General features: G+C 32.0%; 3 protein-coding genes and 1 long non-coding RNA gene across 5 annotated transcripts in view; 3 read left to right on the forward strand and 1 right to left on the reverse strand.

Annotated features, from left to right (window-relative positions):
- Positions 1 to 11,444: 11,444 nt before the first annotated feature.
- zdhhc3b (zDHHC palmitoyltransferase 3b) lies at positions 11,445 to 23,082 on the reverse strand. The gene is made up of 7 exons (XM_073821823.1): positions 22,882 to 23,082; positions 20,629 to 20,966; positions 18,872 to 18,996; positions 18,666 to 18,762; positions 17,359 to 17,440; positions 17,096 to 17,226; positions 11,445 to 14,159 (listed from the first exon to the last, which is right to left on the reverse strand). The coding sequence occupies exons 2-7, from the start codon at positions 20,935 to 20,937 to the stop codon at positions 14,001 to 14,003; spliced, it is 903 nt and encodes a 300-aa protein (XP_073677924.1). The 5' UTR covers positions 20,938 to 20,966; positions 22,882 to 23,082; the 3' UTR covers positions 11,445 to 14,000.
- A 375-nt stretch (positions 23,083 to 23,457) lies between these two features.
- ehmt2 (euchromatic histone-lysine N-methyltransferase 2) lies at positions 23,458 to 56,264 on the forward strand. The gene is made up of 28 exons (XM_073821426.1): positions 23,458 to 23,497; positions 23,993 to 24,032; positions 25,438 to 25,533; positions 27,751 to 27,971; positions 28,060 to 28,135; positions 28,676 to 28,764; positions 29,808 to 29,978; positions 30,071 to 30,121; positions 31,675 to 31,807; positions 31,880 to 32,005; positions 33,556 to 33,689; positions 39,174 to 39,317; positions 42,164 to 42,471; positions 43,347 to 43,586; positions 44,948 to 45,030; positions 45,123 to 45,229; positions 46,855 to 46,977; positions 48,546 to 48,647; positions 50,876 to 50,980; positions 51,054 to 51,208; positions 51,292 to 51,459; positions 52,580 to 52,724; positions 53,128 to 53,205; positions 53,285 to 53,400; positions 53,526 to 53,612; positions 53,701 to 53,779; positions 55,423 to 55,598; positions 55,752 to 56,264. Exons 1-28 carry the CDS (start codon positions 23,471 to 23,473, stop codon positions 55,930 to 55,932), a joined length of 3,561 nt encoding a protein of 1,186 aa, XP_073677527.1. The 5' UTR covers positions 23,458 to 23,470; the 3' UTR covers positions 55,933 to 56,264.
- An 891-nt stretch (positions 56,265 to 57,155) lies between these two features.
- Positions 57,156 to 60,496, forward strand: LOC141290166 (uncharacterized). Of its 2 annotated transcripts, XR_012340058.1 has the most exons (5): positions 57,156 to 57,398; positions 57,482 to 57,560; positions 57,704 to 57,784; positions 58,591 to 58,682; positions 59,462 to 60,496. It is a non-coding gene; the product is annotated as an uncharacterized lncRNA (long non-coding RNA). The 2 variants fall into 2 exon arrangements; XR_012340057.1 differs by having other exon boundaries at positions 57,156 to 57,560.
- A 3,583-nt stretch (positions 60,497 to 64,079) lies between these two features.
- slc44a4 (solute carrier family 44 member 4) overlaps positions 64,080 to 70,987 on the forward strand; it is a 40,635-nt gene continuing 33,727 nt past the window's right edge. The window contains exon 1 of the mRNA XM_073821790.1: positions 64,080 to 64,239. Coding sequence (XP_073677891.1) covers positions 64,194 to 64,239 — 46 coding nt within the window. The 5' untranslated portion in view covers positions 64,080 to 64,193. The remainder of the gene's footprint in view (positions 64,240 to 70,987) is intronic.

The following is a 70,987-nucleotide window of genomic DNA, read 5'->3' on the forward strand; positions in this document are numbered from 1 at the left end:
GATAGAAAATTGCAATTATGAGTTACAAAGTCGAATTTGGGGGGGGACTCACAAATCTGACTTTTTTTCTCAGAATTCCTTGTTTATATCTCACTATTCTGACTTAATAACTTGCATCTGAGTCAGAATTGTGAAATAAACTAGCAGTTCTTAGAAAAAAAGCCAGATTTGCGAGTTTGTATCACACGTATAGTGCCACATTGAAAAAGATTGAACATTATGAGATTAAAGTCGTAATATTTCAAGAATAAAGAAGAAATTGCAAGAATAAAGATGAAGTAGTTCCAGAATAAAGTTGAAAGTAAGAGAATAAAGTAGAAATATTTCAACAATTAAGTAAAAACTATGAGAATTAAGTTGAAGTGTTTCGAGAATAAAGTCAAAATTGCGAGAATAAAGTCGAAGTGTTTTGAGAAGAAATTCAAAATTATGAGAATAAATTCGTAATTAAAAATAGCAATTACAATTACTGTATTTGGCTCAGTTTAAGCGGTATGTGAATCAGTCATCTTTCCGATTACAATGAGATGTTCGTTTCATTAAATTAGGCTATACTGTTTTTTTCCTATTCCTTCTGATGTTCTTTCATGTTTATGTCATGCTGTAAACTTGAAATAAATTTTAAAACACATTTATAATTTGTATTTCGTGAGGAAACTGACAGAATTTAAAAGCTGAGATGTGTTATATTAAAAGCAACAAAGCACTAAATTATTGCAATTACTGGGTTAAATTATGAACTAAATTATTGCAATTACTTTCCAATCATTTATGCCATGAATAAAATGGCTTGTAAATAGTCACTTATGTACCTCAGAATTGTGTTGTGAATGTTCTCAAAGAAAACAGTATAATTTAATTTAACGAATGTCTCATTGTAATTAAAAAGACGATTGCACTACAAATAAACCTAATGAATGCAGTCGAAGAAGTGAAATATTATTTCCAAGCACCCGGTGTTCCCAGTCTGGGCCATTTACATCAGAATAGTAAGATTTTAATAGTATAAAAAGCAAACAGTTAATAAATAGTTAACTCTTTTATTCTCGAAACATTTCAACTTTATTCTTATAATTTCGACTTTCTTCTCAAAACATTTAGACTTCATTCTTGAAACATTTCAACTTTATTCTCAAAATTTCTGCTTTATTCTCGAATCATTTTGACTTTATTCTTAAACATTTCGACTTTATTCTCAAAACATTCCAACTTTATTCTCGAAATTTTGACTTTATTATGAAAACATTTCAACTTTATTCTTGTAATTTTGACTTTATTCTCAAAAATGTTACTTTATTTTCAATTTTCGACTTTATTCTTAAAATTTCGACCTTATTCTCGACGTTTCGACTTCATTCTCGAAACGATTCAACATTATTCTCAAGATTTCAGCTTTATACTTAAATCATTTCGACTTTATTATTGAAACACTTTGACTTTGTTCTCAAAACATTTAGAGTTCATTGTTGAAATTTCAACTTTATTCCCAAAACATTTCAACTTTATTCTCAAAATTTCGACTCATTTCGACTTTATCAAAAAACTTCGACTTCATTCTTAAAACGTTAATACTTTATTCTCAAAACATTTCGACTTTATTCTTGAAATTTCAACTTTATTCCCAAAACATTTCAGCTTTATTCACAAAATTTCTACCTTTATTATCAAAACATTTAAACTTTATTCTTGTCATTTTGCCATATTCTCAAAAATGTTACTTTATTCTAAAAATTGTCTTCTTGTAAATTCAATTTTATTCTCAAAACATTTCAACTTTATTCTTAAAACTTTAACCTCATTCTTTTAACGCTTCAAATTTATTCTTGAAACATTTAGACTTTTTGTTTCTCAAAATTTCTACTTTATTCTCAAAACATTTCAACTTAATTTCGACTTAATTCCCAAAACTTTTCAACCTTATTTTTAAAACATTTAGACTTTATTCTCAAAATTTCGACTTCATTGTCGAATCATTTAGTCTTTATACTTGTAAGTTCGACTTTATTCTCAATATTTCGACTTTATTCTCAAAATATTACAGCTTTAATCTTATAATTTAAGATTTAAAAAAAAAATTATGTAACACTAAAACAAGATCAAAAGTCGCAATTACCTTTGTTTTTTTCATTCAGTGGCAGAAACTGGAAAATTAAAAAAAATTACATTTAATTTAATATAAAGAGTAGTTTTTCATTCTCTGGCCCACATAACCAAGTCCAATCGCAACTTTCTAATCCTTAAATCTGACTATTTTGATGTCTCATACCCTCAATGACATCACTTCCTTCAGTCTCCAGCGGGTCAGATATTGATGAACGCTGTGGTTCCCCACACGCATTTCCTCCATTATCCTCCTCCAGCACTGTGAGCACTAGCGTGTGGCAGGAGATGTGCAATAATAACACAAGACCTCTCCAAATGTTGCCATTCTACCATTCTTTACCAGAAGAGGCTTTTCCCGAATATGCCACATGGCTTATGCATGCAAACATCCAGTGATGTGAGAGCAAAGACACTTTCTGTAGCCGTGCAAACAAACGCAAACCAAAACCTGTGCTTCAGCCCTTTCTGCAAACACACCGAAACTTACCAGGATGATGCAATACTGGAAAACAACAGGTCGTACTTGCTATTTAACTTGTCTAATCTGATGTATTACAAGCTTGTTTGTAAAATGTGCACTATAGGATCAGTAGCATGTATTAGGAAAGCAAATGGAGTCGGTTTTGATTTCATGTTGACTTTCGGCAACACTGTAGCTCTTTTCCAATCCACGTAGACCAGGTACAAACCACGTTAAACCGCTGGATCTAAAGCAGATTTAGCTGATCATTATTAGAGGGGGCTAAAGGATGAGGTCAAGGTCTTGTACTTCCTGTGAATTATTCTAGTTCTTCCTGTGTTATGAGTCTCAATTGGGCGCATGAACCAGAGACTCATAGAGCAGCTAAATATGGTAGATATTAATGAAATAAACATGGACCGAATGCATTACACACGTCCATTTGTCCTGCACAAACACCAAAAGCTTCCAGTATCCAACATAATGTGACGTTATCAAGTCCCTGGCAATGTGACGCCATCTGTGTTTAATATCCAGAACGTCTGTCCTGCTGTGTTTAATTAATGACATAATTGTCATGAGTTCTTTATTTGCAAATAATGTTTCATTTTGTTATAATTAGACGTATATCTCATTATGAACAATCCATGCATTTGTTACAGTATTTACAGGGACATCTGAACAATGACGCTAAATTTACATTTAGAAAGTATAGAATGTAGTATGCTGAAATATAAATGATTAAAATATTAATTATTTGCCTTGTTTGTAGGCATTCCTTTTGTGTCAAGATTTAAAAAAATAACATTTCCTGAAAATATATTCACCCTCAGGACATCCAAGATGTAGATGAGTTTGTTTCTTCATCAGATTTGGAGAAATGTTTCATTACGTCACTTGCTCACCAATGGATCCTCTGCATTGAATGGGTGCCTTCAGAATGAGAGTCCAAACCGCTGATAAGTAACAAATCCATTATTAAACTGGTTTTAACTTCAAATGGTTGCTTTTATCCAAAATATGAGTCCGTAATAATAACACTTGCTAAACTAAAAAGTCCATCTCCTGTTGCTATTTCACATCAAAATCCACCCACATATATGGCAAGCCATTTTAGCCTAAAATATACTAAGCATTACTTTTCAATTAGAGTTCTAAAATCCAATTCCTTCTAGTAACAATGCCAATTAGAGAGCTCTTTAAATCAATTTTTACTAGTTACAATTACAATTACAGAGCTCTCTAATTCAAATCTTATTATCAACAAACCCAATTAGAGAACTCTACAAATTAATTTTTACTAGTCATATGTATGGCAAGCCATTTTAGCCTAAAATATACTATGCGTTACTCGTCGTAATTGCATTTTTACAAGTAAAAATTCAATTAGAGTGCTCTATAATTCAGTTTCTACTAGTAACAATTACAATTACAGAGCTCACAAATTCAATTCTTACTAGTAACAATTACAATTAGAGAACTCTACAAATTAATTTTTACTAGTCGTATGTATGGCAAGTAGGGCTGGGCGATTAATCGAAAAATAATCGAAATCGACATTCAGAACCTATAATCGTTAAAATTTTTCCAGGAAGATTATTTCAATTACTTTCCCTTTAAAAAACACTAGTGCTCCGTTCCGTTATTCCGCCGACATGTCGATGGAGAGCTTAAACAGTATTTATACAGTAAAAAGTATTTACAGGATATACAAGGGTAATTTTATTTAGAGATACTGCTTATTTTCTACTTTTAATATGAAAAACATTGAAAATTATTTATTTTGTTTCCAATAGTGCAAGTTATTTATTTTCACTAATTTAAGAAAAATGTGACTTTTCGTTTTAAGCAATGCTTGCTTTAATTTCAGTTGTTCAACACTGATGTTCAATTAATAATCATAGATCGTAGATAGTGTGTTTCCTTCAATTATTTTAAAATCAAGTAATGCACCCTTCATCCAAAATTCTCTCGCTTGTAATATGTGAACATATTTACTGTACAAAACTTGTCAGTGAACTATGAGGGCAAAAAAATAAATATTATATAAATATAATTAAATATAATTTTATTAATAAATAAAATAATCGTTCATTAATCGTAATCGGGTTAAAATGTTCAATTAATCGAGATTTTGATTCTAAGCCAAATTGCCCAGCCCTAATGGCAAGCCATTTTAGCCTAAAATATACTATGCGTTACTCGTCGTAATTGCATTTTTACAAGTAACAATTCAATTAGAGAGCTCTATAATTCAGTTCCTACTAGTAACAATGCCAGTTACTGAGCTCTCTAGTTAAATTCTTACTACTATCAATTACAATTAGAGAGCTCTCTAGATAAATTTTTACTAGTAATCATTCTAATTAAAGAGCTCTCTAATTCAATTGTTACTAGTAAGAACTGAATTAGACAGCTTTTTAATTCAATTACAGAGCTCTGCAATTAAACATATCTTTAATGTGTTTTTTTACTAGTAAAAATTTAATTATAGAGCGCTGTAATTGCATTTTTCTAGTATTAATTAAATTAGAGAGGTCTCTAATCGGAATTTTTACTAGTAAAAACTGATTTAGAGAGCTCTAATTGTTGCTAGTAAGGATTCAGTTGTAGAACTCTCTAATTGGAATTCCTACTAGTAAAAATTCAGTTGTGAAGCTCTGTAATTAAAAATGAATGGAAGTCAATAGAGACACATGACTAGTAAAAATTATTTTGTAGAACTCTCAGATTGGAATTGTTACTGGTAAAAATTGAATTAGAGAGCTCTGTAATTGGAATTGTTACTAGTAAGAATTTAATTAGAGAGCTCTTTAGTTAATATTGCTACTAGTAGGAATGAAATTATAGAGCTCTCTAATTGAATTATTACTAGTAAAAATGCTATTACTAACACTTAGTATATTTTAGGCCAAAACGGCTTGCCATACAGATGTCTCCATTAACTTCCATTCATTTTTAATTACAGAGCTCAGAATTTTTACTAGTATGAACTTCAATTATAGAGTTCTACAACTGAATTATTACTAGTAACAATTCCAATTAGAGAGCTCTCTAAATCAATTTTTACTATAAGAATTCAATTTATAGAGCTCTCTAATTCAGTTGTTACTACTCTTTATTTCAATAAAATAGCTCTGCAATTAAACATATATTTAATGTGTTTTTTTAACTAGTAAAAATTTTATTGTAGAGCATAATTGCATTGTTACTAGTAAAAACTGAATTAGAGAGCTCTGTAATTGGAATTATTACTAGTAAAAAATTATTTAGAGAGCTCTCTTACTGGAATTGTTACTAGTAATAATTGAACTAGAGAGCTCTCTAATTATAACTGTTACTATTAAGAATGTGATTAGAGAGCTCTCTAATTGGCATTGTTACTGGTAAAAATTGAATTATAGAACTCTCTAATTTATTTTTTACTAGTAAAGTGCAGTTACGACCAATAACACTTAACATATTTTAGGCTAAAATGACTTGCCATACACATTTGTTTAGAGCTGTTTTGGCTGTGTTTAATCTGTGCATATTTCTCTCCTGAGGACTTGAATTTTAGCTGGAAGCAACTGTTTAGAGTTAAAAATGTCTTAATAATATATTTGTTGCATACAAACACAGCTTTTGGCTTCATAAGATGTTACACAATGGACTGAAGTGGTATGGATTACTTGTGGATTATTGTGATGTTTGTATCAGCTATTTGGACTCTCATTCTGACGGCACCCATTCACATCCATTGGTGAGCAAGTAATAAAACGCTATAGTACATTTCTCCAAATCTGATAAAGAAACAAACTCTTCTACATCTTTGATGGCCTGAGGGTGAGTACATTCTCAGCAAGTTTTCATTTTCAACTGAAATATTACATAAATATATATTCACGTTTGGCATTATATACTGTATTATTAGGGACCAAATGAGTAAATATTGTGCATTAGGGGCCTGTTTGTAAATCTTTGACTTTGTAATACAAAGAAAGTAACTTAACTATCAACCATCATGTTATATTAATATCTGTCTGTCATTCATGTATGGTAGCATACGCCATCCGTTTATGTAACCGTCACTGTATTAATCACAGGCCACATTTATAAATGTGTAAATAGTTTTATTTAATGGACAAACTAGTGCTCTGTAAACTTGTCTAAATGAAATGATAACTACATGAGTCATTCATTAAACTGCTATAAAGTGTATAAAGTGTGATTCTTTCATTTTCAATGAGACAAATCAGCATGAACTGGTGCAGAACTGAGTTGAAATTACATTAGATGATACTCAAAACGGTATAAAATCATTTTAAATGCTTGCCACTGTAGACTATGGAAGTCCACCATGGAATAATAAAAAAAATAAAAAGGTACTTGCAACTATTTTCCCTTCAAAGTTTTGAGTTTACACTACCAATCAAAAGTTTTTGCATATTAGGGTTTTTAATGTTTTTTTTTTTTTTTTTTTTTTTTAAAGAAGTCTCTTCTGCTTATCAAGCCAGAATTTATTTGATATAAAGTACAGCAAAAACAGTAAAAATGTGAAATATTTTACTATTTAAAGGGATGGTTCGGAGTAGATTTGACTTCATTGCTATGCACTCCGAAGCCCATGTAAATACCCCATCCAAAGTTTTTTTTTTTTACCTTAGTCGAACATTGAGGGAGATATCAGAGTTTTTCGAATGGCTTGCTACAGCCGTAAATGGAACATCTGATGTATCTCGTAAATTGCACCACTAAACTTGCACGTAATCTTACCAAACGTCTACAGTAGTGTAAATAGGGTATGTACTCACAAAACTCTGCATCGGAAAATTTGTAAGTACGCCATGAGTGTTTTAAAAACACGTTTTACCCGAGAACTACTAGTCTCAAAAACTACAAGTCGACGTCACTTCTCTGGTTTGGGAAAAGCATGTAAAAGATGACCTCCTACAGATGACATGCACACAGATGTAGTAGGAGGACTTTTACGTGCTTTTCCCAAACCAGGGAAGTGGCATTGATGGGTCGCCATTTGTAGTTTTTGAGACTAGTAGGGATCGGGTAAAAGTTGTTTTTAAAACACTCATGGTGGACTTACAAATTTTCCGATCCAGAGTTTTGTGATTACATACCCTATTTACACTACTGTACAAGTTTGGTAAGATTACGTGCAAGTTTAGTGGTGCAATTTACGAGATAAATCAGATGTTCCATTTACGGCTGTAGCAAGCCATTCGAAAAACTCTGATATCTCCCTCAATGTTCGACTAAGGTAAAAAAAACTTTGGATGGGGTATTTACATGGGCTTCGGAGTGCATAGCAATGAAGTCAAATCTACTCCGAACCATCCCTTTAAAATAACTGTTTTCTATTTGAATAGATTTTAAAATGTAATTTATTCCTGTGATTAAAGCTAATTTTTCAGCATCGTTACTCCAGTCTTAAGTGTCACATGATCCTTTAGAAATTTTATCACAATTAGCATGTCGCTCACATGTTTACAGCATGTTGTTAGCACATTTCTAACATGTTTATAATTATAATTTATAATTTGCAAGTTTCTAGCATGATTTAACATGATTAACATGTTGCTTGCATTTTTCTAGCATGATTGACAAGTTGTTAACATGTTACTAACATGACTAGCATGTTGCTAGCATGTTTCTTGTGTTTAGCATGTTGCTGACTAGCAAGTTGCTACATGTTTCTAACATGATTAGCAAGTTGCTAACCTTTTTCTAGCATAATTAGCATGTTGCTAACATGTTTAACACGTCACTAGCATAACTTGGAAGTTACTAGCATGTTTCTAGCATGTTTAGAAAGGTACTGTCATGTTGCTAGCATGTTTCTTGTCTGTTTAGCATTTTGATAACATGATTAGCAAGTTGCTAGCATGATTCTAGTATTATTAGCATGTTGTTAACATGATTAGCAAGTTTGGTAGCATGTTTCCAGCATGATTAACATGTAGCTATCATGTTGTTTAAACATTTCCAGCATGTTTAGCATGTTACTAGCGTCATTTGCAAGTTACTAACATGTTGCTATCATGATTCGAACATGATTAGCATGTTGCTAGCATGTTTCTAGCATGATTAGCAAGTTGTTAGCATGATTATGTTGCTAGCATGCTTAGTGAGTTGCAAGCATGTTACTAGCATGATTAGCAAGTTGCTAGCATGTTGATAACATGATTAGCATGTTTCTTGCCTGTTTAGCATGTTGCTAGCATGTTTCTAACATGATTCTAGCATTATTAGCATGTTGCTAGCATGTTTCTAACATGATTAGCAAGTTTGCTAGAATGTTCCTGACATGATAAACATGTTGCTAACATGTTTCTAGCCTGATTAGCAAGTTATTAGCATGTTGCTAACCTTTTTCTAGCATAATTAACATGTTTCTAATATGATTAGCAAGTTTGCTAGAATGTTCTAACACGATTGACATGTTGCTAACATGTTTCTAGCATGATTAGCAAGTTGCTAGCATGTGGCTAACCTTTTTCTAGCATAATTATCATGTTTCTAACATGATTAGCAAGTTTGCTAGAATGTTCTAACACGATTGACATGTTGTTAGCATGTTTCTGACACGATTAGCAATTTGCTAGCATGTTTCCAGCATGATTAACATGTTTCTAGCATGATTAGCAAGCTGCTAGCATGTTGCTAACCTTTTTCTAGCATAATTAGCATGTTTCTAATATGCTTAGCAAGTTTGCTAGAATGTTCTAACATGATTAGCATGTTGCTAGCATGTTTCTAGCATGATTAGCAAGTTGTTAGCATGATTATCACGTTGCTTGCATGCTTAGTGAGTTGCTAGCATGATTCTAGCATGATCAGCAAGTTGCTAGCATGTTGGTAACATGATTAACATGTTTCTTGCCTGTTTAGCACGTTGCTAGCATGTTTCTAACATGATTAATGAGTTGTTAACATGATTCTAGCATTATTAGCATTTTGCGAGCATGTTTCTAACATGATTAGCAAGTTTACTAGAATGTTCTAACTAGGGGTGGGCATAGATTAATTTTTTTAATCTAGATTAATCTAGATTAAATCTTGGAATTAATCTAGATTAATCTAGATTAAAATGGCTAATTTGAATTCTGCTGAAGGCATTCAGAATATGTGTGCTACCCAAATAATGACTTAAAGTCTTTGAGAATGGATCATAAAGCTCATAAAGCTGTTCTATGATAATTTGTTGATGAAAATAAATTGTTCAATTAGATGTACTTGTGTTTACTAACTAACAATGAAATTATTTTTTCTACCTATTAGATTGTGTTTTTTTAACGTCAACACCTACCCAGCCCATTACATGTTACACCGTACTTTTATTTTGACAGGTTGCTGTGAAGTTTCTGTGTCATACAGTATGATATGATGCTAGTTTTCTCAAATGAAACGGTAAAAGTGACACTCACAGCAGTTTGGGAGATTGAGTTTATCTGTTCATGTGAGATGAAAATGCCAAAAATTACCGGGAGCGTCACGTGTGTTTCAGTATGCGTGTAGTAAAAGCTCATCTCCGCAATGCATACATACAGCTAGGCAAACGGAACATATCGGATTCATATTAAAACGGTCTTTTTGCATTTCAGTTTTCACATGCACTAGTCCATATCGCGATTTGAATTAAGTGACTGACCAACATTTGATTTATGAATCCAAAAAACGACGAATTTACGTGACATTTCGCTATAGTAGATTCGGTTTTTATGAATGGAGGACGACGCGATCCCGTCTGTGTTTTGGCGGAAGAGACGTAAACGCGCCGCGTTAAACTATCAAGGTGAAAGTCATCATAGCTTGCGTAGTTTAGACCCAGCTCCCAACCCAAATTTGAGAATAGATTAACGGCGATATTTTTTTTATCGCGCGATAAGAGTTTCACGTTAACGCAGCACGTTAACGCCGATAACGGCCCACCACTAGTTCTAACATGATTGACATGTTGCTAACATGTTCTTAGCATGATTAGCAAGTTGCTAGCATGTTTCCAGCATGATTAACATGTTGCTAACATGTTTCTGGTATTGTTAGCAAGTTGCTAACATGCTGCTAACCTTTTTCTAGCATAATTAGCATGTTTCTAACACGATTGACATGTTGTTAGCATTTTTCTGACATGATTAGCAAGTTGCTAGCATGTTGCTAACCTTTTTCTAGCATAATTAGCATGTTGCTAACATGTTTAACACGTCACTAGCATGACTTGGAAGTTACTAGCATGTTTGTAGCATGGTTAACATGGTATCAGCATGATTAGAAAGGTACTGTCATGTTGCTAGAATGTTTCAAGCATGATTAGTTACTATCACAATTTTAGCATGATAAGCATATTGTAAGCATGATTTAGATAGATGAGTTTGATTGGATTAGAAATATAGTACAGAGAAGGGAAGCTTGAATGAGTCTCAAAGGATTCTGGGAGTTTTGACAGTTGGAGTTTGAATATTTGCTCATTTGAACACTGTTAATGTAAGTCTATGGGATTTTTCTCGGTTTTAATCGTGAATTTTAGGAAAACCGTGAGTCTGATCACCCGGTGAGATCAGTCTGAAGATCTAGGCATAACACTGAAGATAAATTTCTCTCATGCAATTTATTTATTATTACATTTTTTTTTTTTTTTTTTGCTGTGTCACACTCACAGCATAGGACAAATTCAAATAGGATGAAATTATTTTAAATAATAAATTTTTTTTCCTTTGTATCAAATAAATGCAGGCTTGGTGAGCAGAGGAAACTTACATTAAAAATCTTCCTGTCCAAAAACTTCAAACTAATTGTTTTAACGTGTGGCAAAAGCAAGCTTCCGTAGTAGACTTGGATTGTATTGCTCATATGCAATCAAAAGACGACAAAGAGAAAAACACCACAGTGGAAAAACAACAGAGAGAGAATTTTATTGAATTGACTTTCAAAGTGAAAGCAACCCGCAACACCCAGAACTGCATTAAGATATTGATATATTTAAAATACATGCAACAACATAAAGCACAGATTAAAAAAAGACAATAAATTTAAAACAGGCAGAAGAATGTGCAAAGAAAATGAAAATCCTTTACATCAGGCCTGTGAACAGCGGTGATTATGAGCGACCCGTAAAGACCCATCACTCGGGAAATACTGATCCAACAGCAGAGCTCAACACTCCAACACTTCAATGCATTCAAACCCAACCAACAAACTTTCAGTCTTAAGCAGCAAAGTGAGGCCTCCAAACCAGGTGATCCGACAACATTGTGGCAAACGATAAAATAAGCCAGAGAAAGCTCTGAAAAGCTGTCAGTCTCGCTTTCAAACATGATGGTCTGAGCTGGATTTGGAAGAGAAGCAGGATTGATAAGAACAGCATGTGAACCTGAGGAGTCACAGGACGAAGACAGCAGCCGTCTGGATTCAGGAAGACCAAGCTCATGCTCAAATACTGTAGTGACACCGTTACCCAACCACAACGTTAGAAATCCTTGAGCACCACCGCTGGGAGACGGGGAACACTGCCTGAAGGTATTGCAAAGATTGTATTACAGTCACAGATGGATTTCTAACCCTGTTCATAAGTAAATTAGGTTAATCTCACGAAACATGTGAAAAACACCATATTTCATCCCAAAATCGACAAAATTGTTCACGTGAAGTATCAGGCAAAATACAGAGACATTATTTTCTAATAAACTAATAAAGTTATTAATATTTAATGCTCTACATACACTACCAGTCAAAAGTTTTTGAACAGTAAGATTTTTAATGTTTTTTTAAATAAGTATTAGTATTTTCTTATAAGTATAAGTATTTTCTGCTCACCAAGCCTGCTTTTATTTGATCCAAAGTACAAAAAAAAATAGTAAAAATTTAAAATAACTTTTCTATTTGAATATAATTTAAAATGTAATTTATTCCTGTGATTTTAAACTTGAGTTTTTAGCATAGTTACTCCAGTCAAATATTTCTTTGGAAATCATTCTAATATAATGATTTGCTGCTCAAAAAACACGTAATATTATTATCAATATTTAAAACAGTCGAGTACATTTTTTTCAGGATTATTTGATGAATAGAAAGATCTCAAGAACAGCATTTATCGAGTAAGAAATTATAAAAAATTAATACTTTTATTTAGCAAGGATGCTTTGAATTGATCAAAAGTGATAATAAAGACGTATAATGTTATAAAAGATTCATATTTCAGATAAATTTTGTTCTTCTGAACTTTCTATTTATCAAAAAACCTGAAAAAAAATATACTCAGCATAATAATAATAAATATTTTTTGAGCAGGAAATCAGAATATTAGAATGATTTCTGAATCATGTGATGCTAAAATTCTGCTTTTAATCACAGAAATAAAATACATTTTAAAATGCATTCAAATAGAAATCACTTATTTTAAATAGTAAAAATATTTTACAAATTTACAGTTTTTGCTGTACTTTGGATTAAATAAATGCAGGCTTGGTGAGCTTAAAAAACAAAAAAAATCTTACTGTTCAAAAACTTTTGACTGGTGGTGTATTTAAGTAAAAATGACTGTATTACAATGAGAATTACCAATAAGAATAATTAATGCAAATAGAAAATACAAAAAAATATATTTAGTATAAAGAAACATTACCCAGTATTCACAAATATTATTTTCAATAAAATTAATAATAGAAATCTTTGATTATAATGCAAAAAGACGTGTGTGTGTATTGTAATTATTAAATTGATAAATTACAGTAATTACCAAAAAATGACTAAAAAAGTACAATAATGTAAATCTGAATGCATAATGTACTGTATATAATTGAAAAAACACCAGATTTTGGTATGGAATATGGCCCAGACATGTTTTCATGATATTAGTGTTATGCACATGATGATTTTTGATCAAGAAAGGCAAAAAAAAAAAAAAAAAAAAAAAAGGTGATTTTGTGCCATTTTACTTTTCATAATGGAATAAAATTTGGCAAAGAAAGATTCCTCACAGCAGCATTTTTGTGCTAAGGCTTGAGCAAAAAATGAAAAACAACATGAGCGCAAAAAGAAAAGGCATTTCCTAATTAACCAGCGAATATAAAGGCATTATCAAACAAGAAACACTTTAGTCATTTGCCACGGCTGGTGAAGTTTAGTAAGTTTCATGGTCAAGGCCTCTGGAATCTCACCGGGCGACTAGGTCAGTTTCATCACAAACATCATTTGTTAATGACAGCGTTCACAGTGCGGGATTGGTTATAAGAGTTGAGTTGGGCCAGCGGTGCTCAGGACATCAGTATTACTCTCCGAGGCTGGAGTTTGAGGATTATCAGACTGTCTGGATGAGCGTAAAGAGGCCACTAGAACATCGTGGTGTGGTTTTCTGTGCGGTGAGATCTTTTAGAGCAGACAGAGTTAAAAGCAAAGAGAGATGTTTGTGTAGAGACGGAGGTGGGGAAGTGTTGGGTTGGCCGTCTCAGACCACGTACTGGTAGAGATTGGCCTTCCCGTGATCCGGCGTGGCGAACGGACTCAGCCAGGCCAGAGAGAACGGGTGACCGAACACCACCCTCATGTTCATCCACTTGGACTTTTTGGCCCATCGTCTCTCTTCTTTCTTCAGCTGCTCGATTCCCTGCGAAAAGAGAAAGTCACACTCTCAGGTAATGAAGATTGAGAGTTTGATCTGATGATTTCTGCATTCAGTTTTAAGTGAATTAATATAAATGTTTTTTTTTTTCAGATTTTTAAGAAAATGTAAAGACACATCCTTCTCACAGGGACTGATATTTGTAAAACGCAAGAGGTATGTCTATAATGTTTGGTCACATAAACAGGGTTAAAATCGCTTTCAGGGTTGTTATAGTTAACTAAAACTGTTAAAAACATTTTAGATTAAGTTTAACTTGATACATTAAAATAGCTTAACTAAAATAAAAAATATAAAAACTAACTAGAGACAAAATCTAACGAAATGACAAAGACACACAACAAAATTACTAAGACCTTAACTTAAAAAAAACTAAATAAAAAAGAATATATACAAATATATATGAATATATACATGCATACACACACACAAACACATACACACACACACACACACATATATATATATATATATATATATATATATATATATATATATATATATATATAAAGCTAATCCAAGATGATAATAAAAACTAATAGTACAATGAAAAAAAAATAACACTGCTTTATTTTCCCAAAGTATAAAAATACTATTTTAAATTTGTTTTTTAATTTAACTTAATACATTCAAAAATTACAAAAACTAACTAGAGATAAAATGTACTGAAATGACAAAAACACACAAACAAAACTACTAAACCTTAACAAAAAAATTTTTGATTATATATATATATATATATATATAAAGCTAATTCAAGATATTGATAAAAACTACTAGTAGTTAATTTTCCCAAAGTATACAAATACTATTATAGTTTTTATTACTATTTTAAATTAGTTTTTATTTTTCACACATTTTTATTTTAGTTTTAGTCAAATAAAAAAGAAACAAAACTAATTAAGTAAATATAATAAAATGAAAACAAAATATAAAAATACAAATTCAAACTATTAATAAAAAACTTTTTTGCAAATGTACTGATACACTATTATAGTTTTTATTATATTTTTGTAAATGGTAATAATTTTGATGTTTGTCGTTTTATTAAACATGTCTATAATGTTTTTTTCTCATTTTATTTCAGTTTTAGTTTTATTTATTTTAGTTCTCAAACTAAATAATAAATGATCCACAGCTGTGTTTTTTTGTTTAGTGATAGTTGCTCACAAGTCTCTTGTTTGTCCCAGAGCCATATAAAAAGAGAGTTGCGACACTCCCATAGGCTTCCATAGGAACTGAGGAATGCGGAAGTAAAGCGTGTCATGGAGCGGTCAATAGTTCCAAGCAACCAATAGCTCCTCCATTGAAGCCCATTCATTTCAGCGCTTCTCAAGCACAGTCGCAAGTATATTGAAGAAATTACTGCATTTCTTAAAATTTTAACGCATCAGTTGACCTCTCGAAAAACTGGCCAATAGTGGTGTTTTATGAAGCGTGTTATAGTTAATGTTTGTCGTTAAAAAATAAACAGTTAAACTGTAAATGCAGCTGGATAACGTGAGAAACACCGTAATAGCGACCATAACCAGATACTAGTTGTCATATTTTTATGTTTTTAGTCTTTCTGCAATCTTTCTCTCTCTGTAGGAGGTTGAATGAGTTTCAGTAAAGACTGCATTCAAGAAACACGATAAAAATGTATGCTGAATGCAATTCGTTGCCTTGTGTTTTTTTAAACATTATTTTCATCTTTTCTATTATGTTAAATGCCATTTTTGCTTGCCTTTTATAATATTCACTTATGTTGTATATTTGAATATCATAAAACGAGAGTAAATTACTTTTTTTTTTATTTAACATTAAATCGTTAAATCGAAACATACTGTATAAAAAAAGAGTGTTTGATCATGTCCAAATACACATGCAGATGTATTTAACCTTAAATATTACACTAACTGTAATCTAAATACTATATTAAAAATTTTATCTTTTAAATGGTCAGGATCATTATTGCACATATTAAGTACAAAAAAACCTCCCCAAAATATTTACTAAATAGAACTTAACTATATATATTACAGTTATTTAATTGAATAAAAGTTACACTTAAGGTGTTTTGGTCACATTTGACTGCCAAAGAGTATGAGAACATATTAATTATGTCTCTTTATCACTCCCCTGAATAAAATGCGATTGTAAAGCGTATTCAGAGAAGTTATCAATACACAATCAATGCACATTATGTGTTAATAATTACTCGAAATTGCTGCAAATATAGTAAAACTGCTGTCTATCCTATTTAACTCCATTCAAACACATTGACAGCGCGGAGCTGTTTGGAACTATTGAGAGCTCCATGAACCACATGACCGTGCGGCGGCGAGATCAAAGCGTGTCGCAACTCTCTTTTTATATGGCTCTGGTTTGTCCTAAACAGTTAAACTGCCCACTGTTCAAAATCATATAGGTTCCTCAAATTCTTTTGTTTTTCAGCATTTTTGTGTATTTGAGCTCTTTCTTTTATACAATGTCTGTATGATTTTGAGATCCATCTTTTCACACTGAGGACAACTGAGGGACTCATATGCAACTATTACAGAAGGTTCAAACACTCACTGATGCTTCAGAAGTAAAAACGATGCATTAAGAGCTGGGGGTGAAAACTTTTGGAATTTAAAGTTTGGGGTAAATTTAACTTATTTTATCTTCTGGGAAACATGTAGGTATCCTCTGTAGCTTCTGAAGGGCAGTACTAAATGAAAAAAATCTGATATTTAGGCAAAATAATAAAAATGTACACATCTTCATTCTGTTAAAAAGTTTACACCCCCTAGCTCTTAATGCATCGTGTTTCCTTCTGAAGCATCAGTGAGCAACTGAACCTTGTTTTGGTTTTGGTTTTAGTTACCAATAATAGCCTGGCATGAGAAGAAATGTTTAGTCATCTAGGGAAGTGACTTCAGCAGAGGGTCACTTACGGTCTCGTCGTTACAGATGGAGTGAATCTGCGTCCCGAACATCACTGAGGTGAAAATGAGGAAGAGGAGACCCTCAAAGCACAGGAGGATGAGGAGGATGACGGTCGTCGGAGGAGAGAAGGAACTGCACTCTGAGGAGAGGAAACAGGAAGCTTTCTAAACTCACCAACCAATCAGAGCTCACTTACAACATAAGCAGCCAATTACCAAGCAGCAAACTGAGGTAATTAAAACCAGGCGATGAATCAAAAACAAGCACTTACTTGCCCAGTCTTCTTCAAAACAGAAGACAAAATGGAGAGCGACCATGATGAGAGCATGAAGAGAAATCAAAGCAATGTACATCTGTAAAAGACACAAGAAACGGTATGTCTTATTTATAAACTATAATAGTTTTTATTAATATTTTGAATTCATTTTTATTTAAATGTTTTACATTTTAATTTTAATTAGTTTTAGTAATTTTGTTCTATTGTCATGTTAATTATTATTATTACTTTAAATATTACAACCCATACTACAAAAGTTTTTGAACGGTAAGATTTATGTTTTTTTAAAGAAGTCTTTATAATCACTTTTGATCAATTTAAAGCATCTTTGATAAATAAAAAAAAATAGATTTTTATATATATATAAAAAAAAAAACACATTTTGTATGGACTCCAAGCTTTTGAATAATATAATGTATAATGTTACCAAAGCTTTTAAGTCAGATAAATGCTGATTTTGGGATGTTTCTATTCATCAACTTAACTGTTAAATATTATTAATATTAAATATTGATTATAACATTAATAAAAAATGTTTCTTAAACAAAAAAATCAGCATATTAGAATGATTTCTGAAGGATCATGTGACACTGAAGAATAGTAATGATGCTGAAAAATTAGCTTTGATCACAGTAATAAATAAAATTTTAAAATTTATTGAAATAGAAGTTATTTTAAATAGTAAAAATATTTCAAAATATTTTCTGCTTTTGCTGTACTTTGGATCAAATAAATGCAGGCTTGGTGAGCAGAAGAGACTTCTTTTAAAACACATTAAAAATCTTATTGTTCAAAAACTTGACAGGTTGTATGTAATGTATTTTTATTTCATTTTAGCTTTTACTTAATATTTAATTTTAGTTATTTTTCATTATTTAGTTTAGTTATTTCACTTATTTCAGTTAGCTGCCAAGGCAAAATTTATATAATAAAGTTTGCCATATGATATATGACATATATAATTATAAAATTATGAAATAAATTAATATGTAATTATGACAAATCTTTTTTTTAAAGTCTTAAACAGTTTTAATCATAACTCTGTCACAACAGTAAGTATAAATATCATTTGTATCTATAGTAAAATAAAAATCTTCAAAATGTTTTACTTATAATGATAATAAATATTTAACTGAAATCAAATTAAATCTAAAAAAAAAACTTAAAAACAGATCAATGTTAAAAGCAAAACAAAATTACTAAATAAATATTACAAATTAAAATATTAAATGAGATATTTTTTACTAATGTTAAAAGGAAAATATATACAAGTGATGATACTAAAACAACATCAAACTCACAGTGAAAAGCACAAAGTATTTTTGGTTGTTCTCTCCCACACAGTTGTTGACCCAGGGGCAATGATGGTCCATCTTCTTGATACAGCGCTTACACACACTAGACAGAGAAAACACCCTTACAATGAGACTTTTTCAGGACACTGCCTCTGAATGTACGATCACACAGTGATGATTGAGTTCTTGATGCTGTCTGTGGGTGTGTTTACCTGCAGTGATGTGCTCTATCAGGTTTAATGCTGCAGCATTTGGGACATTTATAAACCACCTGTCCAGGCTTGAGCTGCAGACTCTCGATAAACTCTTTAGTGGCGTTTCCCTTTGGAACTGCTCCCTGAGAGGAAAGAGAGTCAAAACGTTAGCTCTTAATGTGTGCAACTTTGTTTCCTAACGATTTAGCATCAACTGTTAAATCAGATACATATTTAGAGTCTCTATAAGCCATTTATTGGTAGTTTGATGCTTCCAAAACACTTTTTTGTATTATATGATATATAATACACTACCAGTCAAAAGTTTTTGAACAGTAAGATTTTTGAATGTTTTTTGAAGTCTCTTCTGCTTACCAAGCCTGCATTTATTTGATCTAATGTACAGCAAAAATAGTACAATTATGAATTACTTTTACTATTTAAAAACAGACTATTTACTCCAAACTTCAGTGTCACATGATCCTTCAGAAATCATTCTAATATCCTTTTTTGCTGTTCAAAAAACTTTTATTATTATTGTTGAAAACAGCGGAGTAGACTTTTTTTTCAGGATTCTTTAATGAATAGAAAGTTCAGAAAAACAGCATTTATCTGAAATAGATTTTTTTAACTTTATAAATATCTTAATCATCACTTTTGATCATTTTAAAGCATCCTTGATAAATAAAAGTATTAATTTCTACATTAGCTTTCCAAATAAAATAAAAATACAGATTTAAAGCTTTTGAATGGTTTCGTGTATAATGTTACAAAAGCATTTTATTTCAGATAAATGTTGATCTTTTGGTCTTTTTATTCATCAAAGAATCCTGAAAAATATATCAATATTGATAATAATCAGCAAATTAGAATGATTTCTGGAGGAGGATCATACGACACTGAAGACTGGAGTAATGATGAATTTAAAATTATAACTCGGATATTAACAAAAATATTATTATTTTTTAACTTAAGATAAGCTAATCTTATTTTTCTCTTAATTTTAAATTTTTTTTAATCTTTAGATTAGGATGATGTATTAAATGATTCATCTGCAAGAAATCTTTTTTATAAATACAATTAAAATGGAAAATAGAAAAAAAATATATATATAAAACAGAAAATATAAACATGGAAACTACTTCAAAACATTTTAAAATTAACTAACAAAACAATAATCAATAGTATTATATGTATGTTCGCGCTAAATAAATAGCTAAAGGCTAAAAAGACAAATAAAAAAACAAAAGGAATAAATAGCAGACATATTAATGAATTAAAATTATAACTGGCATATTAACAAAAATATTATACTTTTTTTTAGTTTAAGATAAGTACATCTTTTAATAAATCTTTACTTTAAGATGACCAAAATGATGCATCTGAAAGAAAAAAACAATACAATTATTAGAAACTATATAGACAAATAAATAAACGCAATGCTGAAAATGTAGTTTTGATCACAGGAATAAATTACATTTTAAAATATATTCAAATAGAACGCAGTTATTTCAAAAAGTAAAATATTTCAAAATTGTACTTTTAGCTTTTGCTGTATTTTGGATCAAATAAATGCAGGCTTGGTGAGCAAAAGAGACATTTAAACATTTAAAAACTTTTGACTGGTAGTGTAAATATAAGAAATTCTATGTCATGAGTTGTCATTGTTTTAGTTTAGTGTCAACTCTGCTTTTCTCTTGCCGTTAGAGCAATTATTGAAACATTTTTGGTGGTAGTTATCGTTATAGTTATGGTTATGGTTGTTTTTTCCTCACCGGGTCGGTGCACATGGCTTTGAAGTGTGAAGCTAGGGCGAGGAAGGCCAGTCCGTTAAACAAGGCGCCATTAATTAGGCTGTACACCACATTCTTTGATGGCAGCAGCATTACAAAGAGGACCACAAACTCGGCGTAGAAGACCAGCATCCATGTGATCACGCCGCACACGATGCCGCAGCCGTCCCGGATGAACCACATGTCGTCGGCCGAGTGTGTCCGCGGAGGGGGCGGTGCGCAGTGCTCCGGGCACAGATATCCTGCCTGACGCTCGATGTCCCGACTGCGGTTAGCTGGGGAACTCTTCATTCTTCCCACTGGGAAACACCCTCATCCTCCTACAGAGAGACAGAAAGACCAATGTGAATTAACCAACAAGAAAAGATTTTTTCATACACATGAAAAAAAATTGTATGCATGGAAATTGTATAATATCCAATGTACACATTTCTAGTAATAGAGCAGTTAATTCTCATATTTTATTTTCAGAAAGTTTTGGAATATTTGTCTTTTCCCTAAATTTGTCACTACTGAAACAGTAATAATAATTTAATTAGAAGGGTTATATTGACCTATAAATATTTTGCTTACATCTACATTGTAAATATTTTTTTCAGAGGTAAAGCAAGAACAGTTACATTTTTAAGACTACTTCAAGTGAAATTTAAGAGAATTGTTGTATTTTTAATCAAAATTTTCTTTGTAAAAAGCAAAACGTTAACTGTAATAAAACAAAGCAAAAATAAACCTTTAAACTTACTTTATTTCAGCTATTTGCCAATGTAATATTTAATTTTAATTTTAATTTTTGTTTAAGTAAATCTTAATTTTTCTCAATTAATCTTAATTTTTTTGGTAAATCCTTAGTTTAAGATGATGTTCTAAAATGATACATCTGAAATAAAAATAAAAATTATTAGAAACGATATAGACAAATAAATAAATGCAAGAAAAATGTAATAAATAAAATTAAAATGGAAAATAAAAAACATTAATACATGTATATTAATATAAACTATGAAAACTACTTTAAATATTATAAATATTATTTTAAAAATATTATTATTGAATTATATGTGTTTGTTCAGATGCTAAATAAATAGAAAGGCTAAAAATCTAAATAAAACAAAAAAAAGGGAATAAACAACTACCATATTAATAAATGCAAAATTAGAACTGGGATATTAACAAAAATATTATAATATTTTTTAATATAAAAAATAGCTAAAGGTAAAAAGTTAAAAACCTAAAAAAAAGGAATAAAAACCATATTAATGAATGCAAAATTATAACTGGCATATTAACAAAATTTATCTTTTAATAAATCTTTAGTTTAAGATGATGTACTAAAATTATGCATTTGAAAGAAAAAAAAAAATAATACAATTAATAGAAACTATATAGACAAATAAATAAATGCAAGAAAAATGTTATACAATTAAAATAGAAAATATTTTATATATATATAAACATGAAAACTACACAAAATATTATAAAAAACATTTTATAATTTTTACTAAAACATAATGGCAATAATGGCTAAAAAGCTAAATAAATAAAAAAGGAATAAATAACCATATTAATGAAAGCAAACTTATAACTGGGATATTAACATAAATATTATTATATATATATTTTGTTTACCATAAATAAATCTTATTTTTTTCTTAATTAATCTTAATTTTTAAATATATCTTTAGTTTAAGACAATGTACTAAAATTATTCATCTGAAAGAAAAAATAATGCAGTTACTAGAAACTATATAGGCAAATAAATTAGAAAAGAAAAAAATTCTAAATTTAAAATGGAAAATAGAACATATAAATTTAAAACTGAAAATATAAACATGAAAACTACTTAAAAATATCTTTAAAAAAATGATTATTATGAATAATTATACTAAAAAACAAACAATAGTATTACGTGTGGTCAAGCTAAATAAATAGATGAACGCTAAAAAGCTAAATAAAAACAAAAAATAAAAAGAATAAATAACCATTTTAACAAATTCCAGCTAAATGATAACCGGGATATTAATACTTCTTTTTTTTATAATACACCATTTGTGAAATAAATACATCAAAATCCCTACTGTCTTTCTTCTTTATATTTGTGACAGGCCTTTTAGATATTGAACGAAATAATTCTCGACGGCTAAAAACGGTGAAGACACTTATATTTTTGTGGATAAAATACGTAGTATATGTAAATCTTTAAATCGATTTCTTTCAAGGAAATACACACATACTCACCGTGTTCTTCAGATCCTCCTGCAGCGGGTGACTGATTTCTGTGCTTTAAATGATGAGTTTTCTCCCCGCTTTCACAAAAATGATGTGAAGTAGTGATGGAATGTCAGTCTGTCGTTTATATGAGCAGACCAATTGTGTTTTTGTGCAAATTATTCCTCCAGTTTCAGCAGGTGAAGCGCGACAACCAGGAAGTTTCGGTAACTGGCGTCACACACCCAACACAGTCCGATCCCGCACTTCCGCTACCGAATATTACACAATAAAAGTCCCGACGCTTTCGAAAACCAAAAATAGCGTTGAATGCAAACCAAGATCGTTTTATGATTTTTGGCGTTTGTGTGTAAATGTGTCAGAAAAATGAATACGTTTTATTGAAACATTTTCATTATTCAATAGAATTTATTCTGACGTGAGGAAACATTCTGTGATACATATTATAAAAATCGACAAAAATGTTTAACGTCTTATAAATTTGAAAACATAACATATACATAAAAAAGATAAATGAATAAAGGATTCTTAAAGACTTTTATCTTAGCAACAGTGACGGGTACGCGCGCGACGGTTCCCCTCAAGCGCATCCGGCATCATGTCGGCAGCAGAGCGCGCGCTCGAGGTGAGAAACCCAACACACAAAACACACATTTACACGCGCGTGCCTTAATTACAGTGCATTTACATGTTTAAGCTTGTGTTATGGATGCGTATTCACGATAGGAGATATAAATAATGCCTTCGTTTTACACGTGTTGCTGCTGCTGTTGCAGCATGTAGTGCTTCATCAGTTCATCAGTGTAACGTGTATCAATTAGACAGGTTTTGGGACTTGGGTGTGATTAAACACACAACTGCTTTAGATGCTGTTATAATATTATGTATGTGAAATTTATAACCTATAATTACAAGTTCATTGCGAGTAAAACAGGACATATTCGTGAATATGTTGCAGTGTTGTTCCAGATTTATTTGATGTGACCCAGGTTTCCTCTTTGAAAGAGTTTAGCTGTTATAATAGGTTGTTATTAGCATGTTTTTGGTCATTTTCTGGTGTGTTGACATTCTGGATTATAAATAACGTTTAACGGTTTGTTATTTTATTGTGTTGATCCAGACCCCATCAGATGGGAGGTCTTCTCAATCCAAACAGGAAGGTGGGGCTGACACTCTTTTATGTTGTTGTTTCATTAGTAGAGATTCACTAATGCATTATGGTGTTTATTGATTTGCATTTATAAAAAAAAAAATGTGCATGTGAAATGACCTACACTAACAGTCAAGTTTTTGATATTTTTTTAAAGAATTCTCTTCTGCTCACCAAGCCTGCATTCATTTGATTCGAAATACAGCAAAAGCAGTAATATTGTGAAGATATTTTACTATTTAAAATAACTGCTTTCTATTTGAATATATTTAAAAATGTAATTTATTCCTGTGATCTAAGCTAAATTTTCAGCATCATTACTCCAGTCCTTAGTGTTACATGATCCTTCAGAAATCATTCTAATATGTGACCCTGGACCACAAAACCAGTCATAAGGTTAAATTTTACAAGACGGAGATGTTTACATCATATGGAAGCTCAATAAATAAGCTTTCTATTGATATATGGTTTGTTAAAATAGGACAATATTTGACCGAGATACAACTATTTGAAAATCTGGAATCTGAGGATGCAAACAAATATCAAAATACTGAGAAAATCACCTTTAAAGTTGTCCAAATTAAGTTCTTAACAATGTATATTTCTAATCAAAAATTACATTTTGATATATTTATAGTAGGAATTTGACACAAAATCTTCTTGGAACATGATCTTTACTTAATTCCCTAATGATTTTTGGCAATAAAAGAAAAATCTATAATTTTGACCCATACAATGTATTTTTGGCTATTGCTACAAATATACCCCAGCGACTTAAGACTGGTTTTGTGGTCCAGGGTCACATATGCTGATTTGCTGTTCAAGAAATTAAAAAAATTTAGTTAGCAGGGATGTTTTAAATTGATCAAAAGTGATGATAAAAACATGTATAATGTTAGAAAATAACATAATAATAATAATCATAATAAATGTTTTTTTAAGCAGCAAATCAGCATATTAGGATTATTTATGAAGGATCATGTGACTGGAGTAATAATGCCAAAAATTCAGCTTTGAAATCTCAGGAATAAATTACATTTTAAAATATAGTCAAATAGAAAACAGTTATTTTAAAGACTAAAATATTATTACAATTTTACTGTTTTTGCTGTACTTTGGATCAAATAAATGCAGAAGAAACTTTAAAAATCTTACTGTTCAAAAACTTTTGACTGGTAGTGTAATTATCAGAGACTGCAAATGAAACATGATATCTGCAAATATTCATTAATATTAAATGCAGTATTATAAGATATTTTAGTTCATATCAACATTTTTCTAAATGTTTTTTTATCACAGGTTTTAAAACAATTAAACAGTTTTTTGTAACATTGGCCTACGTTTCTGTAGATGTGCTTTTGTGCTTATTTGTATTAAAAAATGTTTGTCTTATTGTGGTGTGATTGTCCCGTTAGTGGAGCTGAATCCACCTATAATGGGAAAACAGATGGAAGACGGGACGGGACGTCAGGCTGAGGGACGTCCCACCACATCCACTAAAACATTCCCAGGTGAGTCAAGCACAGGTGCTCATGTGTTTTACAGATCAGTCAATCCAAAACTACTTCACCTTTTTACTTTTGATTTTCACATTTAAAGTTTTTCAGGGCTATATATGTGTGTGAAATGTTAAATGTATTTTGTACGTATACAAAAAGTCCCAGCAGGTTTGTAAAAAAGGAAAAAAGGAAAAGTTTTTAAGGTCTAATAAATTCAGGTCAGAATAAGCTTATGTTGTTGTGTTTTTTACATATATCTGTTATGCTAAATGATGATGGGATATTATTTTATTTTCACAAAAGTTATTTGAAACAATAAGGAAGACACTTTAGCATGTAATATGTTTTCCATCTATATGAAATTACTTTTGTAAGTGTATTTGATGTGGACACCAAAATGCACTGCAACAAATGCTTTGTTTTTTTTTTGTCTTGTTTTCAGCCAAAATATCTAAAAAATCAAAAAGGATTTTCTACACAAGTGAAAATGATTTTCTTGTTTTCAGAACAAACAAGTCAAAATTAAGTGAGTTTTTGCAAAATAATCTACCAATGGGGTAAGCAAAAAAAAAAAAAAAAACAAGATTAGTTTTCTTACCCCATTGGCAGATTATTTTGCTTGTTTCAATTCAAGCAAAAACACTTAAACTTGACTTGTTTTTCTGAAAACAAGAAAATAATTTTCACTTTCAAGAATTTAGATATTTTATTCGATTATTTTGGCTGGAAACAAGACAAAAAGTCTATGTAAGAAAAGCAATTTTTGCAGTGTGGGATCTCGTCTTTAACCCATACAGTTTAAAGTAGGCCTATAAATATTTACATAATTATTAAACACAGTTTGAAGGTGTTTGAATGGCAACAAATGAAATAATTTTGCTTATTCCATGGAATGTCTGGATACTGGATTCTGATTGGCTGGCAGATATGCAGTAAAACCGTTTAATGCACAGGTAGTTCCAAGTCAGTTTAATCACCGTTCTATATTAATGCGCTGCTTTAATTGATGCACGCAAAAGCACACAGAGAGAGAGAGAGAGAGAGAGAGAGAGATCGCATTGTGCTGCTCACATACATAAACTTCTTGTCAGCGTTTGCCTGCGATCCTTATTAAAATAGCCTAGATATTAGATCGCTACATTATATTCCTCAGCAACGGGGCGGTAAAGATGCTGTTTTGTAATGAATTGTTGTTTGTAGAGAGAGACGCACAGCAGGCAGGCAGGTAACGTTAACGTTACGCACACACACAACTGTCATCTCTCTTGCCTTCACACTCTCTCTTGGTCGATCGATAATCTACTGAAACAAATGCTATATTTCATTCAAATAAATGTGATCTTACCGGACTATTTAATCTCCGAGTCTGATTTGAAGCGGGCAGAATGCTAGAGCTGTGTGTCATAACTGACGAAAATAACCGTCTTTTTTATCCATTCAGTCAAATTTTGCGCTGCAAATATCAATCCTAGTTTTAATTTGTCTATAACCATGGAATAAGCGGGATAATCAACGGCTTGCCGTGCGTTAAAGGATTTAAAATGCACTTCGCGGAGGCAACCACCCTCCGCTTCGCGTCGGGCGGTTATTAGCCTCCACGTCGTGCATTTAAAATCCTTTAACGCACGGCAAACCGTTGATTATCCCTTACTTGTAAATGTCTCATTGTATCCCTTTATTGAGGAAAAAGCTCATTATTTGATCAATTTTCATTGACTATGAGCATGTAAGTTTTTAAATTTCGACCTAAATTTAACTTGAATCTTTCATCTTCCAGCCTATATTTTTCTAGTGTCATCCCCGTGTTTTTTTTTTTATTGGCATGAAGAACAAAAAAGAGAAAAAAAGAAAATAAGATGTCAATGCTTATTAAAAGTAATAATAATGTTTTCGGTAACACTTTACAATAAGGTTCATTAGTTAACATTAGTTAACCACATTAGTTAACATGAACTAATAATGAACTGCACTTATGCAGCATTTATTAATCTTTGTTAATGTTAATTTCAACATTTACTAATACATCATTAAAATCTAGTTAACATTAGTTAATGCAGTGTGAACTAACATGAACAAACAATGAACAACTGTATTTTCGTTAACTAACGTCAATGAAGATTAGTAAATACAGTAACAAATGTATTGCTCATGGTTAGTTCATGTTAGTTAGTACATTAACTAATGAACCTTATTGTAAAGTGTTACGCTGTTTTCTGTCTCTCCTCACAGGCAGTGCTGGTAAAAGCGCTTCTCCCTCCACCTCGTCTCTGTCATTGCCGTCATCAGCGCCCGGCAGAGCTAAAATGAGCGTCTGCGGCCCTGGTAGTAAGACGGCTATGTCCTCCTCGTCATCTTCATCGCTCTCCTCCTCCTCAGCTCTGTCTTCAGCCAGTCCTCCTACTAAGGTCCACCGCGCTCGCAAGACCATGAACAGACCACCGTTCCCACAGGTTCTTTCTTTTGTAATGCAAACACGCTCATGATGAGCTTGGGTCGATTTAATTTTATAAACCATAATTCTCTTGTGTTCCTGATCAGATAAAGTCTGTCGGGTCGATTACAGCAGCTACACCAGAGACACCCGCCAGCAGTGCGAAAACAGACACTGATACAGGTGTTTTTTTATTTTTGTCATAAATGTTGCATATTCATAGTCTATGCAATTTTGTTGTGAGTTTATATGTGACCCAGGACCACAAAACCAGTCATCAGGTTAAATTTGACAAAACTGAGATATATACATCATATGAAAGCTCAATAAATAAGCTTTCTATTGATGTATGGTTTGTTAGGATAGGACAATATTTGGCCGAGATACATCTATTTGAAGTGTGCAAAAATTTAAAATACTGAGAAAATCACCTTTAAAGTTCTCCAAATTAAGTTCTTAACAATGCATATTACTAATCAAAATTTACATTTGGATAAGTTTACAGTAGGAATTTTACACAAAATCTTCATGGAACATGATCTTTACTTAATTTCCTAATGATTTTTGTCATAAAAGAAAAATCAATAATTTTGACCCATGCAATGTATTTTTGGCTATTGCTACAAACATACCCCAGCGACTTAAGACTGGTTTTGTGGTCCAGGGTCACATATGGGAATAGCTGCAGATTTGTAGCCATAATGTGTTTTTCTCTGTGTGTAGCTGTGAAAAAGCGCAAAGTGGGTTTGGACTCTGATGCCACAGTGAATCCTGCAGGAACCCCAGAGAAAGTCCCAAGGCCACAGACAGAGGTGAGATTATCAGCACATATTTATTAAAATAAATCGGTAAACCTGTGTGGCACTTTTCCATGGTTGAATGGTTTTCTTAAGTACAATTTAAAGCAAATTTAACTGTGGTTAAACCACTGTTTCACACAGTCTGAAATGAATTGTTGAGTATTAAAGTGGTACTATAGCAATATGATAATAACTTGATTGATTAATGTAATTAGGTAATTAATTGAAGATTGGTGTGTTTTACTATAATAAATAACAATAAATATTATTAATAATTGTTGTTATTGGTATAGCAATACGATAAATAAACAAAGTAACAAATAAATGAAGGATCATTAATTATTATCATTATTATTTATTATTAATGTTGTTATTATTTTATTAGCATTATTTCATTTTTGTTATTGTTTTTTTAGCATATCAATATGATAATAGATGTCAGTGTTAAAAAATAAACTTAATAATGATCTAAAACTAATTATACTTATTTTTAAGTATTGTTACTAATATTCAATATATAATTGCAATGATAATAATCCTTATTGTTGACTTTTAATAAAAGATACACAAAATAAATTGAGTTATAATGTTTTAATTGTTGTCATAGTAGTAGTAGTAATAATAATAATAATAAAATGTAAAATTAAATGCAGTTACAATTATTTTATTTATTAATTCTTACTCATTTTAATAAAAAATGCACTCTCTAACACTAACGTTCTTTATTCTTTATCTATTCTTTCGACTTTTGTTTTTATTTATTAAAAAAACAGAAGATAAAAGCATCTGGTAACTTAATAAATGTACATTTAATTATTGTTGTTTCTATTATTGTTATTAATAATGTTAATAATAATAATAGAAATCAATAATAATAGGTGGTAAGTTTATTTTTCTAACTTGTCTATTTACGCCTGTTTGCAGTCACATGTTTGTTCTGGCTTTTTTTTTTTTAACATCCAGTTCGATTTTAAAGGCAGATCTGTTGGTTTACTGCTCATAATAATTCATATAATGATAATAAATGTAAGTACTTAAGTGTGTGTTTTTCTCAGACTGCACTAACCGTGTCTCCAGCGGAGGGGAAGGTGGAGCCAGTTGCCACAGCATCTAAAGAGCATCACAGTGGTTGGCTGGAGGATCTGGATGAGGAGGCAGACGAGGAAGATTTCCACCTGCTCTACAACAGTTACTCTGGAGACGATCTCATTTACTCTGACAGCAAGGTGAACATAAACATCAGTGAGTTCATACTGACCTCAAACAGAGAGTTTAATGGCTGCCGCGGATCTGAGAGTCTTGTGCTTTTATTTTGCAGTCAGATGATGGGATGGTCGAGACGCTGGAGGCGGAGCATCTTTCTGATCATGTGAGTAATTCCAACCAATGGAAGCGCATCTTATTTTTATACAGTTTCAGCATGTTCAGAACAGATTTTGATGAATACTGTTTTTTCACTGGTCAAAGCCAGTAGGCCTGTCTTAAATTCAGGGTTGATATTATTAGTTAAAACCAAAAAAAAAAAAAAAAAGCTGTCAAACTTAATTTCAGCTATTTGCAATACTGTTATTTTCATTTGGTTTGTTGAAGTACTAAAATAACTGTATAAACAAAAACTAAAGCTTAAAAAAACTATATAGACATTTTTCTTTTTTAAAAAAAAAAGCAAAACCTAATAAAAATGACAAAACTACACTAAACTCAATAAAATTTGATCTAAAACTAAAATAAAAGTAGAAAAAAATCTAATGTACATTCAAAATTAAAATCTAATTCAAAATGTTACCAAAAACAACAATAATATATCAATGATGATAAAATAATAACACTGAAAAAAATCAGGATGGCTGACATTATTTTTAAAATGTCACTTCCAGGCTAGAAAAAGTCAAGAAAATGTATAAAAGAAAATACTTTACATGCTAATACATTGTAAAAAAATGTTTTATTAATAAATAATATTAAATAATATTAAATTTTAATATTAATTTTGAAATGTCTTTTGAAAATTAAATAAAAATATAAAGTAATTCTTAAAATATTAGTTTTATTAACCTGAAAAGTCTAGAAAATTTATATAAAAATATGTCTAATGGTTAATCTCTAAATTATTTCATTGTCTAGTAATTTCTCTTTAAAAATGTAATTGGAAAAGTTAAGGATTTTTGGGAAGGTCACAACAATTAATTTGTCAATATATGTGTGAACTTTAAACACAATATTTAACAAAACCTAATATGTAAAAATATAAAATATAATAAAATAACATAAAATGTTTCTTATTTTTATATATTTATAAAAAACATCTTTCAAGTGACGATATTAAGGCATATTGTTATTTTACTACTGCATAAAATAAAATGATTAATATACTTATGTTAAAAAGTAATATATTTTTGCCTGTGATATTGAAAATGGTATCGAATGTCAATATTGTGGATCAAAGTTAGAAAATTTTGTTATAAAAATTCTAATATTATTACTGGAAATCTACAATTATAGAGAAGTTCTATTACTTAAATTTGAGGTATTGTTATTTTATTTTTTTATATTTATTTATTGACTCATGATGCAAAGTACTTGAAAAAGTCTGCACACTCTTAAAAATCAAAAAGTCACAAGCGAGATATAAGCAATTTACAAGGCAAATGTTTCAGTCACATGTTGACCATTTTCAATGCCAAGCTAACAATGTTAAAACTAGGAGCAATCTTGATTTGAGAAATCATGTGACGATTTAGGAGATCACATGAGCAATCAGAACAAGCACTGGTAAAAAAAAAACACACAATTCGTCAATATAATAAATTACACAATATAAAGATTGTCTCTGGCTGTTTTGACTCAATATGCAGCAGTATCAGCCAGTAATATCAAAATGAGCAACTACAGTGAATGTAATGAGTGTGTTGTGTTTGTCAGAGCTCTTGCTCCGATCGGCCCATTGCCGCTTATAAGAAACCATCAGCAGAGAGAGAAGAGACCACATGGAAACGTCAAGGGAAGGGTAAAGGGAGAGACAGACCACCCGCTAGAGAGCTGGAGACAGATAAAGGTGAGACGGACACATGATGATGTGTGCGTGTGCGTGTGTGAACAGATGTGAACAGATGTCTTTGTCTGTCAGGTGTGGAGTCCGCAGCTGCAGGTGCAGCGGCCGCAGTCACAGTGGGCAGCACTGACTACACTGAGGTTCCTCTGGACTCACTGGACATTTCTGCAGCCGACAGCCTCTCTCTGTCTCCACATGCAGGTGTGTGATGAGCTACGCTAGTTTGGAATAATTACCGTTTTTAAATGATTTTGAAAGTCTCTTAGAGCCCTATTATTTCTGTGATGTGGAATCGTGGAATCCAGTTATAAAAATGGAATTTACTGTATTTAACGCGGAATGTCAGTGATTTTGTCAACTTTGAACGAATTAATCAAAAGTAGGTCACAGACCAGCATCGGTGAATATTAAGCCGCAAAATGACTATTTGAATATGAATCTGCATTTCTGCGTGTCTCTATAATGAGTGGTGCAGACGCACGGTTTCGATTTCCTACACACATAGTGAAGTTCGCATGATGTTTGAGGTGATTTCAGTGTCTGTCGTCTTAAAGGAACACTCCACTTTGTTTGGAAATAGGCTCATTCTCCAACTCCCCCCGAGTTAATAAGTTGAGTTTTACCTTTTTGAAATCCATTCAGCCGTTCTCCTGTTCTGGCGATATCACTTTTAGCATAGCTTAGCATAAATCATTGAATCCTATGAGACCAATAGCATCAAGTTCAAAAATGACCAACGAGTTTCCATATTTGTCCTATTTAAAACTCGACTCTTCTGTAGTTATATCGTGTACTAAGACCGGTGGAAATGCAAAGCTTCAATTTTCTAGGCTGATAAGATTAGGAACTACACTCCCATTCCGGCGTAATAGTCAAGGAAGTTTGCTGCCGTAATATGGCCAGATGAAATTAATAAATGAAATTAATGTTTAATGCTTTCATGTGAAAAATTTAAATACACAACACAGAATATCTGAGGTGGAAAAAAAAAAACATTTCAGAAGGCTTATTTAAGAATGAATGTAAATAAATTAAGTTGTTTTTATGCATTAAAATAATTAGACATGCTAAAACAAAGAATTAGGGGACAATAAAACGTACGGTGGGCCCTAAACATGTAATTTTGTTATACTTTTGATAAATTATGTCAAAACGTATGTTTCATGATTTTAATTTATTAAACATGCTTTTTGATTAATAATATTTAATGTAGCCATTAAAAAAGAGTATAGAGAAATTTTAATGGAAACAAATTAAATCCAGAAAATTTAAAATGGAATAAAATTAATTTGGGAAAAATAAAATGGATTTCATAGGGCCCTTGTTATTACAACTTTTTAAAATGTAATTTATTCCTGTGATACAAAGCTGAATTTTCAGCTCCATTACTCTTCAGTGTCACATGGTCCTTCAGAAATCATTCTAATATGCTGATTTGCTGCTCAAGAAACATTTCTGTTTATTATCATTGTTAAAAAAAACATTCTATTTTTGTGGAAACTGTTATATACTGCTAGTATTATTATTAAAAAAATACTTTTATTTAGCCAGGAATCATTAAATTGACAAACACATTTATAATGTTACAAAAGATTTCTGTTTCAAATGTTCTTTTGTAAATCATTTTTATGTAAAGCACTTTGAATTACTGTTGTGTCTGAGATGCTATATAAATACACTTGCCTTGGCTTTATGGTCAGTTAATCCCAGTGTAAAGAGTGTGTGTTTTACGTCACATGATGTGTGTGCAGATGGGAGCGATGCCGAAACGGAGCGTCTGGAGGAACTTCCTCTGTGCAGCTGTAGAATGGAGGCACCACGTGTGGACGGATTCAGCGCTCGCTCCAACAAAACCTGCATGGCCATAGAGAGCATCAATGGAGAGGTGAGCGCACTTGTTTCTGAAAGTATTTTCCCATAGGGATTTAAAAAAAAAAATCTTCAAGTCATAAAGCAAACCAAACTTCTTCAAAGTCAGTTTCAACATTAAAAACTTTGATTTAAAACAAAACAATGTGACAGCCAGACAAAAAAAAAAAAAAAAAAAATCGGGACTTTGTACTTTGAGGGAAAGAACTACAATCCTATGAAGCATTGTGAATGACATAATCAAATTAGAAGAAAATAAAGATATGAGAATTCCTGATTAAAAGATTTTTTAAATAAAAGATATGTTTGTTCAAATCAAAAACATATTTTTGTATTTATACATTCACAAATATTTTAGTATTTTGAGTTTTATATTCAAAATATTAAAATTTCATTGATATCAATTTGATATTAAAGTGTTGTGTAAATTAAACTATTAAAAAAACAAGTCTTAAAATGTTGTTTAATTTAGATTAAATTTAAATTGTATTATATATCACATTCTTCTTTGTCGTGATATTAAAAGCTATATTGAATATAGATATTTTCCAGGTATCATTTTAGCTAAAAAATTCCAGTATGTATATTTATAGGTTAAATATGTATAGGTATGCTAGGTAATTTGCAATGCTTTATTGGGGTGAATGCTTTTTTAGTGCAATGTACTGTGGAAGAAAAATTTATTTTACTTATCTTATAGGGGTGGCACGGTTCACAAAACCCACGGTTCGGTTCGTATCACGGTTTTAGGGTCACGGTTTTCGGTTCTGTATGGTTCTTGTTTTTATTTTTCATTTTAATCTTTAACACTCCAGAAGCTTACTTTGGCATATGAAATGTAGCTTGATTATCCACAATTTAGGATACATTATTAAAAAAAAGTTATATCATGTAATCATGCACAAACTGAATTGGACTTGACTTTAAGCACATTATTGAGACCATCTCTGAGGAAAGCTAGGGGAGATTTGATACAGCAAGAGAGAAGACATTGATGACATGCTTTTCATTTATTTGGCAAAAACGGGACAATGTGTATCTCTACAGGAATTTGTGTGCCTTTTTAGCACATAAAGATTGAACTGAAGAATTAACTTGCATGTCTACCAACACACTGGTGTGATGTCTTCTCAGATGAACTGACAAATTAAGATGAAATCATGAAATCCAAAATGTTCCCACACAACTGACCTGGCTAAGGGGCCGTTCACATGAAGCGTCTTTTGCGCACTCAAGTTTGTTATTTCAAATGTAGACGCGTGGTATGCGCGCTCGTAATGGAAGCGACGCGGTGCGACACGCTCGTTTTTCCCAGGCGCGTAGGTGCCGCATCGAGATAAAAACATCTCAACTTTTCAAAATTCCGCAAGCTCACCGCAGGCCATGTGACATGAACCAACCAATCAGCTTCATCCTTTCCTTTAATAAAATTGAAAGCACAGCCAAGTTGGATGAACAGCGTATCATAGCTGGCGCATCCTCCAACTCCGGGCAGCCTTCCTTACTCCCACTTGCCATTTCTACACGTGACGTAGCCTGCAGCACTCCACTTTTACTGTCTGTATGTCTACACACACCTCTTATTTCGCGCAAAAAGGACACTCACGAGGCTACATTGCGCATGCGTTGAACCGTTGAACCGTGTGACGCACACACGCACCGAACCGAGACAAGCGAACCGAACGGCTCGGTTGTTTTTCATGTACCGTGCCACCCCTATTATCTTATGTGCTTATGAAACATTGTGTAAGTGTCTGCTTTATCTACCTGCTCTGAAGATGACATGATTCAAAGGTATCAGGGCACCAAAACAAAGATTTGAGCCATGGGAGTATGATATAGTAGAATGTGTTTTTCTGTTCCTTACTATGGGTGGAAAATTACCAGCTGGTGGGAGATCTTGAATGCTAGGGAAAAGACATAAAAGTGGAGGAAACCCTCCCTTCTTTGTCACACTCTAAAACCTGTGTCTATGACTGTCTGACCTTTCTTGCAAGAAATAAACCTTTAGAAAGACCCTAAGAGTCTCTTATGTGGTGAGAGTCGTTTTATTTTTGCCAGGACAGTACTTATCACAGTTTTAATTTGTGGAGATTTTTTTGCTGAATCATGGGTAATGTAGTTTTTCACCTGGAATTCTGCTGGTAAACATGATTATTTAAAAAAAAAAAATGGAATGATGTTATCTGATGTTTTCAACAAAGGCAAATACTGTCATTTAAAGGGGTTATATGATGTTGCTAAAAAGAGCATTATTTTGTGTATTTGTTGTAATGCGATGTGTTTATGCAGTTTGAGGTTCAAAAAAAATATTATTTTCCACATACCGTACATTATTGTTGCTCCTCTCTGCCCCGCCTTTCTGAAACGCTTAAATTTTTTACAAAACTCATCGTTGATGGAAACTGAGGTGTTCTCTGATTGGCCAGCGATTCGGTGTGTTGTGATTGGCTGAATACCTCAAGCGTGTGATCGAAATGTTAAGCCCCTTACCATGTGGTTCTCGGCACAACGAGACAGACACAATAAAACCCATTATAAACGGGGCATACCGTATTTTCTGCACCATAAGGCGCACCGGATTATAAGGCGCAGTCTCAATTACGGGGTCTATTTCTGTACTTAACCCATACATAAGGCACACCGTATTATAAGGCGCATGCTAAAACATACGGTCTACAAAAAAGGTAACGGAAGCAAAACAGTGAGTTTAGTTGAACTATATTCTACTAGTTAACAATACACTCGCATTATTTTTAATCAATCTTCTCCCACAAGTCCATCAAAGTCCTCATCTTCTGTGTCTGAATTCAACAGCTGAGTAATTTCGCCATCAAACATGCCGGGTTCTCGCTCATCATTGTCAAAGGCAGCCTAACAAACAAATGTTAAGCGTACGTGCTGTACGTATTACGTAATGTTCTCTGATTGGTTTATCGCTGCCAGCGTACGTACTGTACGTATTACGTCCCTGTGTCAGCGGGAAATGGTCTGACAGTCAGTCAAGCGGAGCGCTTACCAAAGTCGCACAACATTTTTACAGATTTTGGAACTCAGTGCACACATAAGGCGCACGACCGATTTTTGAGAAAATTTAGGGCTCTTAGGTGCGCCTTATAGTGCGGAAAAATACGGTATGTTGCATCCAGTGAGGACATTAACTACTGATTATAATGACTCATATACTGTCTTTTTATGTATTGCGTCGCACCGCGTTGCACTGTGTAAACATAACACAATGTCTGCATTAGTGATCGTAGAACGAGAAACAACAAGCACTACTCTACACTGCTCAAAACTTGCGTTTGAATAGTCAGTACTGAATTCTTTAAATATAAAAATATACTTACAGGCCGTCAGTCATAAGCGCAGACTGTCCTTGCAACTAGAGCTGGGCGGTATGACCAAAAATTTATATCACGGTATTTTTCAAAATTATACGGTATCACGGTATATGACGGTATTTTTTTTTTTCATGCATGACTAGGTGTTAACCACATTTCCTAATAAATTAGAGAATAATTACTGCAGTATATTGGCTTACATTGACCGGACTAGTATTAACCCAGGTTTGATCGGTCTCACAAAATGCTGCTGTTCACAAAGAAGTGACAGTGGCACTCATAATTGTAATGAGGTGAAGAAATCAGAATTCATGATTTGCAGTCAAAATACACAACACTTTATTGTGCATTCTTCACAAGTTCACATTTACAAGTCTACGCGTTTCTCTTCCAGCAGGAGGCGCTGTCAGAATGGTAGTATACAAAGCAGCGCAACAAATGATTTTGAAACGTGCAGCGCTCATATTTATTCAATGGATAGCCTTTTGAAGTTTAATCGCAATTCTTGTCTTTCAGTCCCCACATTTTAGACCACCTGAAATCATAATTATGACTTTCATAACCCCCTAATAACACTGCAGTCATCAATGAAAATTAAGAGCTTTATTTAAGACTTTCAAAAACGAACCTTACACAAAATACGTTTCTTTTTTATTTTTTTCCCACCATGTTCGGGGCACAAGAAAAATATTAAGGGACTAAATTAATATCAGCATATGAAGTATAATCGTCTCTCATTGTCTGAAAGAATGCACATCAGATGCTGAAAGTCAGTTTTTACTTTCACTTTAACATATTGATCAGTTTCCACGTTGCTTGTGTGATATCCATTGGCTTTAAAACATAAATATTAATAAAAATACAGTATATAGAAAAGACATATCTTTAAAATATTGCGACGTAACACCAACGTAAAGCCATTGTTTTTCTCTCACTGAAAGCTACATCTGTCTGCGCACAATGCGCCGATCTCTGCTCTGCAGACACACCCCCTCTTGAAATTTCGGCATTACAAGTTTTGCAAATCGCTAACCCTGGGTCTTTCTCAGATATACTGAAATACATCCACACCTCAGATGTGTTGCTTCAGACAAGCACGTGCAAGCTGCGGTTTCTGTTTGCGTCAACATACGTGTTCCCAGCGCTTTGTACGCACACACTCACCGGTATTGGGGTATATGAAAAATGAATATCATTAAAAAAAAAAACACCGGTATTCGGTATGAAAAGGTATACCGCCCAGCCCTACTTGCAACATTGGAATTGCCCCACTTAGCCTTAACCCTTTGTGTACAGCTGGCATTGTAAGCTGCTCTCCCAGGTTCAGGAAACAGTCCTCCGTGAAATGTGCGTCACCCATTCGAATATTTGCGTTGTACTGTTCTGGAACCACTGGTTTCTAGTTGTGTCCTCATTTGGAAGGCCAAACTAAGTGCTTTCACTTTTGCAATGAAACACGCTGTGTCTCCTCAACATGGTGGCTACAGCACTACTACAGTCTGTAAAAGTTACGCCGCCTTTTATTCCATACACATATGGGCGGTGTTATGTTAATCTACTCACCCCGTGAAGTGGACAAGTGGGGGCGTGTTCGAATGAGCCGTTTTAGGGAGGTGTGGCTGAGTCTTAACTTTTATAATAAATATCTCTTTGGTTCTGAGACTTTAAGCTTTGCAGCTTTACAGGCCTTATCTATGCACAAACAGCTTGTTACACTCCAAAAACAAAGGAAAACAAGAAATCGCATCATATGACCTAGGGATGCTCGATTTTGGCAAAAATCATAATCACGATTTTTTTCTTTGGTCAATATTGTAATCACGATTATTTAAACGATTATGACAGGGTCCAAAACTCTAAAGGGGGCGGAATGGGGTGCAATAATCGTCTCATTTCGATTACTGCATTTTCATGATCGTTTGAAGGAAAAATCGAAATCGAAACCAAATTTCGATTAATTGAACAGCCCTAATATGACCCCTTTAACAAACTTGTAGCTCACCGTTGGTCTGTCTTCAGTGGTTTATGTTGCAGTAAAAGCAGCTCACCATGTGTTGGAACAGTGGTTTTGAATCATTTTTGTAGTATGTTTGTGCTGAGTGACTGATCACATCCATCTCTCTTGTGTGGTTGCTCCCGTCCTCTGTGTGTTTCAGTTGGTGGGCTGCACCAATGTGATCGTGAAAGGGGAGACGATGCGTCCGTCCAGCCGTGTGTCTCTAATGGTGTTGTGTGAGACACACCGCTCACACATGGTTAAACATCACTGCTGTCCGGGCTGTGGATACTTCTGCCTTTCTGTGAGTGTCTCTGACTTCAAAAAACATGTTATAAGAAAAAAAAAAGAAAAAGAAAAGTAAAACACATTATTTACTTACTCTTCATGTTGTTTAAAAAGATAGTTCACCCAAAAATCACAGATCTGTCATTTACTCAAGTTGTTCAAACCTGTATGAGTTTCTTTCTTCTGTTGAACACAAACAGTTGCTGGTAACCATTGACTTCCGTAGTATGGAAAAAATACTATGGAACTCGATGGCTACCAGCCACTGTTTGGTTACCAACCTTCTTCAAAATATCTTCTTTTGTGTTCAACAGAAGAAAGAAACTCATACAGGAACAACATATGGGTAAGTTAAATGTGAACTGCCCCTTTAATTAAAAAGTATTTTTACACAGCTGTTTTCCATACAACAGCAGTCACAAAACAGGATTATAAATGTTTTCGTTACTAAGTTAAAAAGAAATTCATTTGAACTTGACCATGAACATGTTTTTAATTTAGTTGGCAAAGCGACATTTCTCATTTTCATTTAGTTTATCTTGATAGTAACTAAAACTAATAACGCATTACTAATAGTAATAGCAATTTAAAAGTTATAAAAATGACGAAAAAATTACTAAAACAAACTAAAATTAAAGTGAAAACAGAAAATATAAAAATACAAATTATTTCAAGCTTTTAATAAGAACTTTAATAGTATCTCAGTTACTAATACTGCCCTCCAAAGGCAAAGAGCAGTAACTACGTTAACACTGAAACTGAGAAAAATGACTTGAAAGTTTTTACGCCAGATAGTCAAACATGTTGACACTCTCTTTCTCTGAAACGGGACAAAATTGAACCAGGAGACTCTACCACAAGACAAAACAGTTGTCACAAAGTCCATTTTAAGCCTTAACTGAATTTTGACCAAATGTGTAGTTACTGCGCTTTGCCTTTGAAGGGCAGAATACCTCAGATACTAAATAACACTGTCACAAATAAAGGCATACAGGTTTGGACCAGCTAGTAAATTATTACAGAAGTTTATTTATTTATTTATTTATTGTTATTATTCCATCACCCTAAATGCTTTAATATAGTGATTTTAGGTTAATATTTCAATAATTTAACAACATATTTACTTAATGGTTAACGGTTCTGTTGATGGTCACATGCAAACTAATAAAATGTTTCATAATTTTAATAAAAAGTGTTTCATTTTCATCGTTTTTATTTTTATATTGGACTGCCATTCAAAAGTTTGGGAGTACGATTTTTTATATTTTGTAAAGAAGTCTTAGGCTCATCAGGGCTGCAATTATTTGGTCAAAAATGCAGAAAAACAGCAATATTGTAAATTAATATTTAATTATTTTTTTTTAAATATACTTTAAAATATAATATATTCCTGTGATGCAAAGCTGAATTTTCAGCATTATTACTCCAGTTTTTAGTGTCACATGATCCTTCGAAAACGATTTAATATGTTTTTGTGTTGTTATTATTATCAATGTTGGAAACAGTTGTGCTGCTTAATGTTTTTTGGAACCTGTGATACTTTTTCAGGATTCTTTGAATAAATAAAACAGCATTTATTCAAATGATAGTCTTTACACTTTTTATCAATTAAACACATCTTTCCTGAATAAAAGTTTTAATTTCGTAACTTCTTTAAAAAACATTAAAAATCGTCCTGATCTCGCAAACTTTTGAACGGCAGTGTATGTATTATTTTAATTTTAGATTTTATGATTTAAATAGTTATTGGGTCAATCTGTGTCAACTCAACCCTCAACCCTGGCTCAAAGTTTTGATTTTGCTAATATTTATTCTGAAGAAGTTTAGACATGTCTAGTGATGAAATCAAAAATATTAAATGTAGTGCATGAATAATTTTTTTTATTTCGATCCACTGAAAATGGGTAACATTCAACAAACTGGAAATTAAGCTTTATTGAGATCCTCATATCTCAGGAACTGAATGATATAGGGCCTTGAAAATATTCAAAAAGGAATATTAAGATTCCAAAAGAAAAGTTTATTAACAACTGGAATCTAAAATCACATTGCAATATCTTTAATACTTCTTGAGTTATAGGCACGCAAACTTTGGAAAAATAATATTTATGGCATTTAGACTGGTTTGTTTAATGCAGTTGTCTTGAGAGAAAGAAACAAGATACATCTCTAGTTTTAACGTTATTTAAAAAATAGTAGAAAATAGAGAAAAAAAGTATCGTATTTTTTCAAACTGACCCACGTTTAGTTTTTGACCACTGAAAATGTGTACATTTTAATGGTTTACCCCAGAAGCCATATTGAAATTCCAATATCTCTGGAACCAAATCTCATGGGGCATTAAAAATAAAGATGTTAAAAGGAAAGTTTATTAAGACTCAATATCTAAAAGGGCATTCAAATAACTTTAATGAGTTACAGGCATGCAAACTTTGAAGAAAAACTTGAAAAGTGCTGTTTTCCCTTTTTTGTATGGTCTCTATCGGCACATAATGCAACAAAGAATGCTAAAGTCAACAGAAGTTACTAATAGAGCTACCAATTTCTGTGTAAAAATAAGATAATGATGCTGCCATCTTTATGAAGTCATTTTTATGCACCTGTAACTTGACTCTGAATTTAAGTTGAAAATTGCAATTTTGACCTCCCACGACAAAATAGTGGATAACTCAGTAAATATTCATCCATGACATTTAATATTTTGGCTTTCATCACTGTACACGTCTATCTTTCCTCAGAATAAATATTAGCAAAATCGAAAATTTAAGCCGGGGAAGTTTTTGAAATTTGGTTAATTTGACCCAATTAGCTTTTCATCAGCTCACAAACAGAAATCTGAAAGATCCTCCTTTTTACACGCAGGGAACGTTTCTTGAATGTTGTCCGGATGTTCACATTGCTCATCGCTTCCACCGTGGCTGTGTGTCAGTACTGGGTGGTGGGCGGAGCAGAGGAGGAATGGGCGTCGGCCTGCTGTTCTGCCCTCACTGTGGCGAGGACGCATCAGAGGCTCGTGAGGTCACCATCCCTCCAGCAGCGCCCTCTTCAGCCTCTAACGTGGTCACTGCAAGCGCATCGTCCACAACAACCACACCCTCGCTACTTCCCTCCGCACTCGCGGCCACAGCACGGGCGCTAAACAACGACAAAAAGCTGGGCGAGCCGCTCAAGTGAGTTGAATGTTTTGCCTAATAGTAAAATATGTTCCTCCATTTAAAAACATCCCGCATTGTGTAACAATTTTCACTTGAATATTTTTATTTACTTAATTTTTTATTTATTTATTTTTTTTTTTTTGAAATTTGGGTCAAAGACGTTAAGATGTCCATGTCAAAAGAAATTTACAAAAGTGATTTTATGTCCATAGAAAGCGCATTAAATGTAAGTAAAGTGTCTACTTCTAAGGTTTCAAATAGGTATTTGGAGAATAAAATGTCAAAATTTGGTTGAAATAATGTTAGATTGTCATTCAGTGTAACAATATGTATTTACAAATTCAAACAACATGCTTATTTTGACTTGTACATATTAAACTATATAGAAGAAAAAGGCGCTAATTGAATTTTATTGTGTTTTAAATGAGTAAAAAATTCTTACTGACAAATGGAAAAAAAAATTGAAAATGTGAAATTGCAGCTAATTAGTATTTGGGTCTTTTAATATGTCATAAATTGATTTTTGTTGTAAATATGCCTGACAAGATTGTTACACTTAATGACATTTTTGTGGGTGTCTCCTGTAGATTAGGGAAACATTTATGATGATTATTTTTTGTTCAGAAAAACAAAAATGCAATTAAATTAAACAGAAAACTTATTCATTATTAATGTTTTTTTTTTTTTTTTTTTTTTGGAAAAACAACAATTAAAAGCAGTCTTACGCTTATTGTTTTTATGCTTAATCCCTTTTTAGTCTTTGACCCATTTGTATTTAATTGTTAATATTTAGCCATTTTTTAATTAAAAAGTGGGGATTTGTTCTCTGTTTAAATGTAAATATTTGAACAAAAATTTGATCGAAATTTGTCTTTGATGTTTCTCTCCAGTGCAAGGATGCGTTGCCGTGGAGATGTAAGAAAGGGGGCGGAGCTGCAAACTCAGCCAGCCAATGCCACTCCAGGAGGGGGTGGAGTAGAGGATGTGGTCGCTCTGGGTGACGGCGGGGTGGACAGTGTTGGACCGTCACTCGTCCTGCCCAATGGGAAGCCCGTCTGTCCCAGCGCACTTCCGCCTGGAGACAGGAGGGCGGCGCTACAGAGAGCCATTCTCACACAGGACACTGAGAGGTTAGCGTCAGTTTAAACAAGGAAAGAGATGTTTAGAACCACAGGTTCTGTCATTTCTGGTTCAGCCGTTACATTAGTAGTGCATTGCATTATTAGATACAGTATTTCACGGCACATTTTGTAGTCGTTTGCTTGGGTGTTGTTTACAACATTTTCATGAGTTTCTTGGACTAAAATTGACTGTTAATGGTGATTATATTGATCATATGATGATGGTCCTCTAGGGACAAACTGGGGTTTGTAATGAAACTGTAAGGAGTTTGTTAAATGACAAAAAAGATAATAATTAAATCATAAAAAACTGTAAACTAAGAACAGTTGAAATAAAACCTTTACTAAAATTGCTAAATTAAAAAACATAATTTTAAAATAAAAGCAATCAGAATAAAATACTTAGTACTAATTAATTTAATGATAAAAATGCAAAATTAAAATACATTTTTAGTACAATTTTGATTTTAAAATAATTTATTTTAATTTTGATTTAATTGATTATTAAGTGTTTTATTTTGATCTGTTTTTATTTAAATTATTAAAATAAAATGCTTTGTAAAAATTTTATCGTAAAAATGCAAAATCATTTTAAAATAACAATAACCAAAATTAAATACATAGTAGTAATGAATTAAATCTACATTAAATGTAATTATTTCTTAATATAATTAAGAAAAAGTCATAAACATGCACAATTATTTATTTTAAAAATATGCATTTTATTATTTATTAATTAAAATAAAATATTTTGTTATAATTAATTAATCCATAAAGATGGCAAATTAAAATACATGATTTAAAATATTAATTAATTATAAATAAAGAAATTATAATATATTATTTCAGCTAAATGCCAATGATATGCATATTTGTTTAGTGTAGCCTACTAAAATAATTAAAAATAAATAAACTAAAACAAATAAATAAAAATGAATAAAAACTATACAGACATATTAAAAAAATTAAAACAATAACAAAAATTAAAAAAATACATTAAAATTACTCAAACTAGGAAAAACAGGAAATATAAAAGTAAATTCTCTATAAAAAATATATAGTGATACAAAAAAAATGTTGCAAAGCCAGATGTTTGCAACAGCTAGTAAAATGTCAGAATTTTATTATTATTTTTTTTTTATACTGTCCCTTTAAACAGTGTCCTATAACCTTTGATACGGGTTAATGTTTCAACAACAACACATTTACAACAGAAAATGACAAAATCACAACAAAATTACTAAAACATGTAATTATATGGAATTGTTCTGTGCACATAATTGAGGCAAAAACAGTACAGTAGTTTGATTTTTCTCAACATACTCAGGCTAAAACTGATGTCATTGTCTTGGCTCTTTCTGATTGGTCAGGAGGAAGAAGCTGCGCTTTCATCCCCGTCAGCTCTATCCTGCAGCCAAACAGGGTGAAGCTCAGCGAGTTCTGCTCATGCTAAGTATGTACCTGTGTGCTCGTATCTGTACATATATCACACATCTGTTGAAGGTTTCATCATCAGAGCTGATATTCTCTCTCTGTGTCTTTCAGTGGAGGGCATTGACCCATCGTATCAGTCGGACTCTCAGAACAGACGCTGCGCTCTTCATGCGGCCGCTCAGAGGGGTCTGCTGGAGGTCTGTTACCTGCTCATACAGGTGAGACTTACATTCACAACACTTTCATGAGTTTCTTGGTTGAGCATTGACTGTTTATGGTGATTATATTGTTCATATGATGATGAGCAGGGTTTTCCAAACTGGGGTTGGTATGAAACTGTAAGTAGTTTGGTAAATGACAAAAAAGCTAATAATAATAATTTAAAAAAAGGTAAAATAAGAATCTAAATAAAAACCCTTACTTAAAAATTGCTAAATTATAAAATATAATTTTAAAAACAATCAAAATAAAATACTTAGTAATAATTAATTAAATCATAAAAATACAAAAATCAAATACATATAAAAACTAAAATACATTTTTAGTACATTTTTTTGTTTTAAAATATTGTATGTTCATTTAATTGATTATTAATTGTTGTTTTCTTTTTCGCCTCTATTCCTAAATTATTAAAATAAAATTGTAATAATTGAATTATAAAAATGCAAAATGGAAATGTGTAATTTAAAAAAAATAGTTTAGTAAAAATTAAATCATAAAAATGCAAAATCATTTTAAAATAAAAACATAATAATAATAATTAAATAAAATCTAAATGATAAAATAAGGAAGTTATAAAGATGCAAAATTATTTCTTAAAATATTATATTTTAATTTAATTATTTTTTACATTTTCGAAATAAAATACATTGTAATAATTAAACCATAAAGATGGCAAATTAAAATACATACTTTAAAAATAATAAATAAATTGTTTAGTAAAAATTAAATCATAAAAAAATAGTAATAACTGAATCATAAAAATGCTAAATGGAAATATATAATATTAAAATAAAAAAAGTTGTTTGGTAAGTTAAGTAATAATGCAAAATTAAAATACATTTTTAGTAATTTTTTTACTAATTGAACTGTGTATTTTAATTTTGATTTAACTGATTATTATGTGTTTTATTTTCATTTGTTTTTTATTTTTAAATTGTTAAAATTTATTTTTATATGAAAGTAATAATTGAATCATGAACATGCAAAACAAATACATAATAAAAAAAATCTAAATAAATTGTTTAGTAAAAATGTAATCATAAAAATGCTAAATCATTTTAAAATAAAAAAATAATAATAATTAAATAAAATCTAAATTATAAAATAAGATCAAAAAGTCATGAAGATGGAAAATTATTTCTTAATATTTTGTATTTTAATTATTACAAAGTATTTTATTTTGAAAATGTAAAAAATAATTCAAACCATAAAGATGCTAAATTAAAATACAAAAACAATTAAAAAGATGTTATTAATTGAATTTAAAAAATGCTGAATTAAAAATTAATTATAAAAACATTGAAAATTAAACATTTACCAAAAAATTAAAATAATAATAATAATTTAAAAAAAAAAGTTGTCAAAAAATTGTTTTACTTGCGTGTTTTGTTACAATTAACTGGCATCAGAGAACCGTGAAGTTGCTAAAGTGTTATTAAATTATTAAAATATTAAATTTCAAGGGGACTTCAAGACAATATTTTAGGTCAAAGACTGAAAAAAGGTTTAGAAATCCCCGCTGCAGAGAATTGTTGTTTTGTTGAGTTATACGCCTGTTTTGGTTTGTATCTGGGGAAAGTTTCCATTAAAATTCCTGCTTATGAGTTGTGGCTGATTTTAGGCAGGCGCTAAGGTGGACGCCCAAGATAAAACCCTGAGGACACCTCTGTTAGAGGCCATAGTGAACAATCATGTGGAGGTGGTGAAATACCTGATCCAGAGCGGAGCCTGCGTCTATCATGCAGTGAGAATCACACACACACCATTGATCCAGAGTTTTTGTTGTTTATAATAACTGACAATGGACTAACAAAAATAATGCACATTAAGTGTAATTAAAGTGTAATAAAGCATGTCTTACGAGCAAGTTTGAACAACTAGCAGGCCAGGTAGCCAAGAGGTAATCATCTTAATAATCTTAATTTTCTGACTTTTTGTTACTGACGTGAAGTTAATACCAGTCTTTAAGAAAACAAATTACATGACTTACTTTTTAAGACTTAGTTTAAGCAGTAACCAGCACCTGGTCCTCATATATTAATAACAGTTGTTGAGGGGGAAAAATCAAACAATAAATTTTTTTTAAATATAATATGTGACCCTGGAGCACAAAACCAGTCATAAGGTTAAATTTTACAAAACTGAGATGTATGCATCATGCAGTTTTCTATTTATGTATGGTTTGTTAGGATAGGACAATATTTGGCCGAGATACATCTATTTGAAAATCTGGAATATAAGGGTGCAAAAAAATCAAAATACTGAGAAAATCACCTTTAAAGTTGTCCAAATTAAGTTCTTAACAATGCATATTACTAATCAAAAATTACATTTTGATATATTTACAGTAGGAATTTTACAAAAAATCTTCATGGAACATGATCTTTACTTAATTTCCTAATGATTTTTGGCATAAAAGAAAAATCAATAATTTTGACCCATACAATGTATTTTTGGCTATTGCTACAAATATACCCCAGCGACTTAAGACTGGTTTTGTGGTCCAGGGTCACACATTTTATAGTAAGTGTTTTTTTTATTTAAAATTCACAATGTTTGTGACTAAATGTTTTGTCACTTTTTTTATTCAAAACAACAAAAACAAATCAACTGCTAACTTTTTAAAGGGCAGTGTTTGTCAGTGCTTAACATAGCTGTTACTACTTAAGCAATAAGGTACGAGAGGCCGTGCTGTATCATGAATAAATCACGGCTGAAGGGCGTTGTTAGGCACGACGCGAAGCGGAGTCCCTGCAACCCCTTCAGCCGTGATTTATTCATGATACAGCACGGCCTCAAGTACCTTATTGCTTTTATAAAACGGTTACCACACAATAAAAATATTAAAATCCAAAAATATATATTAATTTATATATATATTAAGTTGTACGTTTTCATAAAGTAAAATCATTAACTGCCTTCCGCTGTAAAAAGTAGTTCCTAACTGCTAAAGCTTTGTTTACGTTGCTAAGGGTGGTTGCTAAGGAGGTTCAATGATACACAGAACGTTGAGTGAAGCGGTCGTAGCCGTGCTGTATCGTGAATAAAACACAGCTGCTGACCAATCAGAATTGAGGAATGGAACTAACCGTTTTATAATTAACAATAAAATATAAATCATCTCGAAGTTATATTTACATTAATGCATTTTGGAAAATGCTTTTATTAAAAGCAACAAAAGTATTGCAGTCAAGGTGTGCATTTGATCAGTTCATTCGTAAATCGAACCAATGACCATGTCATTGTGAGCATTGTACTCTGTTGCATCCTGTGAGTGTGTTCAGTGCTAAAATGTGTGTGTTTGTTGTTCAGGAAGAGGATGGATCCACAGGTCTTCATCACGCTGCTAAACTTGGGAACCTGGAGGTGGTGATGCTGTTACTGAGCACCGGACAGGTGGACATAAATGCACAGGTGTGTTTCTGAGCTCTCAGGTAGTAGTCCATCCCAAGCTGCGACTTTAGGTGGAAACTTGTTTTTGTAAGTAAAAAGTAGGGATGCACTGAATGCTCTGCAACCAAAATTAGCCAAATAACCGAAAAAAGGCAGAATAAATTATACCGAACAGTGACGTGACGTGATCAAATAAAGGCGCGCACTAATGCAGCAAACATGTCGGCAGAGAGGAAGCATTTATAACTGTCCAAGAAAGACGCAAAAATCATTACAAGCACCGACCGCAAGAGACTGTTTAGTGTCACATCGCATGTCTTCCCTGAGAAGAGGAAGTGCTGGTTGTTGCTGGTTACTGTATGATGACTGAAATCGCGCAATGGCCTTAAACCATTAGTAAATAATCTGCAGAACATTATGTCTTCTAATACACACACTAATTGTATTTATTCTTACAGCGCTGCACAAGCTCCAAGTCCAGCCATAAATCTGCTGCTGCCAGCAAAAAGTAGTACTGAGGTCTTCTTGTGGGCTTCCGCTAAAATTAAAGTCAACATTCATAAATGTTAGCATTGTTATTTTACTGTTGTTCTGTAAAATAAAATAAAAATGTAAGACAAAAATAATGATAACAATCATTACAACAGCTCTATTAATACATTTATTATAACATTCACCTTTGCTCAGCAAGGCTGCATTTATTTGTACATTAAAAACACATGCCTGATTCAATAAGGGGTCTTAAAAATGGCCAAAGAATATTGTTTTACTAACTTATTAATTTTAAGTTAAATTGTGCTTTGTTGGTAGGCTATAATGTCAACTAGAATGTTAAAAAATTTTAAGTGTTAAATATTTTTAAATTGTTTTGCAATTAATTTTTTGTAAAAAGCAAATATTGGCTATTTATTTTATGCAATGGTAAAAAAAAATGTCAAAATACATGGGGGGAAAACACAAAAAAACGTGTTCGGTAATCGGCCTTCAGCCCAGTGAGTAATTTTGTTCTGCTTCAAAATGATGAGATAGCTATACATTCACAAAATTTTATTTGACCAAATTGCAAACTATGAACTCACAATTGTGAGTCAACATCTTGCAATTTAGAGTTCACATCTCAGTTTTTACTTTATTCTTAGAATTGCAAAAGAAAAGTCATTTTTTTCTATATTTTTCTTGCAATTGAACTAACTTTCTGAACTCTTTGAACTTTTTTTTAAATCTCCAAATAAATATGATTTACTATCTGAATTGAGTTATAAACTTGCAATTGTGAGTTATCATCTCGCAGTTCTGAGTTTATATCCGAGTTGAGAAAAATATATATGTGACCCTGGATCACAAAACCAGTATATTTGCAGCAATAGCCAAAAATACATTATATGGGTCCAAATTATCGATTTTTCTTTTATGGCAAAAATCATTAGGATATTAAGTAACAACAAAGGATAACGAAAATAAACAGCTCACCAACATTATAAGTTTATATTTCTAATTTGTGTCCAGATAAAGTTTTCTTCCAATAAAATATTTCTTCTCTAATTTGTAATGTATAAACTCACAATTTTGACTTTTTTCTCAAAATTGTACATTTATGTTTTGCAATTCAGACTTTTTTTTTTCTTTTTATCACAATTGCAGTTTTATATCTCACAATTCAGATTTAAATTAGAATTGTAAAATTTTTATTTCATAATTAATTAGATTTTTATTCTCTGAATTTAGTCAGTTGCGAGTTCTCGCAATTATGAGTTAATAGTTGAGAAAAATTCATTAACCTTTTAGTTTTTCGTATTCATATGGCAGAAACAAGCTCACAATTCAGACTTTTTTCTCAGCAACATCTTGCACAATTTTGAGTTTGTTTTACACAATTCTGAGAAAAAAAAGTCCGAACTGTGAGATTAAAAAGCCACAATACACTTTTTAAAAATAAAAACTATTTTGACCTTTTTTCACGATATTCAAACTTTTTTTTTTCAGAATTGTGCAATTGCGAGTTATAAAATCCAATTTTGAAGGGAAAAATGGCTATGTTCTCAGAATTGTGCATTTTGTGAGTTTATATCTTGCAATTCTTACTTCATTTCTCAAAATTGTGACTTTATTTCTTAGAATTGCTGTAAAATTTAAGAAAAAAAGTCAGAATTGTGAGTTTGTAGTCTGTTGTGACAGTTTTTTTTTTTATTCACTGGTGGAAACGGGCTTCCATAGCTTTTCCTAGTATTCACCTCATCTCTGTGTTTCAGGATAGCGGCGGTTGGACGCCCATCATCTGGGCAGCAGAACACCGACATATAGATGTGATCAGAGCTCTGCTCAACAGAGGAGCTGACGTTACGCTCAGAGACAAAGTAAGTCTTGTGAATAATGTGAGTCTTCCGGGAAATGCAACAGCCTTATCACGACGTCTGTTTGTCTGTGCAGGAGATGAACGTTTGCCTGCACTGGGCGTCGTTCGCAGGCAGCGCTGAGATAGCAGAGCTGGTCCTGAACGCCGGCTGTCCTCTGTCGTCCGTCAACCTGCACGGAGACACACCGCTGCACATCGCCGCTCGCGAGGGCTACACTGACTGCGTCACGTGGGTTAAAAGGCACTTGAGAACTTTTCTTTTTTTTTTTTTTTGTGGGCTCATCTGATGTTCTCTGTGTGTCTTTACTTCAGGCTGTTTCTTTCTCGTGGCGCTGACATTGACATTATGAACAAGGAGGGCGACACGCCGCTCTCTCTCGCCCGCTGTGACACGCCCGTCTGGGTGGCGCTGCAGATTAACAGGAAGCTGCGTAGGGGAATCGCCAATCGTGTCGTACGGACAGAGAGGATCATATGCAGGTAATATTGAAAACAACATGAAATTATGTTTAATGTTATTAATACACTATTTAATATTTACACGTTTTTTTTTTTTTTTTTTTTTTTTTTTTGGCTTTTTTCACTTTAGTCTATAAGAGCTTTTGAATTAGTTTTTTAATATTTGTATGTATCTATTTTTACCAACCTTTTTTTTTCTTTTTTTTCTTTTCTTTAGTATAACTTTGCTAAATGTTTAATTTTATGTGCCTTAGTCATTTTTTTATACTTATTTCAATTAGTTGCAAAGGCAACATTTAACATTTTATAGGTTTTAGTAATTTTATGTGCTTTTGTAATTTTATTTTTCTTAAAATGCATATTTAGCTTTAATACATTTTTTATAATTTTAGTACTTGAACTTAAATTGATTTGAGTTATATTTCTAATTTTAGTTTGTTTTAGTCATTTTGTTATGCGTTTTGTAACTTATTTTATCAATCTCATTTCAGTTTATTTTGATTTACTTTTTTATTTACTTAAAATGTTTAATTTCTAATTCTGACCTTTAGATTTTTTTTGTTTTTGTTTTGATGTTAGTGTCAAACTGAAATAAATGTATTTCTTTTATTTTTTTAATGTTTCTATTTATCTTTATTTTTATTTTTATTTTCTAGTAGTAATTTTAATTTAAGTTGTAGAAATGTGTTTTTTTGTTTGTTTGTTTCATGTTTTGATGTTAGAATCATCAAAAAAAAAAATATATATATATATATATTTTTTAGTACTTTTAAACTATTTTAATATTTCTTTTTATCTTTAATTTGCTTTTAGTAATTGTACACATTTTAGAAATTGTTGTATATTTTGGCAAGGATTTTTTTTTATTCATTTAGTAATTTTATTTAACATTTTAGAAATCGTTTTTTGTTTTGTTGTCTGTTGTTTTATATATTTATTTCAGTTAGTTGCAATGTTTCAAAATCTCATTTAAGTTTAAGCTAGAGTATTAATATTCTTAATATAAATTTATGTCAGCTTTATTTCAATTATCTCAAACTAAATATCTTTATTTTTTTGTTAATAATGTGTGTGTGTGTGTGTGTGTGTGTGTGTGTGTGTGTGTGTGTGTGTGTGTGTGTGTGTGTGTGTGTGTGTATAGTGACGTGGCTCAGGGTTATGAAAACGTCCCCATTCCATGCGTTAATGGCGTGGACGATGAAGGCTGTCCGTCAGACTACAAATACATCGCCGAGAACTGCGAAACATCTGCCATGAACATCGACCGCAACATCACACACCTACAGGTGCCACAGCTTTCAACGATATTATTTTTCGTCCCTTTATCATTCTAGTTGTGGTGTGGAATTTGCTATTATTTAATATTGAAAAGATTTTTAGAACCACATCGGTAACACTTTCTATGAAGCCCCTATTTATAACACATTATAACGGTATTTCTAAGGCATTATGATGATATAACATATTATAAGGTTTTTTACAATGCATTATGCATTCATTATAATGCCTTAAGAATACCCTTATAATGTATTATAAATGCGGGCTTCATAGAAAGTGTTACCACTACATCTATATCGTTATATTTAACAGTTATAATCATTTGTGTGAACAAGCCTTAACACACTGTATTTGCAGTCATCTGTGTGCTGAAAAAGTTTAGAGCTGCTGTGTTTGGTGTGTTTGTTTCAGCACTGCAGCTGTACAGATGACTGTTCCTCCAGCAACTGTCTCTGCGGGCAGCTCAGCATCCGCTGCTGGTACGACAAGGTAAAATACAGCTTAATCTCCATGATAAGCTCTATAACTAAACAATGAACGCAGTACAACAGTCTCTGTGTTTTCGTAGGATCATCGCCTCCTTCAGGAGTTCAATAAAATCGAGCCTCCTCTGATCTTCGAGTGCAACATGGCCTGTTCTTGCCACAAAACCTGCAAGAACCGAGTGGTTCAAGCTGGAATCAAGTAAGCCAGGGTTATTTTCATAAGAAATTTGCTGCATTAAGATGATTTGCATGTCAAATGAACCTCAGGCTTTGAGAAAAACACTTTTGCATGAGCTGCAGGTTGAAGTCGATTGTGTTTTTCAGGGTGCGTCTGCAGCTCTACCGTACGGAGAAGATGGGATGGGGCGTCAGGGCACTTCAGGACATTCCTCAAGGAAGTTTCATCTGCGAGTGAGTAAAACCATTTAGACCAGTGGTTTTTTTTTTTTTTAGAGAAGGACAGCCTGTTATTTCTGCTGTAACACGTGTGTTTGTGCAGGTATGTTGGCGAGCTGATCTCTGACGCAGAAGCAGACGTGAGGGAGGACGATTCGTACCTCTTTGATCTGGACAATAAGGTGTTGTATCACTGATTTCAGTCCAGATTGTGGACGGTCTAAAGGCCTGTTTACAAAAGGAGTGACAAAGTCATGCAAATTGCACACAAACATTGCTGACACACATTTGCAGTGAAAATATTGACGCAAAGTGCCACAAATATCTGCTTGCCTGTTTAAATAAAAGCAAAATATAACTATATTAATATGCAGATCTAATCTGATAAATGCAACTATAAGACATTAAGATATTATAAACATTAACATTTGCTTTTAAACAAGGTGTTTTGTTAAAAGCACTATACAAATACTTAACAAATTTAGAAACCACACAGAAATATTTGATTTCCTGACTTAAAGCAGCATGCATGGTGGCTTTTCAAATGCTTTGATGCAAAATGCAGTGCATCCTGTTTTCTTTTCAGCTTTAGTTTCTTATTTGTTTTTGGTTATTAATTCAAGTGCTTCAACTTCTGTTGTCTCATTTTTGTTTATTAATATTATCATCATTGTGGTGTATTGTATTGTATTAGCTTTTATTTTTATCATTTGTTTCATTTTGATTATCAAAATGATTTTATTATATTATTATTATATATACTGTTATATGCTATAGTTTTTATTCATTTATGTTTAATTTTAATTTTAATTTTAGGTTTTTGTAATATTGTGTTATGCTTGTAATTTCTATTAGTAAATTTCCATTATATTTATTTTAGTTCAGTTATGTTTTTATTTCCACTTCCAAGGCAAAATACATCTAATTTTTGTTTATTAATATTATTATTATTATTATTATCTATTTTTAAAATTTATATATATATATATATATATATATATTAATTATATACTATAGTTTTTATTGATATATTGAATTAGCTTTTTTAGTATTTCTGTCTCATTTTAATTTTAGTTTTTTGTAATTTTGTTGTATGCTCATTTCTATTAGTAATATTACTTATTTTATGTATTTTAGTTCAGTGATATGGATTTATTTATTTCCATTTCCAAGGCAACATACATCTAATTTTTGTTTATTATTATTATTATTGTATATTATTAGTTTTTTTTTTTACTTTAATTTCTAATCTTTGTATTATTATTACTGTATACCATTATATACTATAGTTTTTTATTGATATATTGAATTAGTTTTCATTTTCATTTTCATTTTAGTTAAATTTTTAGTAATTTTGCTGTGTGCTTATAATTTATTTTGTTTTAATCTATTTAATTTAATTGAGTTCAGTTATAGTTTCTATTTATTTCCTTTTCCAATGCAACATACATCTAATTTTTGGTTTTATTATTATATACATAATTGTGTAGTTTATATTAATATATTAAAAAAAAAATTTTACTTTTACTTTTAATCTTTGTATTATTATTATTATTATTATTATTATTATTATTATTATTATTATATTTTTTATTGATATATTAGCTTTCATTTTTATTATTTTTATTTATTTATTATTTTGATTACCATTTAGGTTTAGATTTATTCCAGTTTTAAGTCAGTTTTAGTTTTTATTTCTATTTAGTAATTGTAGTGTTTCAACTAAGCTTTTAGTCAAATATTTATATTTTATTTTAGATTAATTTCAATTAACAGAAATGTTTTTAATAGTCTTAATAAACTGTAATAACCCTTTCCTTGGCAGGATGGTGAAGTGTACTGTATTGACGCCCGATACTACGGTAACATCAGCCGCTTTATAAACCACCTGTGTGACCCCAACATCATCCCAGTACGCGTGTTCATGCTCCACCAGGACCTGCGCTTCCCTCGCATCGCCTTCTTCAGCTCCAGAGACATTTTCACCGGACAGGAGCTCGGGTGAGAGACGAGACTGTGTTTGTTTGTAATATCATGCTTTATGACTTTATGGCACTTTGCCTTCTGGAATTTAGGGCCGTATTTGCATCCTGTTCCTGTTAATGCTTTTTCCTCCTCATTGTTTTATGATCACTGATTTTTGACCTCTGACAGGTTTGATTACGGCGATCGTTTCTGGGACATCAAGAGCAAGTACTTCACCTGTCAGTGCGGCTCAGAGAAGTGCAAGCATTCGGCGGAGGCCATCGCGCTGGAGCAGAGCCGACTGGCCCGTCTGGAGGTCTGTCCGGAAACGGCTGGCGAAGTCGGACTTCCTGTGTTAGGACACTCGTGATAACGGCACGCTTGCGTTTAATGCACACATGTACAGCTCTCAAACATTGCATACGATTATCACAGTGAAGGTTGTGTTTGCAGCTTCAGATGATTTATTTCTTCCATCTGACAGGACACAGGAAATTATAGAAGTTCAGCACACGCAAATGGCTTTACAAAATACCACCAGGAAGTGACATTCGATTTCAAGGATGTCATGAGGGGAGATGTTACAAAACCTGTGATTTTATGCAAACTGTCATCAGATCAAACAGTCCCTCTTTTTCATTAAAAACCATGTGCTTTTTTTGTATGTGTAATTGTTTTAATAAATACTGTTTGATACAGAAATGTCTTTTTTCCCTTTCATTCTTGTTCTCACAAATCACGATTTACCATGGTAATCAAATGCAGTAGTTAAATTATACCATATTTATTCACGGCACAATTTCCTAAAAGAAAAAACTTAACTTTGTTTGTAATTAAATATTGATTAGGTATTATCCAAACTTTTTTCCAAACAATATTGTCTGTCAATTGATTCCACTGTGAAATATAGCTGCAAGCAGCGATGACGGGCCCAAGCCATCTGTGCAATCATGACCCAGTAGCATTTACAGTAACCCTCTAGCAGTTTGGATTTAAGTAAATATGCACTATTTACTTGATAGGCTGCTCCAAAGAATAAAAGACACCATAAAGTGGAGTTGTAGCTGGTGTTTTTGTGCAAAATGTGGCAAGATATTTTACAGTTTTCATATTGCATTCTTCCTCAAGTGTTGACCTGAATAGTCAAAGTGTGTCATTGGGTGGACTGTAGTACTCATTTCTGATAAGAATATGTATTACTGTACAGATAAATCAATAATCCAGGGTCAGTGTTATCAGTCTATGTGTTATTAACTCTACTGTGTTCTGATATGAGGCTAATGGTGAAATCTACAGATTATAAACAGAAGCTCTTTATTGATATTTATATTTTCTTTGTTTGAACTCAATAAGTTTCAGGACTCTTCCGTCTCAGTTGCACAGATTGACACTCATAATTTAACATTTTAACCCAGCTGGTTGTGTTAATATAGAAATAACCCAATAAATAACTCAACTAGTGCACTGTAAACCCCACTGTTGTCATTAATAAAGAGATTAAGTTAATATAACTTGACATTACTTAAAATACCAAGTTTTGGCATCAAAACTTAAACAGGTGTGGTTAACTTACTCATTTGGCAGGAAAAAACTTTTTAATTGATATTTTAAGTTATCTGAACTCAACATTTTAATTAATTTGAAAGATTCACAATGTCTATTTAAAATGATTGGTCGCACTTGAAATTCTGCTTTGACAACCGCGCTGATTGGTCGATATAAGTTATATGACACAAGGCGGTATTTTTTCTCGTCATGCTGAATTTTGCTGAAGAACCAGCAGGACAGACGCACTAGCAGAAACCATCTGACACAAGAAAGACAAAAGTTAAATCAGTAAGTAGAGATTTAAACGCTCATATACATTTTTTTTAATTGATTTACACGTTATTCCAATGCTATTTTTTGTTTTGCTCCAGTAGCAGCACAAGTAAGCTGGCGGTAAAGCAGGCGGGAAGAAAGCCGTCGTGAAAGATTCATTAGAGTGAAGTTACACAGGTAGGTTAATGGTAAAATATAAGTGTAAATTTTGCTTGGTTCCGTTTTATTTTTGGAGTATTTTGTACTAATAAATATACCGGAGTTTCTAAATTTCTATTAGAACATTTGAATTTCCCGCTTAACTTTTTTTCCTCCCCCAGCGGCACTTGCAGGCAGGCGGTCGTGAAGCAGGCAGGGACAGGGATGGAGTCGGTCGTGACGAAGGCCCATGGATTACGCTGGTAAGTTAATGTTTAACACGCCTGTACGTTGTGACTTGCTTAATTTATTAATGTTTCTTTGATGTTGTGTTTTTAAAAGCGAGAATGAGAACTTGCGCTGTTGTGTATGCGCTTATGAGGGAACAAAACACGGACATGTACGTTACCGTTAAAGTTCGCTTTTACCTCAAGGTGCGCGCATAAACGGTCAAATGCACGCAAAAATATTTCAAAATGAGGCGCTCGCTTGGTGATTATTCACGTAAACCCTTGTCAGTTATGTCTTAAATGGTCATAAACAGTTGAGAATGAAAATACGTTTGTAACAGTATATTGCATCCGTGTGGCTATTAATGCAGGTTTACTAAAGGTTTCATGAGGAGAACAATGCAAAGCTAAAAATTAACGAAATTGTGACACATTTACAGAGATAGGCCTATGTTTTTAATTAATAATTCTGTTCATGTAATGTGTTCTTGGTGCATAATATTAATTTTTCGTTTTTAATAGATTTTATAAAATGTATTCAATCCTATCTGCATTTTGTTTTTAATCAAGTTACCATTAGCAGAGCTGTGACTGTTTTACATGTCCCTGTGAGCGATTTGTTGACTTTTTACTGTCGGGAAAGACTTGCAAAAATGTTGTAACAACGTTAACTTAGTTGGATCAGGTGTGTTTAATTAGGATTTCATCTAAACTCTGCAGGGCTCTGTCCCTCCAAGAATTGACACCCCTGATTTAAATGCTGTTATGAATTTCATAAAAAAAAGTAGTAATAGCCAGTGGTTAGATTTAATATAATTGTTTTTTTTGTTTTCACACAGAAGTTGTCAGAGCCGACTGAGGACCGAACTCTTGTGCTCCAAGGACCACCTCTTGTGTTTGGAGATGTTTGGGGATTTCTTCGACATGCTTGGTAAGTATTCCATGTAGAAAATAATGTCAAAAAGACAAGCACACATTAGATCACTCACACTCATTATATAAATTTGAATCTAAAGTGTTATTTCACTCAAAAATTAGAATTTTGTCAGTAGTTACCCTCGTGTCATTCCATATTCGTAAGACTTCCGTTCCTCTTTGGAACACAAATGAAGATTTTTAAAATAATTTTCAAGAGTTTTCCATTTCTCCATAGAGGGACAAGAAAAGGTAAGAAAGACATGTGGTTCCAGTGATTTAACCTCAATTTTATTAAACAACGCACATGCTTAGGTTTGCATGAAACAAACTATAAAAACTATTAAAAATACAGATCCCCAATGCATGTTCACGAGAGCATCACAGTGCATGTGTTTTGTGTTCACGCAAGATCTGAAATCTGAACAGGCCTTGAATAATTTTATTTTGTAAGTGGTAAATTACATGTTTTTGCACTAAACACTCGCGCTGCTTCATAAAATTGAGTTTAAACCACTGAAGTCTCATGGATTTTTTTTCTAGACCTTGAAAATGTTACATTGGATCTCTGGAGAAACAGAAATCTCTTGGGTTTCCTTAAAAAAAATCTTAATTTTTGTTTGGAAGAAGAACAAAGGTGTTAGGGGTGTGGAATGACATGAGAGTGAGCAATGACAGAATTTGCATTTTTGGGTGAACTGTTCCTTAAGATTAAGTTGCACTGTTTGAAATCTACATGAGCTTGCATGCATGTGAATTAACTTTAATTTGATAATGTTTTTTCATCTTTAATAGATGTCTGATGATCACAGCTCAAATCTTGCTGTTGTCAGTGGGGATTGTAATAGTTGAAGATGGGACTACTCTTCAGCCTCTCAACTCTTGGAAAAGTGGTGATGGACAATCTAAGTGACCTTCCTGAATCAATGTGCCTTCTGTTTGGACAAATTTATGTTACAGGTTTTGTGCTTTTCTTGTCAGCTGAGAAAAAAAAAATGAAAATGACCTTTACATTGGAAATTAAAAACATGTTTATGTTAACAGTCAGTAAGACTTTCACCAACAGAGAAGAAACACCTTTTTTTTTTTTTTTTTGTATAACACACACTCCAAGGAACTGGTATATCTCAAATTTGTCTTGTAAAAATGTGAAAAAATAAATAAATAATAGGTTTACATTTAAAACAGTTAACTGTTAAAAATGCTTATGTTGTTGTTCATGTCTTTTAAAAATGTAAGCTTACTATTAAAAATGAGCTGTTTTGTTTAAAAATGTGATATTAAATGTGAGTTTACAGTCAAAAATAGGAGTTTACTGTTAAAAAATGTGAATGTACTTTAAAAAATGTAAGCTCATGATGCTGTTGTTCATGTCTTTCTGGAAATGTGAGCTTACTGTTAAAATTAAAAATTAGCTATTTTGTTGTACATATGTCTTTTAAAAATATGACAGTGTGGGCTTACAGACAAAAATATGAGTTTACTGTTAAAAAAGGAGCTCATGATTTTGTTCATGAATTTTATAAATGTGAGCTTACTGTTATAAGTAATGTAAATGCAGTATAAGCCTAATAAAGTGGTTGATGTGGAAAAAAAACCTTGTTTTAATGATTTATAAATTATTTAATACAAGTAGAATATATATATTTATATATAAGCTGAAAATTTAGGAAGTTTAGTCTGTTAGCCCTTTTAAGTTATCTGTACTTAAACATTTAAGTTAATTCAATGAAGAGACCACATTCGTTCAACTCAATAAATCGAGTTGTCATTTTCCCATTACTCAAACGAACTGAGGGAATCACTTTCCTCAAATCATTTGAGTAGTCTGAACTTATTAGGGTTTACAGTTTACAGTTTAACCAACATTTTGGTTACCATAAACTACCCAATGTTTTTAGAGTGTAGGAAAATACAACTTAATTTTTTACACAAACAAAAAATTACTGGCTCTAAATCTCTTTATTCTTTATCTTCTTTATTCAAAATTGATCTATACAAGTACATGGAAAGTATCCAAAGCATCTCTATATCATCCTGTGTCCTCTTTATGTATAATTTATTTCATTGTAGATGATTATTTGTCGTCTCAATTTCTTAATTGTCTAATCCTATCAGTGAGTGAGCATTAGGAAAAATAAAACATTTAATTATTTTTCCTTCAAAGATTAAAAAAAAAAAAGCTCTTTAAGCATTTATACAATAAGGTGGGGTAAAACTCTCCCTTAGTACAAATTACATTTTTGCTACAAATCTAACTGCATGTAAACGCTGGACATTTTTCATACTTTGTTTATAATTTATGTAATTGTCACTAAAACTATGATAACTTTTCTGAACACAAAGCGATAAGTTGATTTGTTGTATCTGATTGTATTAGTCATGAGTGATAGTCAGTGTAAAAGGAGCAAATGGGAGAAGCAGATGAACACAACATTTTTTGTTGAAAAGATTCATTCAGAGTGATTCTTTGACACACGATTCACTTTGGTGTTCCAGTACTCATGAATCATTGATTTTGTGTTTGTCAGATGTACAGTGCGGTCTGTTCATTCTCGTTTATGAGTGTCTTTTCTCTTCTGCTGTTTGTCTTTGGGTGAATGATTCCTTTAATGTCATCAGACAACGGTTTTTATTCAGAAAGTCCTCTAAAGGACATGTTTAGTAAAGTGTCAATGAAGAAACTTGTTGTTGTTTTTTTTTTAGAAGTGCAGCTTAAATTAATAATGTAAATTATTTAATTTTACTTGTCTTTAATCTCCCTTTTAATATGTTTGTATCCTCCCGACTAGGAGTTTTGTCCTCTGTAGACATGTCACAGTTTTAAGTCTGGATGTCCTGTACAAAGCACATTCAGGACTTTTCAGAGATACCAAATGTTTAGAAGTTTCACCATGACCACACCCTCTCTTAATGTCTGACAATAATTTAGTGATCAAATTGAACACCATTATGGAAATATGATAATATTTTGTAATGATCATTTAAATCTGAATAATTTTCAAATTGTTTCTCATAAAACAACATCTCAGGAAAATGTTATTTTAAATTAAAATGTGACTTTATGAAACAGGACATAATTTCATGCATGTCCACTGTAGAGGACACCAGGCTGGCAAACACAACAATTGAATAGGGGAAAGAAATTATATTTCAATATTGCTATGAAATATTAGACATTATTATGAAAATCTTATCAATTATTGCTCCCATTAATACACTTATTTGTTCGTTATATGTTGCCCCAAAAACACATTAATATGCAAATTATACATAGTTTATAGATACATTGTTTATAATGGGTAAAGCTATTTTACTGGCCATTTTACACACATTTTGCATAAAGAAAAATGATTTATCAAATCATTCTGTTATGTCTTTTAAAAAATAGTTGAGAATCATCTTTGGTATGAAAAATAAAAATTGATTTGTGATCAAAACTTTTTGTGTCTATTTGTGTCTTTTCATTTTTATTCTTTTAAGTTTTTTTTTTTAAGTCCTCCACAGAGGAGGTAGCATAACATATGAATAAAATATAATTTTTCAAAAATTTTATTTTTAAGTTTTTTTTCTTATGCTCTAAGCAATGTAATGGCATGAAAAAAAATCCTGGAAGTCAGGAGGATATAACAATTTTTTTAAACCAACTAATGATAAATGATCAATTTATTTTGAGTTTGTTTATTTGCATGCATGTGAAAACTGACCTTCCTTTATCTTTTTCGCCTTTTGTTTAATTTGTTATAGCTTTTTTCTATCATCTGGTGCTTCTGTTGTTAATCTCCCTTTAAATGTTTATTAATTTGTAATCTTGTCATAAAATAGGCATTTTTTTTTATCTTTTTGAAGATCTTTAACACTCTGGTCCTCTTTTTTTAGGAGTCACACACCTTCACGATCAAAAGTGACCAAAATCTTAAAAAGTAGCATTTTTTTTCTTCAGGTAAATTATTTAAATACATTTTTGTTCAATAATATTTTGTGATTATTATTTAGAATTTTGAGGAGTTTTATGATTCTATGCAATATTTTATATGTTTTTTTGTATTCATTTATTATTTTTCAGTAAATGCAACATTTCACATTAAAATTGATGATTGCTGATTTTTTTTTTTTTTTTTTTTTTTTTTAGCACAGTGTCTGATTTGTAGCTTGTACCACCAAAAGTTTCTTTGAATTATTGCAGTTTTTCATATTTCCTATTTATTTTGGTCATTTTTGACTGTGAAGGAGCCAAGTGTGACTATTTTTTTTTTAACCCTTTAGCATATCCGAATCATGTCAGTCATTTTTTTGTGCGCTCACATAGCTAATGCAACAAAAGTCACCAAGTGTCAACATTTCAAAACATACGATTTTTCGGTCAGAAATGAGCAAAGTGGCCCAGAGGGTTCATTTTGATCTACTTAATTGTTCCATTTGTTTATTTTTAATCTCACTTTAATTTGGATTTGTTACAAACATAATGTTATATTTTAAATATACACTACCGTTCAATAGTTTGAGGTCAGTACATTTTTATTGTTTCTTTTTTTTTTCTTAAGAAATTAATACTTTTATTCACCAAGGATGTATTAAGTTAATAATTAAACGTTTATTAAAAGTTAATAATAAATAATTTACATTGTTATAAAATATTTCGATTTTGAATAAACACTGTACTTTCTAAACTTGTTATTCATGAAAGAATCCTGGGGAAAAAAATCACAGGTTCCAAAAAATATTTGGCAGCACAACAGTTGATATTCTCCAACATTGATCATTCTAATAATAAATCAGCATATTTGAATGATTTCTGAAGGATCATGTGACTCTTAAAACCGGAGTAACAGCTGATAAAAATCCAGCTTTTCATCACAGGAATAAATTCTATTTTAAAGTATGTTAAAATAAAAAACATTATTTTATATTGTAAAAACATTTTGCAATATAACTGTCTTTTTCTGTATTTTTAATCAATTAAATGCAGACTTGATGAGCATAAGAGACTTCTTTAAAGACTATTACAAGTCTTACTGACCCCAAACTTTTGAACAGTAGTGTGTGTGTGTGTGTGTGTGTGTGTGTGTGTGTGTGTATCTCGCTTTAAACGTGTCTATTTATTACTTTACTAAAAATCACAAACAGTAATATTTTCTTTAAAACGTTGTTAAACTAGTTTGAGTGTCACGAAACGAAAACCTAACACTCTATTCTGTTAATCAAAGTAACATAAGTTTCTCAGGCTGTATAATAATCATCCACCGGTAGAGGACGCGCGTGTTCTCGCGGTTGTAGGTACACCGGAGCGTGAGCGCGCGTCAGGTGTGAGGTTGTGGAGCGCGCAGCGGCAGGTGCCACGTCGTGACGTCATCACAACGCCTGGTTACTCCTCCAAAGATTTACAGACAATACAACAGCACTAAAACTAAGATCCTCGCTTGCTGATATCGGACTGTCGATTCAGATGAACGCTCCAGAGCAGTGAAACAACTCGACATCATTTCACACGGTTGCTATATTAGACACATGGTCGCGAAGTGAAAAGATGGGCCGAAAGAAACAGGAGGAAGAGCAAAACAACTCTGAGTATGGTAAGACTGTTTCTAAGTGTGTTTCTGACTACACCGAGAGCATTTCTCAGGAGGATAAGCTTTTACAGTTCATTAGTTCAGACGTGCTTCATTGTTAAGCTACAATATATAATCGATATATGATAGAGAGTTGACAAAAGTTGGATAGGTCATGCAAAAGCAGGGAACAATTGTACATTTAGTGACTGGAAATTAATAAAGTCGTAAAAGGTAATTTTCCATAGTCCATACTGTATATTTTAGATATTCTTCCTAGCTGTTCTGTGTTATGTTTATCTTTAAAACCTTTATCCAGGTATCATAAATGTGATCCTGGACCACAAAACCAGTCTTAAGTCGCTGGGGTATATTTGTAGCAATAGCCAAAAATTACATTGTATGGGTCAAAATTATCGATTTTTCTTTTATGCCAAAAATCATTAGCATATTAAGTAAAGATCATGTTCCATGAAGATATTTTGTAAAGTTTCTACCATAAATATATAAAAACTTGCTTTTTGATTAGTAATATGCAGGGGCGCCGCTAAGGGGGGGAAAGTTAGGACAATTCTAAGGGCCCACGCACTTTAGGGGCCCCCAGAGATGTGCTTTGGTGTGGTAGGGGGGGCAACCTCATATGTGACACTGGACCACAAAACCAGTCATAAGGTTAAATTTGACACAACTGAGATTTATACATCATATGAAAGCTCAATAAACAAGCTTTCTATTGATGTATAGTTTGTTAGGATAGGACAATATTTGGCTGAGATACATCTATTTGAAATCAGAAATCTGAGGATGCAAAAAAATAAAAAAGACTGAGAAAATCACCTTTAAAGTTGTCCAAATTAGGTTCTTAACAATGCATATTACAAACCAAAAATTACATTTTGATATGTTTACAGTAGGAATTTTACAAAAAATCTTCATGGAACATGAACTTTACTTAATTTCTTAATGATTTTTGGCATAAAAGAAAAATCTAAAATTTTGACCCATGCAATGTATTTTTGGCTATTGCTACAAATATACCCCAGCGACTTAAGACTGGTTTTGTGGTCCAGGGTCACATATTTTGTCATAGGGCCCAAAATTGCGAGCGGTGCCCCTGGTAATATGCATTGCTAAGAACTTCATTTGGTCAACTTTTTACGCGATTTTCTCAATATTTAGATTTTTTGCACCCTCAGATTCCAGGTTTTCAAATAGTTGTATCTCAGACCAAACAATATATCAATGGAAAGCTTATTTACTCCGCTTTCAGATGACGTAAGAATCTCAATTTGGACACATTTACACCTACGACTGGTTTTGTGGTCCAGGGTCACAAATGACTGTGAAAGTCATAGAATTTAAGTCTAGATCCATGTGTTTAGGATGACTTTTTTGCTAGTCTGTTATAATTTAAAAACTAAATAAATATATAAAATAATAATAAGTTTAATAGTATATCCTTTAAATAAGTAGTTAAGTAAACACTTGTGTGTATTCACAGCGACTCTCGCAAACAATGGCTTGTTTTGTGAAGGTTGAGCTTGTGAACCTGATCCAGCCCTTATATTAAACAGACCTGAACACTCAAAACCTGGCAAAACTGATCATTCAAAGGCAAAGCCCTTCATTCTGATGCCAATATCTGGCATCTGTTTAAAGAATTTGCTGTTGTGAAGTCTCAGATGTTAATCTTTATGATGCCATGATAGTTATAAACCCATATATATATGCTTTACGATGCCATAATGAGTAAAGAAGTCACCCTTGAGCGTTATAGCATGACTTCTCATCTTTGTTTCAACATACAAATGTCTCAATGCTCTTCTTCCTGTGTATCTTTGAGCAACAGGAAAGAGATGTGTGTTTCTTCTTTTAGTGTATGCTGATTACTCTCAAGACCTGTTGTGTTTGTCAGTTGATCATTGGTATTTTTTCTTCCTGGTGACCCAGAGTGAGTCAGTAGGAGAATGCTTGAGATAAGACATTTCTCTGGAGGTTCAGTTACTCGGTTACAATCCTGCTGGTCAACATTCAATCCAGGAAGAGTCAGATGTTCATAAACACGTGTGTTCTCTCTGTGTTTTACAATAGCTGACCTCATTTTAGCATTTAATAGCTGGTTTTGTTGGACAATTTGAAATTGTTTCCTGAAAGATATGATGACTTTATACACATCATCGCAGCACTTTTATTGTTTATACTGTATATAAAGCTAATTTTAAACTTGCCCACTCATTAACCCTTTCTTTAAGGAAACCTTTTCACATTTTAAGGCAAGGCACCCCAGTCGGATACAGTAAAAATAGAAACGTAAATAACTACCCAAAAAATAATCAAATAATCACCCCAAAAAAAAAAAAAAAAAAAATCCAAAAGCTGATCAGATTAAGAATTGCAAACATTGTTTGTATTACAAGTTTTAAAAAGGCATGTTTGTGTTTAAATATCTATAAATATCCTATGTGACCCTGGACCACAAAACCAGTCATAAGGTTAAATTTGACAAAACTGAGATGTATACATCATATGAAAGCTCAATAAATAAGCTTTCTATTGATGTTTGGTTTGTTAGGACAATATTTGGCCGAGATACATCTATTTGAAAATCAGGAATCTGACGGTGCAAAAAAATCAAAATACTGAGAAAATCACCTTTAAATTTGTCCACATTAAGTTCTTAACAATGCATATTACTAATCAAAAATTACATTTTGATATGTTTACAGTAGGAATTTTACAAAAAATCTTCATGGAACATGATCTTTACTTAATTTCCTAATGATTTTTGGCATAAAAGAAAAATCAATAATTTTGACCCATACAATGTATTTTTGGCTATTGCTACAAATATACCCCAGCGACTTAAGACTGGTTTTGTGGTCCAGGGTCACCTATTTGCAGTCTTATTTGCATAAAAGTCCAGAACATAAATGTGAATATTGGATAAAACCAATCTTTCAAAATGATTTAATTTTGTTGACATATTAAATGGGATTTTGGATATCTCCTTTTATTACTCCATAAGTCAGAAAATGCTATTGACATGCAGAAAAATAGAGAAAATAATAGTTGGATTTATAAAAATGACCCTGTTTGAAAGTTTACATACACTTGATTCTTAATACTGTGTTGTTACCTGAATGATCCACAGCTGTGTTTTTTTTTTTTTTTTCTTTTTTAGTGATAGTTGTTCATGAGTCCCTTGTTTGTCCTGTACAGTTAAACTACTGTTCTTCAGAAAAAACCTCCAGGTCCCACAAATTCTTTGTTTTCTCAGCATTTTTGTGTATTCACTGCAAAAAATGCTTTTCTTACTTAGATTTTTTGCTTTGTTTCCAGCCGAAATATCTTTTTAAATTCTTAAATCAAGAAGGATTTTCTAGACAAGTAAAAATTTATTGTCTTGTTTTCAGAAACAATAAGTCAAAATTAAGTGAGTTTTTGCTTAAAATAAGCAAATTAATCTGCCAGTCTGGTAAGCAAAATAATCTTATTTCAAGCAGACAACTATATTATTTTTCTTACCGCATTGGCTGATTATTTTACTCGTTTTAAGCAAAAACACTTAATTTTGACTTATTTTTTCTAAAAACAAGATAATATTGTTTACTCATCTAGAAAATCCTTCTTGATTTAAGAATCTTTAGATATTTTGGCTAGAAACAAGATTAAAAAAATCTAAGAAATGCATTTTTTTTACAGTGTTTGAGCCTTTTTTTTTCACACTGAGTGTAACTTGTGCAAAAACTTTTAAGTAAAACTTTTTGAATTTGAAGATCAGGGTAAATTTAACTTATTTTGTCTTCCGGGAAACATGTAAGTATCTTCTGAAGGGCAGTACTAAATAGGAAAAAAATGATATTCAGGCAAAATAAGAAAAATGTACATGATCATTATGTTCAAAAGTTTTCACCCCCCAGCACTTAATGCAACATTTTTCTTTCTGGAGCATCAGTGAGTGTTTGAACCGTCTGTAATAGTTTCATATGAGTCCCTCAGTTGTCCTCAGTGTAAAAAGATGAATCTCAAGATCGTACAGTCATTTTTCGAAAGGGTTCATATACACAAAAATGCTGAAAAACCAAATAATTTGTGTGACTTGTGTAAATTTAGGATTTTTATGAAGAACAGCGGATAGTTTAACTGTTCAGGGCAAACAAGGGACTCGTGAACAACTATCACTAAACAAAAAAACACAGATGAGGATCTTTCAGGTAACAACACAGTATTAAGAATCAAGCGTGTGTAACTGTAAACTTTTGAACGGGGTCATTTTTATAAATTGAGCTATCATTTTCTGTTGTGGACTAACATTTTGCAGATTCTGCATTGTGTTTGTAAACTTTTGACTTCAACTATATTTAAAAACTATTTAAATTGAAATCAGATGCAAATAAAATGCAATAAAATAAAAACTTAACAGGTGTTTATTGCATGTTTTCTTTTCATTAGTCTGAAACAACACATTATGAAAAGTAACATAGCTCAAAATCTCAAAATTAACCAGTGCATGAAAAAACATTGTTTTTGCTTATAGTGCCTTGCTTAAAAAAAAAAAAAAAAAAAAAGTATTTGCTTTATTTCTGAAACAATTTTTAAATTAAACCCCTAATGTCTTCAAAGAAAGATTTTGTCGTATTTTTTCTCCCCAAATTGTATCTGCAGACTTAAAATTAAAGTTAGTGTGAAATGAAAATTCAAAATGTTATTAAAATGCATGTTATTGATCTTACTCTGAATGAATCATCCATGCATATATGTCATTTTTTAAATGTATTTCATTTTTTCACTTAATATTTTCAAACTAAATCTCCCAGTGAAATGACAGACCTCTCTCAATGTCATATGCAGGACTTCTCCAATCTTTTTTTTCTAAACCCATTTCAAACTGATATAGGATGCCATACGAAAAAAAAGATCTATTGCTACTTCTGTTTCATAGCAACTTTAAGTTAATTATAATAATCTACAGACTAACCCACACCCTAAAAGAGAACAAAACAGAGCATTACTTCATTTATGGATAATTTTTGACATCGAGAACACCGAAAAGGCGGTTTGTCAGGTTTTGCTCTTATCTCGAGGTAGTTTCATTATCAAACCATAGCTTAAACATGATGAGGTTCAGCTTTCAGCTACTCAACTTTGAATTTTTTGCAAATTAGCTCAGGTTTCCTCTTGTTTCCTATTGAGTTCTACAGAATTATTGTAATATTGTGGCCATTGCTGTCTATAGGTAAACTTTTAAGCCTGTGCGTGATCTCTGATCAGGGTGTGTGTGGTTTACTGTAAACCCTTGCAATGCTTCCCACAATGAACTCCACAATAAAACTCACACATAAAATCTACAGCCTTTTTTTACAAGATGCTATAAATGTCTCTTACAGAGAACATGTTCTGCGTCCTGAAGTCAAATAACCATTTGTGTGTGTGTGTATGTGTGTTTAGTGTAACATGATACTGGATTGAACATAAAGAGGTTGGGAAACAGGTTGGTCTGACATGATATTTGCTGCCAAGGTTTCTATTCCTTTAAACATACTGTACCATTCAAAAGTTTGGGGTCAGTAGATCTCCTTTTTATTACATTAAATTGATCCAAAGTGACAGCAAAGCATTTAAAATGACAAAAAAATTCAATTTCAAATAAATGCTGTTCATTTGAACTTTCTATTCATCAAAGAATCCTAAAAAAATAAAATGTATCACAGTTTCCACAAAAATATAAAGCAGCACAACTGTTTTCAGCATTGATGATAATCAGAAATGTTTAGAGTTTATTAAAATGATTTCTGAAAGATCATGTGACACTGAAGACTGGAGTAATGATCTTGAAAATACAAATAGATTACATTTTAAAGCATTTATTTAGAAAATGGTTATTATAAATAAAACCAATATTTCACAATATTACTGTATCTTACAACCATGGATCAATTATATATTATATTAAATCATAGAATACAGGGAGTGCAGAATTATTAGGCAAGTTGATATTCTTGTCATATTTTTTTCCCAAGCACATTTGAATAATTCCAAACCACATCAATCTTAATAACTACTATTCATTTTGTATTTAATTATTTATAATTGATATATAATTGTCCATGAAGGCTGGAAGTGAAAAACTCCTTATTTTCAGGTGTGCAGAATTATTAGGCACATTTTCTTTTACAGATCAAATGAGCCAAAAAAGAGATTAACCTCAGACTGAAAAGTCAAAAACTATTAAATGCCCATGAGAAGGATGCAATACTAATGCAATACTGCAATTTGCAAAGTTAAGGCATGACCACCGGACAGAAAAACGCTTGTTGCATCTGCATTGTCAGAACAAACAGGTGGAGGAGAAAAGATGCATGTTAATTGCAAAAAAAGTAAGAATTAATGTTAAGAATCAGATATGAAACCATCAGGAACCATTTAGTCTCCAGCGCCACCGTTTTCCAGAACTGCAACCTACCTTGAGTCTCCAGAAGTGCAATGTGTCAGGTTCTCAGAGACTTTGCTTGGGCAAAAAATCCTAAAAAATGACCCTCAATTAATAAGAATAACATTCTGAAGTATTGTCAAATACATAGAGATGGTTTTTTTCTAGGCTTTATAGACAGATGAGTTGAGAGTGACTCTTGAAGGACCAGCACCACATCCTCTTGTAGCACTCTTTCAAGTTTATCCTCCAGAATCTGGCAGTAAGTTTTGGGACTTCAGTTTTAGTCCATCTCCTATCCTGAAATGTCTGTCTTGCAGAGAGGGACCAAAATAAACTCTT

Source organism: Garra rufa, chromosome 17 (assembly GCF_049309525.1).
Source record: "Garra rufa chromosome 17, GarRuf1.0, whole genome shotgun sequence".
In the NCBI taxonomy this organism is placed as follows: Eukaryota; Metazoa; Chordata; class Actinopteri; order Cypriniformes; family Cyprinidae; genus Garra; species Garra rufa.

Bases quoted from the DNA above. Each gene is read 5' to 3' on its own strand.
- zdhhc3b (XM_073821823.1), bottom strand. From the start codon at position 20,937: ATGAAGAGTTCCCCAGCTAACCGCAGTCGGGACATCGAGCGTCAGGCA. The intron at 18,763-18,871 runs GTAAACACACCC...TTCTCTGTCTAG, and splicing joins GATAGAGCACATCACTGCAG to TGTGTGTAAGCGCTGTATCA. The intron at 17,441-18,665 runs GTGAGTTTGATG...TGTCTTTTACAG, and splicing joins AATACTTTGTGCTTTTCACT to ATGTACATTGCTTTGATTTC.
- ehmt2 (XM_073821426.1), top strand. From the start codon at position 23,471: ATGTCGGCAGCAGAGCGCGCGCTCGAG. The intron at 48,648-50,875 runs GTGTGTTTCTGA...TCTGTGTTTCAG, and splicing joins AGGTGGACATAAATGCACAG to GATAGCGGCGGTTGGACGCC. The intron at 51,209-51,291 runs GTGGGTTAAAAG...TCTTTACTTCAG, and splicing joins GGCTACACTGACTGCGTCAC to GCTGTTTCTTTCTCGTGGCG.